The sequence below is a fragment of the Trichomycterus rosablanca genome, chromosome 20 (genome assembly GCF_030014385.1).
Source record: "Trichomycterus rosablanca isolate fTriRos1 chromosome 20, fTriRos1.hap1, whole genome shotgun sequence".
Lineage (NCBI taxonomy): Eukaryota > Metazoa > Chordata > Actinopteri > Siluriformes > Trichomycteridae > Trichomycterus > Trichomycterus rosablanca.
In genome coordinates this window covers 18,024,061-18,083,469 of record NC_086007.1, presented here as the reverse complement: position 1 = coordinate 18,083,469, position 59,409 = coordinate 18,024,061, and the positions used below count along the sequence as shown (strand labels likewise).

Here is a 59,409-nt window from a genome sequence, read left to right as displayed (position 1 = left end):
TTAGTGGCTACATGCTCAACCAAAAATATTTTTTGCTGATAACATTAAAAAGTTGGTACGACGCAGGGAAAAATCGGAAGGTGACTATGTAGAAAAGTGATATAAGTGATATATATATACAGTATATATAACCACCTCCTTGTTTCTACATTCACTGTCCATTTTATCAGCTTTGCTTACCTTATAGAAGCACTTTGCAGTTCTACTAATTACTGACTGCAGTATTATTTTAAAATTATACCCAATTGTTGATTACGATTTCGAAAAATAGTAACAGCACCACCTATAATTATCCTTTTAAGGGACTCAAACTTTATAACAATAACGATATCACAATAATTAACAATAATTAAAACAAAATAAATCTAAATTATCTATATCCTTATCTATCTATATCTAAGAATAGCTCACAAACAACTTTTATTTTAAATAATGTTTAGCAGAACCTCCTTACATTAGGAAAAAAACTACAAAAAGTTCTTTACAGGTTTCTTAAAAGGAACACGAGCCTGTACTGTGCTGTTTCCACCACTGAGTGAGTCTGTATCAGTATCTACATTGGGGGGGCATCAAGCGATCACTCAGCTCAGCTTTGATTTTGTCCTCTTGTGATTTGGGGGGTGGATACAACAGTTTAAACATTGAAGGGGTGTGTAATGTGTCATTTTAGTCCCATAAAACTTTCAAACTGTATTAACCACTATTATGTGTCGTAGAATGATTCGATTCTATTGAACGGCCCTTTAAGCCAAAATAAAGGAACCGATTCGCGCATTTGGGAGTCGTTACATACATACGGCTCTTTAAAAGGAACCGAGACAAAAGATCCGACTCCCTATCGCAGAATTCACTGCAGCAGTTTCCCAGACGCGATTTTTTTACTCAGTAACGGATGTGATTTAAAATGTAGCGAATTACAATTCTTAGTACAAAACAAACTTAAGTAAAAGTAAAATTACAGGCTGTAAAATCTACTTTAAAAAGTACAAGTACACAAAAAAAAACGACTCAATTACAGTAACGCGCGTAAATGTAATTCGTTACTTTCCAGCCAATCCTGATCGCGCTCATCGGCTCCGTATTTTGATTCAGTTCAGCGGTGTTTGATTCAGTGAATCTTAATTAAACTCTTCTGTTTGTGTCTCGTTTTGCCGATCGTGTTTGCGCTCCTTATTACTGAATCTAACTGATACCGTGTATAATCCTTGTTGTCTTCCGTTTACTGTATTGGTTTTCGCTGGTTTTGGACTCTACCTGATTTTGTACACTGTTTTCGCCCTTTTTATATTAAACTTTCCCTGATTTATATTCCGCGGGCGTCTGGTCAGTTTCTGCTTCGTGACATGTTGGTATTTTAATTAAAATATAAAGTTTTTAAAATATTTTCCAGTTATCTCATCACTTATCACAGAGATAATCAATTCCTCTCTTAGTTCTGGCTCAGTCCCTCAATCACTCAAATTGGCTGCTGTTACTCCCATACTTAAAAAACCTGGACTTGACTCTAACATTTTGAGTAACTTTCGGCCCATTTCCAATCTTCCATTTCTGTCGAAAATACTGGAACGTGTTGTTGCCTCACAGCTCAAAGATCACCTAAATTCCAATAATCTATTTGAATCATTTCAGTCTGGTTTCCGCCCCCAGCACAGCACTGAGTCAGCCCTCCTCAAAGTCACAAATGACCTTCTTCTTTCCTCAGACTCTGGACAAATTAATATTCTCGTCCTCCTTGATCTTACTGCAGCTTTTGACACCATTAATCACTCCATTCTTCTGTCCCGCCTTGAATCCTCTGTCAACATCACTGGTACTGCCCTTTTGTGGTTAAGGTCATATCTCGTAAACAGACAACAGTTTGTTAATATCAACAATTGTAGTTCTGCCATTGCTCCACTGTCCCAAGGCGTTCCCCAAGGCTCAGTGTTAGGTCCCCTTTTGTTTATTCTTTATATGCTCCCCCTTGGTGACATCATACGTCGGCATGGTTTACATTTCCACTGCTATGCTGATGATATTCAGCTTTACATCTCCTCCAAATCCATTAATACTGAGCTTCACTCCACTCTGACAAATTGCATCACTGAAATGAATTTGTGGATGAAAGCTAATTTCCTCAAATTAAACTGTGAAAAATCTGATATGATCATCGTAGGTCCTACATCCCTGGCAAAAACCACAAAAAATTTTCAAATTACCATTGATAATGACACTTTGTCTCCGTCTTCTAACATCCGAAATCTTGGTGTCATTTTTGATAGCAACCTCTCTTTTGACCTCCATGTAAATCACATCACCAAAACTGCTTTCTTTCATCTAAAAAACATAGCACGTCTACGTCCATCACTCTCCTTTTCTGCCGCCGAAATCTTGATTCATGCTTTTATTACATCCAGAATTGATTATTGCAATAGCATCCTTTATGGTACATCTAACAAAATCCTAAAAAAACTTCAGTATATCCAGAATTCAGCTGCTCGCCTCCTTACTCATACTCGCTCCCGTGATCATATTACACCTGTTCTCCAAAAACTTCATTGGCTTCCCGTTGCTCAACGCATTCAATTCAAAATTCTTCTATTCACTCACAAAGCTCTCCATAATCAGGCCCCATCCTACCTCCCCGACCTGCTCCATCAGCACATTCCCTCCTGTAGCCTTCGCTCTTCTGAGGCTAACCTACTGTCCATACCCTCTAGGACCAAGCACCGGACCTGGGGTGACAGGGCCTTTTCCATAGCTGCTCCATCTTTATGGAATGCTCTCCCCAAACACCTACGAGATTGTCCTGACCTGTCCAAATTCAAGTCACTTCTCAAAACTCATCTATTCAGAGTGGCATTTAACTTGTAACAACACGAAATAAATGCTTTTATTTTTGCTATTCTTTTTAATAGTTTTTATACTTAGATCACGACAGAAATGTGAAGTCCTAGATCCTAAAACTTGTAAAGTTTTCAGTTTCCTGATTGCATGTGAATCTGTCCTGTTTCTGTCTAATTTTAAGACATTGTTCTATATTTGTTGTTCTCTCTCATAATTTAGCTAATTTTTAATGAACTGTCTTATGCTGCTCTCTTTGTTTTTATCTTAATTAGTCTTGATGTTGATGTACTATTTTGATTTTGTACTATGATTTGTATGGTGTATGTATTTGTTTTGATTATTTGTCTTATGTAAAGCGTCTTTGAGTATCTTGAAAAGCGCTATATAAATAAAATGTATTATTATTATTATTATTATTATTAAAGTGATTGCGATTGTCACATTCTAACATCGGGTGAAAACGTTCATGCGAATTAACCGAATTAATCGTGAAAATCGCCCAGCCCTACTCCTACATGCAGAATTCTTTCAGCTGTGTGAGGTTTGAGGTTTGAGGGGTTTCCTGCATGCACAGCCCCTTTCAAATCACCCCACAGTATCTCAATAGGATTTATTCCTTGGTGGATTTACTGAAATGTTTGGGGTCATTGGCATGTTGCATGGTCCACCTCCGCTCCAGCTTCAGTTTTTGGACAGATGGTCTTACATTTTCCTCAAGCACCCTCTGATACAGTGAAGAATTCATCGTGGATTCTATAATGGAGAGCTTGCCAGGCTCTGCTGCTGCAAAGCAGCCCCAAACCATGATATTTCCACCTCCATGCTTCACAGTTGGTATAAGGTTCTTGTGCTCAAATGTTGTGTTTGGTTTGCACCAAACATGTCTTCTGTTATTGTGCCCAGATAATTTAGCTTTGGATTCATCTGTCCAAAGCACATTGTTCCAGAAGTCCTGGTCTTTGTCTAGATGTTCTCTGGCAAACTTTAGTCCTGCCCTGGTGTTTTTTTTTTTTACAGCAAGGGTTTCCTCCTTGCACAACTCCCATGAAAATCAAACTTGTGCAGTCTCTTTCTGGTGGTAGATGCATGTACCTTGCTATCAACTGTGGCAAAGGCTACCTGTAGGTCCCGTGATGACATTGTAGGATTATTGGAGACTTCTTTATGAGTCTTGCCGTCTGCTCTTGGGCTGAACTTGCTAAGACGGCCTGACATGACCATGTTGGCAGTTGTTTTAAATGTTCTCCACTTGTAAATTATTTTCTGGACAGTGGAATGGCTGATTTCTAATTGTTTTGAGATCTTTTTAAACCCTTTCCCAGACTCATATGCATCTACAACCTTCTTTCTGAAGGCCTCAGAGAGCTCTTTAGATCTCACCATGGTGATAACACTCACTTTAACAATCAAGAGCAAACCAAACTAATGTCTGAGTGTTTAAATAAAACTCCAATGTCCTCTAACGATGGTCTAATCATTGCAGCTGATGTGGTGCACCGAATTCTAATTTTAACTTGTGTTTAAAAGTAATTTTTAACATTGTTGTTTAGTTATGTAAGCTCAATCTCTCAGTATTGTTCAAATGAAGCTCAATGCCCATATGTTTAAATATGTTAAAAAAAGACAAAGGTTTTCATGGGGTGTCCTAACTTTTTCACATGACTGTATAAGGTAAGTGGAGCTGATAAATTGGACAGTGAGTATAGAAAGAAGGAGGTGGTTTTAATGTTATGGTCTATGTACAGTATATACTGTATATATATACACAGTGTATATGCACAGTTTTGCTTAAAATATTGCAATGCACACAACATTATGGGTGACATACCAGAGTTCAAAAGAGGACAAATTGTTGGTGCACGTCTTGCTGGCGCATCTGTGACCAAGACAGCAAGTCTTTGTGATGTATCAAGAGCCACGGTATCCAGGGTAATGTCAGCATACCACCAAGAAGGACAAACCACATCCAACAGGATTAACTGTGGACGCAAGAGGAAGCTGTCTGAAAGGGATGTTCGGGTGCTAACCCGGATTGTATCCAAAAAACATAAAACCACGGCTGCCCAAATCACGGCAGAATTAAATGTGCACCTCAACTCTCCTGTTTCCACCAGAACTGTCCGTCGGGAGCTCCACAGGGTCAATATACACGGCCGGGCTGCTATAGCCAAACCTTTGGTCACTCGTGCCAATGCCAAACGTCGGTTTCAATGGTGCAAGGAGCGCAAATCTTGGGCTGTGGACAATGTGAAACATGTATTGTTCTCTGATGAGTCCACCTTTACTGTTTTCCCCACATCCGGGAGAGTTACGGTGTGGAGAAGCCCCAAAGAAGCGTACCACCCAGACTGTTGCATGCCCAGAGTGAAGCATGGGGGTGGATCAGTGATGGTTTGGGCTGCCATATCATGGCATTCCCTTGGCCCAATACTTGTGCTAGATGGGCGCGTCACTGCCAAGGACTACCGAACCATTCTGGAGGACCATGTGCATCCAATGGTTCAAACATTGTATCCTGAAGGCGGTGCCGTGTATCAGGATGACAATGCACCAATACACACAGCAAGACTGGTGAAAGATTGGTTTGATGAACATGAAAGTGAAGTTGAACATCTCCCATGGCCTGCACAGTCACCAGATCTAAATATTATTGAGCCACTTTGGGGAGTTTTGGAGAAGCGAGTCAGGAAACGTTTTCCTCCACCAGCATCACGTAGTGACCTGGCCACTATCCTGCAAGAAGAATGGCTTAAAATCCCTCTGACCACTGTGCAGGACTTGTATATGTCATTTCCAAGACGAATTGACGCTGTATTGGCCGCAAAAGGAGGCCCTACACCATACTAATAAATTATTGTGGTCTAAAACCAGGTGTTTCAGTTTCATTGTCCAACCCCTGTATATATGTATGTATATATGTATATATATATATATATATACAGTATATATATATATATGTATATATGTATTATGGCAAGCCAAACAGGACATATATAGCAAATGCTGATATATATGGAATGAAACTTGATATATATATAATGAAACTCGATATATATATAAAGAAACTTGATATATATATAATGAAACTCGATATATAATGAAACCTGATATATATATAATGAAACTCGATATATATAATGAAACTCGATATATATATAATGAAACCTGATATATATATAATGAAACCTTATATATATATAAAGAAACTCGATATATATATAATAAAACCTGATATATATATAATGAAACTCGATATATATATAAAGAAACTCGATATATATATATAATAAAACCTGATATATATATAATGAAACTCGATATATATATATAATGAAACCTGATATATATATAATGAAACTCGATATATATATATAATGAAACTCGATATATATATAATGAAACCTGATATATATATATATATAATGAAACTCGATATATATATAATAAAACCTGATATATATATAATGAAACTCGATATATATATGATGAAACTTGATATATATATAATGAAACTCGATATATATATAATGAAACTTGATATATATATAATAAACTTGATATATATAATGAAACTCGATATATATATAATGAAACTTGATATATATATAATGAAACTCGATATATATATGATGAAACTTGATATATATATAATGAAACTCGATATATACGTATATATAATGAAACTTGATATATATATAATGAAACTTGATATATATATAATGAAACTTGAATGAAACCAGGGCAGGCCCTAGGACCCCGATTTTCTCACTGGAAATCGGAAATATACGCGCACGCGCGTGCATGCGCTTACATGCTTATATTATTGTTTAGACAGTGTAAATCAAACACAAGTGTTTAAAAAGTAATAATAACGACGCGTCCTGTTGTTCTGACTTTTGTGTTTGTATTTGTGACGTGCACATATTTGCTCTATCTGCAAAAAATAAAATAAACAATGTGGGGAAGCGATTTTTGTACTGGACGTTGTAACGTTGTCATGTAAGTTATAGGGTTGCCAACTGTCCCCTAAAATACAGAATCGTTCCTTATTTGGAAACTAAACGTCGCGTTCCGTATTGACCTGATACTGGACGCGCTTTGTTCTGTATTTTTATCAATGGGAGAGAAATGCTGCAGATTAGACTGAGACAGGGCGATATGTATGAAACAGAAGGAAACTGCTGCTGTCGTGGGAATAAGAAAGCGTCTGGTTATTATTTTAAGTAGTATTTAAGTTGTGTGCGCAGACATATCAGCATAAACATTTTACTATTTCAATGTTTAAGTAGCGCAGTGGGCAGCGCGTCCAGAACCAGGGCTGCATGAGTCTTCATCATTTCTTCTCTTTACTTCCCGCAGTACCTAACATCTGTCTGACAGCAGGTCTCCACACAGACAAAAGACACATCACTGTCAATTTTCCTGACAAAAAACTACCCCCCAAGCTCAATGCAAAGGGGTTTGTGTACCTTTCGTCATTAGTTTTTCACTTCAAATCCCAAAGTTGAAAAGGTTTCAGTTTTCAGTTTCGTTTCAAATAATAAACAAACACACATTGATAGTAATAACATCTGACCCCTGTTCTGACTTTTGTGTATAAAACTAGGGTTGCCAACTTTCAGAAATAAGGAACGCGAGTTGGCGGGTTGGCGGAAGGCATAGGGTGTGGGGTGGGATGTTGGGCCAGTGTGACAACCAGCTTGGCCCCCCCTACGGCCCCCCTAATTGCGAACATGCGAACACACAGCGACAAGGCTGCACACCAAAGTAACCCACATTTTATTAAGTAATTGGCCCCTCTAACATAGCCTCTGCCCCCCCCCCCCCCCCCCCCCCCCCCACCTCACATAGTCTAGAACCCCCACTGTAAAGAACATCATGTAAAATTTTTTCTCAATAGTGCAAACAACATTTTTACATAATCCATCATTATACTGACATGCAGCCCCGGTTCTGGACGCGCTGCCCACTGCGCTACTTAAACATTGAAATAGTAAAAGGTTTATGCTGATATGTCTGCGCACACAACTTAAATACTACTTAAAATAATAACCAGACGCTTTCTTATTCGCACGACAGCAGCAGTTTCCTTCTGTTTCATACATATCGCCCTGTCTCAGTCTAATCTGCAGCATTTCTCTCCCATTGATAAAAATACAGAACAAAGCGCGTCCAGTATCAGGTCAATACGGAACGCAACGTTTAGTTTCCAAATAAGGAACGATTCTGTATTTTAGGGGACAGTTGGCAACCCTATAACTTACATGACAACGTTACAACGTCCAGTACAAAAATCGCTTCCCCACATTGTTTATTTTATTTTTTGCAGATAGAGCAAATATGTGCACGTCACAAATACAAACACAAAAGTCAGAACAACAGGATGCGTCGTTATTATTACTTTTTAAACACTTGTGTTTGATTTACACTGTCTAAACAATAATATAAGCATGTAAGCGCATGCACGCGCGTGCGCGTATATTTCCGATTTCCAGTGAGAAAATCGGGGTCCTAGGGCCTGCCCTGGTTTCATTCAAGTTTCATTATATATATATCAAGTTTCATTATATATATATCAAGTTTCATTATATATATAACGAGTTTCATTATATATATATCGAGTTTCATTATATATATATCAAGTTTCATTATATATATATCGAGTTTCATTATATATATATCAGGTTTTATTATATATATATCGAGTTTCTTTATATATATATCGAGTTTCATTATATATATATATCAGGTTTTATTATATATATATATCGAGTTTCTTTATATATATATCGAGTTTCATTATATATATATATAAGGTTTCATTATATATATATCAGGTTTCATTATATATATATCGAGTTTCATTATATATATATCGAGTTTCATTATATATATATCAGGTTTCATTATATATCGAGTTTCATTATATATATATCAAGTTTCTTTATATATATATCGAGTTTCATTATATATATATCAAGTTTCATTCCATATATATCAGCATTTGCTATATATTTCCTATATATATATATATATACAGTGTATCACAAAAGTGATATTCACAAAAAATATATATATATGTATATATGTATATATGTATATATATATATATATATATATATACATATATATATATATATATATATATATATATATATATATATATATACAGTGTATCACAAAAGTGACTACACCCCTCACATTTCTGCAAATATTTCATTATATCTTTTCATGGGACAACACTATAGACATGAAACTTGGATATAACTTAGAGTAGTCAGTGTACAGCTTGTATAGCAGTGTAGATTTACTGTCTTCTGAAAATAACTCAACACACAGCCATTAATGTCTAAATGGCTGGCAACATAAGTGAGTACACCCCACAGTGAACATGTCCAAATTGTGTCCAAATTGTGTCCAAATTGTGCCCAAATGTGTCGTTGTCCCTCCCTGGTGTCATGTGTCAAGGTCCCAGGTGTAAATGGGGAGCAGGGCTGTTAAATTTGGTGTTTTGGGTACAATTCTCTCATACTGGCCACTGGATATTCAACATGGCACCTCATGGCAAAGAACTCTCTGAGGATGTGAGAAATAGAATTGTTGCTCTCCACAAAGATGGCCTGGGCTATAAGAAGATTGCTAACACCCTGAAACTGAGCTACAGCATGGTGGCCAAGGTCATACAGCAGTTTTCCAGGACAGGTTCCACTCGGAACAGGCTTCGCCAGGGTCAACCAAAGAAGTTGAGTCCACGTGTTCGGCATCATATCCAGAGGTTGGCTTTAAAAAAAAAACACATGAGTGCTGCCAGCATTGCTGCAGAGGTTGAAGACGTGGGAGGTCAGCCTGTCAGTGCTCAGACCATACACCGCACACTGCATCAACTCGGTCTGCATGGTCGTCATCCCAGAGGGAAGCTGACGCACAAGAAAGCCAGCAAACAGTTTGCTGAAAACAAGCAGTCCAAGAACATGGATTACTGGAATGCCCTGTGGTCTGACGAGACCAAGATAAACTTGTTTGGCTCAGATGGTGTCCAGCATGTGTGGCGGCGCCCTGGTGAGAAGTACCAAGACAACTGTATCTTGCCTACAGTCAAGCATGGTGGTGGTAGCATCATGGTCTTGGGCTGCATGAGTGCTGCTGGCACTGGGGAGCTGCAGTTCATTGAGGGAAACATGAATTCCAACATGTACTGTGACATTCTGAAACAGAGCATGATCCCCTCCCTTCGAAAACTGGGCCTCATGGCAGTTTTCCAACAGGATAACGACCCCAAACACAACCTTCAAGATGACAACTGCCTTGCTGAGGAAGCTGAAGGTAAAGGTGATGGACTAAACCCAATTGAGCACCTGTGGCGCATCCTCAAGTGGAAGGTGGAGGAGTTCAAGGTGTCTAACATCCACCAGCTCCGTGATGTCATCATGGAGGAGTGGAAGAGGATTCCAGTAGCAACCTGTGCAGCTCTGGTGAATTCCATGCCCAGGAGGGTTAAGGCAGTGCTGGATAATAATGGTGGTCACACAAAATATTGACACTTTGGGCACAATTTGGACATGTTCACTGTGGGGTGTACTCACTTATGTTGCCAGCCATTTAGACATTAATGGCTGTGTGTTGAGTTATTTTCAGAAGACAGTAAATCTACACTGCTATACAAGCTGTACACTGACTACTCTAAGTTATATCCAAGTTTCATGTCTATAGTGTTGTCCCATGAAAAGATATAATGAAATATTTGCAGAAATGTGAGGGGTGTACTCACTTTTGTGATACACTGTATATATATATATATATATATATATATATATATATATATATATACACTGTACATACATATATATACTGTGTATATATATATATATATATATAAAGACCAACCTTCCAAACAGCATCAGTTAGTCAGGGAATTTATAAGATTAGAGTCAGGTGTACAATTAACAAATTATACCAAACAAGTGACCATAATAATTTTTATATGTATGTTGAAACATAGTTATTAACTATTTATATATTTATTAGGATATTAACGTCATGTTTTACACACTTTGGTTACATTCAGGTACAGGTAATTACTGGTTACACAAAGGTTATCAGTTCAAGTTTTTTAATGTCAAACACAAGACTGAGAACAGCAACAAGACACAAGGTCTGCATCAGCAAGTTCTTTCACAGGCAAAGATTTTAAAGCAGACTGGAATTTTAAAATGTTCAAGCTCTTTTAAAAAAGCACAAAAAAGGGCAACACTGAAAACCACAGATGCAGTGGTCGGCCAAGGAAACTTAGTACAGCAGATGAAAGACACCTGCTTACTTCCCTTCGAAATCAGAAGATGTCCAGCATTGCCATCAGCTTAGAACTGGCAGAAACCAGTAAGAGCCAGATACACCCATCTACTGTTCAGAGACGTCTGGCCAGAAGTGGTCTTCATGGAAAAAGTGTGGCCAAAAAGCCATACCTTTGTTGTGGAAATGCCAAGTGGCTCAACTGTGCACAAAAACATAGGAATTTGGGTGCAGAAAAATGGCAGCAGGTGATCTCGAGTGATGAGTCAAAATTTTAAACACAACCACAAATCAGAAAAAGTTGCGACAGCATGGAAAATGCAAATAATAAAAAAAAAAACATTCTTACATTTACTTTTAATTTAAGAGCGAATTAAGCTTATTGAATGACAAGGCATAGGGGACTGTCAATTAAAAACAATTTACACATCAATCATCTGCACCTCCTTTGAAGCTAAAACATACATGCATAATGCAGAGGGGAATGACTTCAACATGGCTCATTGCTGAAATCCTCCAGAAGCTGAGCCGTGTTACAAAAAGCAGTACAGACAACATATTAAAACTAATTAACTTGTTTCTCATATACTTATTCTAAATTTGATGGTTCCAATACAGAGGCATGTTGACTACTGTTTACCACTATGTTACTATCACCTTTTTAATTGGAAACTATAGCCATAAAATGTAGTTGTAAGCATTTTTTATATATAACACTTGTTTAATGAAGTAGGGTCAACACTGTTGTGTATTGCACTTCAGAATATGCCCCACATTTTAATGGGAGACAGTTTAGTGTTTTGGCTTTTCCCATGTTTTCCCACATTCTTCAGAAGGAAGGAAGACTCTAACATGAAAAATGTGGCTTGGTATTGTCTTTTTGAAACCAGCAGATGTTTTTATTCTATTGTCATTTTAGCTATCTACAAGTACATACTGAAACAAAACAATCTTTCTATATCACAGTAAATATGATGATCTACAATAAATACAAGATACATTGTCCAGGCTAAAAGAAATTGATTGGAACGGGACCAAAGACAAGTTTAGTATTATCCAGTAGATGGTACTAAGTTTATTTATTATTTATTTATTTATTTATTAGGATTTTAACGTCATGTTTTACACACTTTGGTTACATTCATGACAGAAACAGTAGTTACTCATTACACAAGATTCATCAGTTTACAAGTTTAATGTCAAACACAGCCATGGACAATTTTGTATCTTCAATTAACCTGACTGCATGTGTTTGGACTATGGGCGGATACCAGAGCTCCCGGAGGAAACCCACACACACACACGGGGAGAACATGCAAACTCCACACAGAAAGGACCCGGACCGCCCCACCTGGGAATCGAACCCAGTGTAAGGTCTTTCTTGCTGTGAGGCGACAGTGCTACCCACTGAGCCACCGTGCCGCCCAGATGGTACTAAATAAATAATAAGTGAGGGAAAAACATATTCTGATACACAATTAGCAGTGTAAGGTTTACATAGCAAATATTAAAGAATAATGTGCAAATTGCAATTGTAAGTAATATAGTCCTTGAGTAGTTGTATGTATTTTAGAGATGTCAGAGTCCATGGAGCAAGACTGTGTTGGTTGTGTGTGTTAGTGTATATGCGTGTAAGATTGTGTTGTATGTGTGTGTTTGTGCATGTGTGTGTGTGTATATGTGTAAGTGTAACTGTGTCAGAATGCAAGTGTGTATGTATGCATGCATGTGTGTAAATGTGTGTATGTGCGTCATTGCATGTGTGTGTGAGTTTTGTGTATGAGTGTACTGTATATGTGTGTGAGTGTAAGTAACAGAGTGTGTGTTTATATGTATGTATGTATGCGTGCACGTTTGTAAATGTTTGCATGTGTGTGTGACTGAGTTTGTATTAGTGTATGTACACAAGTGAGTTTGTGTGTATGAGTGTACTGTATATGTGTGTGAGTGTAAGTAACAGAGTGTGTGTTTATATGTATGTATGTATGCATGCAAGTTTGTGAATGTGTTTACATTTGTGTGTGACTGAGTTTGTGTTAGTGTATGTACATGCGTGAGTTGTTTGTTTGTTTATTAGGATTTTAATGTCATGTTTAACACTTTGGTTACATTCATGACAGGAATGGTAGTTACTCATTACACAAGATTCATCCATTCACAAGGTTATATCAAACACAGTCATGGACAATTTAGTGTCTCCAATTCACCTCACTTGCATGTCTTTGGACTGTGGGAGGAAACCGGCGCTTCCAGAGGAAACCCCTGCAGACATGGGGACAGCTCCACACAGAAAGGACCCGGACCACCCCACCTGGGGATCGAACCCAGGACCTTCTTGCTGTGAGGCAACACTGCTACCCACTTAGCCACCGTGCCGACCCACATGCGTAAGTGTGAGTTTATGTGTCTGTATGAGTATGTATATACAGTGGTGTTAAAAAAAATAGCAGTCCAACACCATTAACCTGATAAATCACTGTTTTTAGTAGAAATGCTAGCACATAGCACATTTCCTTCTGAAATATTGGGTAAAATGGATTGTTCCAGACATTGTTCTGATGAACAGCGTACTTTGATTAAAAAGTTGCTTGTAGAGGGAAAAACATACAGAGAAGTGCAGCAAATTATTGGCTGCTTAGCTCAAATGATCTCAAATGCCTTGAAGTGAAAACCAAAACCTGAAAGATGCATAAGGAAGCGTGGAACTACTGTTCGAAAGGATCGAAGAATAGCCAAAATGGCAAATACTCAGCCAATGATCACCTCCAGAAAGATCAAGGAACATCTGAAGTTACCAGTGAGTACAGAAGATGATTAAGTGAAGCCAATTCACCAGCAAGAACTCTTTGCAAAGTTCTGTTGTTAAGAAAAAGACGTGTCCTGAATGGGTTCAAATTTGCCAAGGAACACATTGAGGTTCCAAAAAGAAATGGCTCAACATTTTGTGGACTGGTGAAAGCAAATTGTTCTTTTTGGGTCTAGTGGCCGTAGACAGTATGTCAGACGACCCTTGAGCACTGAATTCAAGCCAAATTTCACTGTAAAGAAAGTAAAGCATGGTGGTACAAAATGATGATATGGGGATGTTTTTCATACCATCGTGTTACGCCTATTAATCGCATACGAGGGATCATGGATCAGTTTAAATATATCAGAATACTTGAGGAGATCATGTTGCCCTATTTCGAAGAAGAAATGTCTTTAAAATGGGTGTTTCAACATGACAATGACCCAAAACATCTTGGTTATAGACAAACAAGATTGAGGTAATAGAGTGGCCAGCCCAATCCCCTGACTTCAATCCCATAGAGAACTGGTGGGCTGATATCTGAAACACGTTTATTTGACGCAAAACCCAAAATTGCAGAAGAACTGTGGAATGTAGTCTAATCATCCTGGACTGGAATACCAGTTCACAGGTGCCAGAAGTTGGTCGACGCCATGCAACACAGATATCGGAAACAATTGTTATGCCACTAAATATTAGTTCAGTAATTTAAAGTAAAGTGAAACCTCAAACATTTTCAGTTTATAGATAAATTTTTTGAGTTTTTAAAGAAAAATGCTGGCACTGCTATTTTTTTTGAACAGCCATTTTTCTTAATTTTCTGTAAAGGATTAACACAAACTGGCTAAATGTTGTTAACGTTTTGATTTAGAATTAAAAGTGTAGTATTTTCAGTGCATTTGCATTTAAGGAAATAAAAGTTATTATAATGATTTTGTGCTTTATTCGCTTTTTTAAAATCACTGCTATTTTTTTGAACACCACTGTATGTGAGTAATTGTTAGTGTAAGAGTGTGTGTGTATGTATGCATGTGTGAGTACATGTGCGTGCACACACCTGTGCGTATGTGTGTGTTTATCAGTTCAGACTTGAGTTGAGGAGTCTGATAGCTTGTGGGGGGAAAATAGTCTAGGTGTGTGAGGGCCAGATGAAGTGTGGTGGCTATGGCATCGTCAGCTGAGCGACTGGGACGATATGCAAACTACAGTGGGTCCATAGAGGAAGACAGCAGGGTCTTGATATTCCTAATGACTAGCTTGTCAAAGCACTTAATGACAATTTGCATGAGTGCTACGGGACGATAGTTATTGAGGAAAGACACTTATGATTTCTTTGGCTTAGGCACAATGGTGGTTGCCTTAATGGTCTTTCTTGCCACCACATAATTCCTTGATCATTCCTCAAACACTGTCCCTGTCCTAACTGTTTTGAAATGCTGCAGGCATAAAATTAGGAATTAGCATTTATATAAAATCCATTTAGTCAATGTATAACATTAAATATACTCTATATGAACAAATGTATTAAGACACCTACATAATACTTCAACAAAAGACATCCTATTCTAAATCCAAAGGCATTATAATGAAGATGGTCTCCCCTATGTTAGGGTACCTGCGGCGTCTGGTGAACGTACCACCAGTTCCCAGCGTCGCAGGTGTTACAAAGCACAGAACAGCAAGGCCTCTAGGAGGCCGCCTAATTAGTGCAACGACCTGCAGCTGCGCTCGCTCTATTTAAGCGAGCCTCGCATGGCTGCAGGCGTTGCACCTTCTCTTCTCTGCACCCTTTTTTCAGGGCCAGATCGGTATCCCCGGGCATTCCTAGGATGGTCGGGTGTGTATGCTGAAAGGCAGAGGTAAATAGGGTTTTCTTTTCCTGATAGGGAAAGATCGGTGCGACCCCGCGCAGCCCTCGCGCTGCTGTTTCGTTCAACGTTTTTGCCAGACTTCCCCTGTATCCGTTAGCTGGTGGCTAACGTCAGCCTAGCCGTCGGTACAGCGGAAAGGTCTTATCCGCTAACATAGGCGGATCCTTCAGTGCCGGCTTAGCCTAGTGGGCTAAGCGTCTGCTTGTTGCGCTGTCTGCGCCGGTTCGAATCCGCGCAGTAAAATATTAAATTTGTGCTCTCGTTTTTTTTCCTTAACAGATCGGCTTCCTCCCAGCTCAGCGGCGCGAGGCTGGTGACAGCACTGATCCGGGAAACTCCGAAACTGTTACCGGTTTCGGTTTCTCTCTTTCCCGTCTCCGTTTTTCGGGACTTTGGTCCTCTGCGCCTTTTAAGCACGAGGCTCCCATTTATTCTCCAGCTAGTAGATAGCTCAGCGAGTACGCGAACGCCCCGCACACCGGCGATCCGTGTTCGCGACTCACGGTTTTTGTGTTTGTTTATATTTTTCTCTTTTTGCCTTTTTCAGTTGCCTGCGGCGTCAGCGGCATCAATCGGGGTTCTCCCGATTTGTTTTTTGTTATTCTTTTCCATTTTTGTGTTTTGTAAAATATATATATTGTTTATAAAATAAAAAATATTTCTCTGCATTCTTGGGTCCTCTGCGTCTCCTTATAACAGTAAGGTGCGACCAATCATGGAGAGAACCCCCCTGTGTCCGACGTCTTACGTCACCAGGGGATCGCGTTAGAGCGACACGAGCAGGCCCTCAATGAGATGGCTCAGCGCGTGTCTGAGATCGCCCAGCTGCTGCCAATGCTGGGAGCCAGTTTAAACAGCCAGGTCCAGTCCCCTGTTCATTCTGGGGCATCAGCAGGGGTAGAGACCCCCATTCCACCCCCTGAGCGTTTTTCAGGGGAAACAAAATAATGCCAGGGTTTCCTCCTGCAATGTTCCCTGACATTTGAATTGCAACCCTCCAGATTTCCATCTGAGCGCTCCAAAGTTGCGTTCATCATCTCACTCCTCACAGGTAAAGCCCTAGAGTGTGCCACTGCCCTCTGGGAGCAGAGTGCACCTGAGTGTTCTTCAGAGCGCGCCTTCAGGGAGGCTCTTAAGGACACTTTTTTCCACCCTATGGGTGGAAGCAAGGGGGGCGCTCGGTAGCGGATTATGCAATAGAATTTCGTACTCTAGCGGCTGAATGTGGGTGGGATGAGGGTGCATTAATTGCAATGTTCCATCGCGAGCTGGGGGAAAAAATTAAAGACGAGTTGGCCACTCGTGAGCTCCCCACTTCGCTTAAGGCCTTTTACCTCCTTGCAACCTCCATTGACACCAGGCTCCGACAAAGGGCTCGGGAGCGAGGGTTGCATTCACCCTTTGGTCGGCCCCAGGGCACACCCCGACCGCCGTCGCGGGACCAGGACCCCGAACCCATGCAATTGGGATCGGCTAGGGCGGCCACACCACAATCTCCCGACTCCACCTCGAGGGCCCGTGCTCGGTTAAACGAGTAGGCCACTCTCGATGTAGGGAGTCGAGGGTGAGCCGATCCAACATCCCTGACCATGGTTTGTTTCTAACCGTATCATTGCATTGGGGTTCGGGGAATACGGAGCTCAAGGTCTGTATTGATTCAGGCGCGGTCGCAAGTTTCATCGATCGCTGCCTGGTGCGTAGGTTGGGGATTGAACGCCATAACGATCAAGGATCGGTATCCGCTGCCGCTGATGGCCGCGGCTTTCAAAGCCCTTCAGCGAGCTTCCATTTTTTCAAAGCTTGATTTACGCAGCGCGTATAACCTGATCCGGATCAGGCGGGGGATGAATGGAAGACTGCGTTCATTACGCCCACGGGACACTATGAATATCTAGTGATGCCCTTTGGGTTAATGAATGCCCCCGCAGTCTTCCAACGCTTCATCAATGAGGCTCTGCGAGAGGCCCTTGATAGATACGTCTACGTTTATCTAGACTATATCCTAATTTTTAGCCGGTCCATCGAAGAACACGTGAGGCACGTCCGCCGGGTTCTCCAGCTTCTGCTCGACCACCACTTGTTTGTCAAGCTGGAGAAGTCCGTTTTCCACGCCCCAACTATTTCATTTTTGGGGTTTATTGTTTCTCAGGACGCCCTCCGAATGGATCCGGCTAAAATCAAATCAGTGGAGGATTGGCCAACTCCCTGTTCCGTACGCCAGGTGCAAAGGTTTTTGGGCTTTGCAAACTTTTTCAGGCGTTTCATACGGAACTTTAGTACGGTCGCCGCTCCTTTAACGGCCCTTAATGGGAAGGGTCCGTTTAAATGGACGGTGCAGGCCCAACAAGCCTTCAATAGGCTGAAAGCTCTCCTTACCACTGCTCCCGTGTTGCAGTTGCCCGATCCAGAGGAACCTTTCATTGTAGAAGTGGACGCCTCTGATGTCGGGGTTGGGGCAGTGCTTTCCCAGAGAGTCGGCCCAGAAAAGAAGCTCCACCCTTGCACCTTCTTTTCGCACCGTTTAACTCCTGCCGAGCGTAACTACCCGGTAGGAGACAAGGAGCTTCTGGCCATCAAGCTAGCGCTGGATGAGTGGCGACATTGGCTCGAAGGGGCGAAACATCCCTTCCTTGTCTGGACAAAATTCCTATCTTAGTTATTTCTTCTAGTTTTAAGTCTTAAGTTTTATTTTTACTAAACGTAGTTTCTCTTGTTATTTATATTTTATATTTTATTATGTTTACACACACCGAGACCTAAGTAACTGCATTTCGTTCTAATCATGTACATGGTTTTGAATGACAATAAAGCTGAGTCTGAGTCTGACAGACCATAAAAATCTGTCGTTTATCCAGCAAGCGAAAAGGATGAATTCTCGTCAGGCTCGGTGGTCCCTTTTTTTTGGTCGCTTCCAGTTCACCCTGTCTTATAGACCAGGGTCGAAAAACGGTAAGCCGGATGCCTTGTCCAGGCAGTGGGAGCTGAGCAGACCTGAGACCGAGCCTGATCCCATCATCCCCCCCGAGTCAGATTGCTGCCTTGGTCACATGGGGCATATTCAAGGTTGTCCGGGACGCTCAGGTTGTGGAGCCCGACCCAGGTGGAGGTCCGCCTGACCGGCTGTTTGTTCCAACTACAGTTCGCCGTCAGGTGTTTTAATGCGGCTCACCCAGGAGTCTCTAAGACCCTGGTGTTGTTGCGCCGAAGGTTTTGCCGGCATCAATCGGGGTTCTCCTGATTTGTTTTTTGTTATTCTTTTCCGTTTTTGTGTTTTGTAAAATATATATATATTGTTTATAAAATAAAAAACCTTTCTCTGCATTCTTGGGTCCTCCGCCTCTCCTTATAACACCCTATGCAGCTATAAAACAGCTTTCATATCCAGAAGAACATTCATGAGGTCAGCCACTGATGTTGGACAATTGATGTTCACAATTTCCATTCTTGTTTTTTTTATGTAAATTCATGGCATTTACCAGCTATTCTCTGCCCTTTGTCAGTGAGTTTCCACTTGTAGCCACTGAATGTCTCCATAAGCTGTTAATACCTTTAAAACTTTTCCATGATACATGTTGTTAATTAGAAATTAACCTAATATTACCTGTCTGTGCAGCTGTGGCTGTAATTATGATTTAGTGTTTTTTAATTAATTTGAATGCAGTTTCTGTTATTTTGTACACCAGTGTAATGTACAAGTACATTTCGTCAGTCTTAATTAAACTGCTATTACCACAGAGCGGTAACCGAGTCAGACTCGTTCTGTCTGTGGCTCTGTGAAGTAATGTTTTCTGCTCTTATCTACATGAAGAGCAAGAATCGCTTACGAACCACAAATTTATATAATGTGCTCATAGAATCGGCTCAGATGGGATCGGGCTGTATTATCTTTTTGAAGTAATATTTTTTCGTGCAAGTTCGCGGTTGGCACACGAAGGGGGCACATGTCCAAAAAGGTTGAAAACCCCTGAGCTAGTTAATAGGCTTGTTCGACTTAACCCGGCGCTGCGCAGACCGATCGCCGCCTGGCTCGGTACGGTGCATGCCGGTTAGTTTTTTTTGTCCGACTTGCGTCGGCGCCACCGGCGCATCACAATGACAGACTGGTTATAATCTCGCGAGAGCGGGGCGGCTGCAGGCGGCGGAACCAGTCCCTGCAGTTGCTCTCCACGGGCTGCGCTGCCTGAGAGACGGCTTGATGACGACAGAGCTTAATCCTCATTGGCTAGAAACTCCGCTGAATCCTCTGGCGGTTGTTTCGTTTCATTCTAAAATGTAAATCTCAGTTTATTTGTCTTAAAGACCTGATATGTGCGAAATACTATCATGCTTTCTAGTAGCATGACCGTTTATTTTGCGTACAAATTGCAACATATGTCATAATTATCATTCCCTATCATGAAATGACTCAAGTAAGCTACCTGATATTTCTTTAATGTAACATATCTTTTTATCTTGATGTTTTTCTAGAACTTCTGATGGTTCTTGTCTTCTAATTTTATTAATATAAAGCAATCTAAATTGCTTTAATATTTTATATCTTAACTGTTTTAATACCACTATCACTATTACACTTTGATTTATTTTTCATTCTTCTCTGTAAACTTTGTAAACATTTTAAAATATGCTACATAAATAAAAATGTGTGGATGTGCATGGTGTCATGTTTCTTTACAAGAACCAAGGCCAGAAGGTAAGCTGTTCTGGAAGAACAAAACAATGTGTTGTTCAGAAGATGATTGTGTTAAGAGATTCATCTTCAATAAACCACAGCCACTATTCATCATCAATGCCTAAATAACTGATTTGTCAGTGCTCGAAGAAGCACAAACTTCTACACAATTGTACAATGTACATATTAACCACATTATTCATTAGTGACTCATACTGGGCACATCGGTGAGCATACTGAAGTATACTGTTTAACAATGCATCTATAAAATACAGTGGCATGCGAACATTTGGGCACCCCAGTCAAAATTACTGTTACTGTGAACAGTTAAGCAAGTTGAAGATAAAATTATCTCCAAAAGGCATGAAGTTAAAGATGACACAAAAACATTTTTTTTATTATGTCTCTATAATGAATTACATCCTGGTTGTGAGGTTGTAGTGAATGCTGTTCATCATCCTCTTCATCCTGCACATCATCGCCATGGTCTCCTGGCTCCAAGCAAACACTGTGTAGAATGCAACAGACACTGCTGAGCTGATGGACTGGACATTCCTCATGTGCAGGCATCGGAGTCTCCTAAACTTTGCCGAAGGCATGCTCAATGACCACACGGCCAGTGTTTAGTTTTCTATTAAAGGGCTTCTGCCTAGCTGTCAAGTGCCCATTGTCTCTGTAAGGTCTCATCAGTTGGGGCAATAGAGGGTAGGCTGAATCCCCCATTATATACATCCCTTGTGGGACCAGGGACAGGGGATCTTCTTCTAAAAGACAAGCAACCTCTGTGAGGCGAAAGGCTCTGGCATCATGTCAGCTACCAGGATGATCCACGCTGATGTGGGTGAACTGCCGGTGACTGTCACAAAATCCAGTGAGAATGATACTGTAGAATAGAACTGTTTCCTGTTAAAATATGCCAGGGGGTTGTCACAGTGTGGCTTCTGAATATGAATGTGGCATCCATCTACTGCACAGATAGTGTTTGGAAATCCAGCTGCTCGAAAGCCTAACAAAGAATTGTGCAGGATTTGTCCTAAAGGCCAGGAAATGTGGTGTGCCATGTGCGTATTTACCAGAGTACAAAACTCATGGAGATGTTTGGCAAGAGTGGATTTTGTGATATTGAATCTGTCTGAAATACCCCTATATGACTCCTGGTTCGACAGTGTCCATAGACAGGCTAGGACACTCTTTGTCAGTGGCAATTTTGTCTGCTGTGGATTCATATAGACAGGGCCAATGGTGTTTATAAGATCCTACATAGTAAGTGAGAGAAAAGAAAGTTATCATATCGTACCTCCACTTGTCCTTTGGAGAGTCTGAAATGACCTCTAAATTCTGAGAGACTATAGAGGGGGACAACATCCTCTACAAAATGTTGTATTTTTGGAACAAGCCTAAAGAAGGGTAAATGTGATTAAGTCCTTACGTAGACAATATAATTGGACAGTTTGGACTTTAAGCCACTTTGACACAATATAATTGCAGTCTATTTACCATATACACAACCATAATGATTAAGGTTTGTGTGGGACTGCTGAGGCGTGTAAACTGTTTCCCCTGATTATAGCGTAGTCGTGTAGAGGATTGGGTTCACCTTGAAAAGATCAGGTTGTACTCCAAAATAGGTTTTATGCCCCCAATGGGGTGTTTTATTAGCACCAACACACACGAAAAAGAGAAAAGAAAAACTGTGCAAAAAGAAAACTAAACAAATCAAAATCAACAAATACCCTTCGGGATTATTACGGCTTATCTAGCCCCAGTCAGCAATCCCTTTTATAGTTATCTGACTTACTAGCAGTCAGGTTCAAGGTAGTAGCACCCTGGCCACTCTCTCACAGCATGCATCATCCACCCTTTTTAAACTGTCCCATTTTCCCTCCATTTAACCCCTAAACCCCGCCCCTACTTTGCAGGACTGAACCATTCTGAGGCTGGTGGGGTTACATAGATATATCCATACATAACAAAAACAAACACAATACACATACCATTCACCATATCACCACATCCCATTTACCGGTAAATATATTCTGCTCTGGATATCCATACTTATCCGCTAATTGACTCTACTTTGCAGACTCCTGGCAGCTACCCTCCCCCTTTCTACAACATGGCCGTGGGCTCTCTCGGCCAGTATAAAGGAAGCTTTTCTATAGGAAGAATCACAACGTTTCTTTATTGTTATTTGCTTATTATTTTGCAAATTATAGCAACATCACTGCCTTGTGGGAGAGTATTCTCCAAAGCCAGAGAAATTTTGAGCAATAGGAGACAAATCTTAATCCAAGCACAGTGGAACAGATAATGTTGATTAATAAAAAAAACTGATTAATTGTAATAATTTAGTTTATAATTTAGTTTATAAACTAAATTATTACCAGTCCCAGTTACATAAGCATTTCCCCCTTTGTATAGTAAATGAAGGTCGCAAATATTCACACACTGACTAATGCATAATTTACACATGATACGTAATACAGGAAATACAATATGCAATTATGTCATATCATTACTTGATGGCATATCATTACTTGATTTAAAAAAGCATGTTCTTTGTACTCTTATGTCTGTTTTTCATCAATATATTTAGTTCAATGAGAGACGAGACCTAAAAAGTCAATAGTATTTCACATTTGCCAAACGTAGTTTTTTATTATCGGTTAAGGACGCTCACTATCTCATAGGGGGCGATGTTTCATACTCTCATTAACACACACTTCTCTCAGTTGTGTCTGAAAACCGAGGTTGCTGTTTTGACCACAGGTTGGCCACCAGATGTCCCTGTGGTGCGGCGATTCAGAAGTTTCACACGCTCGAATCTTTTTCCGAATCATTTGTTTCATATGCTTCGATCCAGAGCCGTAGATAGAGAGAGTTGCGACACTCCTTGATCTCGCCGCCACGCGGTCACGTGGTTTATGTAACCCCTTCAATAGTTCCAAACAAACCCGGCGCTGTCATGTTCTCATATGGGACAGGCAGCAGTGAATGAAATATTAAACGCTAAATAATAAACATTTGTACAATTTCTGGGTATTTTCAACTGCCTTTACATGTACTGCATCTGCTTTAATGTCAATTTGGTATATGAAGTGGAGATTGGTATATGAAGATTGATGTTAATAATGACTTGTTAATAGGTCGTTCTTGTTAACACACAGTACATTATATTAGCATACATTACATAATGCGATATCATTAAGTAGTAGAGACAATATACAGTACAGAGATTAGACAGTTTTTTTGTTTTGTTTTTTGCATAAACTAATATAATAATAATAATCATCATCATCATTTTGGTTAAACACTAAGCCATGTGGCTGGATTCATAAGGTTTACCTGCACTGAATGAACAGATTCATAAACACACTACCGTACCAAAAACATTATAGTACAGGTACATAAAATAGCATTCATTCATGTCTTATTTCATGAGTTATTAATAATTGATTCCTACATGTAATACATTAATGAATTCATTATGAATATGCACTAGTTAATTTTGTCTAATGTAAGTGGTGGACAAGGTACACAAACCATGCAGTTGAGTTAAAGTAGAGATATCCAAGGTAAAATATTACTCCAGTAAAAGTAGTAGTAAAAGTAAAAATACCTTTACCTCCACTAAAGTACTAAACTAAATTTACCTTCAAATGTACTTAAGTATGAAAGTAAAAGTAGCATGATTTATTATGGCTCTAATGTTTTATGATCATTTCTGTAGCAAGACTCTTGATTAATCAACTCATTTTAGGTGAAAAGACTCTAGTGTCATTAACTGACTAAGCTAAATTGGGTTATACCTATTAATTAAGATAAACATGTAACATTTAGTGCTGAGCAAATGCTAAACAATAACAGTATTAAGTATATTAATGACATTAAATTCTTTTCTTTTTTTTTGTAAACAAAGCATGATAAGTAGTGGAAATGAATGGGGCTCTATGGGATGTTTGGAACTATTCACAGCTCCACAACCCGGAAGCTGTGCAGAAAAATGTTCCGCCCCCGTTACAACGGTTCCCTATGGGAGTGTCGCCACTCTGTTCTCTCTACTAGTGATGGGAATTTCGGCTCCTTTTAGAGAGCCGGTTCTTTTTGCTCGGCTCACTAAAAAGAGCCGGCTCTTTCGGCTCCCAAGTGGCTCCTTAATTTTTTTGTTGCTTAAATTAATTAATTACCAAATTACATGTAAAATGAATTACTAATGTAAAAAAACATTGTATCAAATGTTTATTATTTAAATTGCTTTATCTATATACTCAACATGGAACAGAGTGCTCCATCAATAAATTTTAAAATACAAAAACAAAGACCCATCTCAATTGGACAAAAAGATCTGATTGTTTATATTATTTGCAAATTTGCATCTAGAGTGGGGCGGCACGGTGGCTAAGTGGGTAGCACCTCACAACAAGAAGGTCCTGGGTTCAATCCCCAGGTGAAGAGCCCGGGTCCTTTCTGTGTGGAGTTTGCATGTCTTTCCCATGTCCACGTGGGTTTCCTCCGGGCGCTCCGGTTTCCTCCCACAGTCCAAAGACATGCAAGTGAGGTGAATGTTCCTGTCATGAATGTAACCAAAGTGTAAAACGTGACGTTAAAATCCTAATAAACAAAACAAAATAAACAAGCATCTAGAGTGAAACAACATTAACGAAGCATCACTCAACAAAATATAAATGAGAAACAAAAAGAAAAATCAGCATCCAGGTGACAGTATTTGTAAGTATTTAGTGAAGATTGGCATTCAGAAAAACCAAGGAGCTCATCTTTGAGGGGTTGATCCTGTTTCTCCTTTCTGTTATGATCTGCCCTGTTTTGGAAAAGATTCTCTCTGATTCTCCCCCCTGCTCAGTGTAAAAACACAAACGCCACCACGTATCTTGACCAATCACTTGCGGTTTTGACAGAAAAACCCCCCCGAAAAAAACCGAATCGGCTCCCAATCAGGAGCCGGATCCCGTCGTTCACTTTAAAGAGCCGGCTCTTAGAGCCGGATCGTTCGCGACCGACCCATCACTACTCTACCGCTCTGCTTCGATCTAACAAAAGCCCCACTTATGCCATAACTATTTTAGCAGCGTTAGAGAAAAAACAGTACTGAAAAAATCCTACGGGCTAGCGGACCAAAAAAACAAAAATTACCACAAGTTTATCAATCTCGGCGATCCATCTATTTTTCTGCCTGAAAGCGGCCCATTTATACTGGAAAAAATACCTGTAGTTGGGAGGATGCAGATGTCCAGCCCGATTGACCTCGGACCTTGGACCATTCGGATTTTGTTAACGATTTGAAAGATTCTTGGTTTGTTCAACCGCCTGCCCCGTCGGGTCGTTCCGCTTCCATTATGGTGTACGAGCTGTCGCAAAACACAAGGGGGGCATCAATCAGGAAGTAAAATACCAAGCTACCAGCTGGCATGTTTTAACACCTTTTTTGGTAAGTTTTTTTTTTTTGTATAGCTATGTGGAGCCACTCACTGTTGCCAAATAGCGATATGCCCCAGGACATTTTTTGTAGCGTAGCATTCAAATGCTTCCTGCTACATTATGGTATCCCCTGCATTATGTTGTTCGTCTCTCGGTCACTGTACAGGCGTAAAATAAAAGGTAGGAACACCACCAAAAACACACATATATTGTACATTGGACAACGGGGGAATCTCGAGATAAGGTTTAATATGTGATATGGGTCTTACTCAAAATCTATGTATTGCTGCGTAATTAACATTACCAAATCAAGAACTGTGTTTATAGCCCTATAGAAAAGATACCAAAGCTAAAGCTATCTGCACCTTAAAAGCGAAGGCCAAATTTTTAGGGGTATTACGGTAGTGCATTGTGAACGCTTTATTCTCTTGCCCATATGGACCTGAGTTATATTTTAATTAAACCTTATAATATATTACTCATTTCTATTTTATTTGAAACTACAATATCAGATAACTGACAGTTTGAAGCAGGTCTGTGGTGAAAATTCTGAGTTTTGGGGGATTTAACACACTTCAATATAACCTGTATGATGGACCTCGAATGTCCATCATATCAACTTTATTTTATGATATCAGGCAAGTCTCTACACCAAGTCTGAAACAAATCTATGGTGGAAACAAAAGTTTTGGAAAGGTAACCATCCTAATTTTACCTTGCATGCATGTAGACTGGAGTTTATTAAGTCTTAATATATCACTCATTTCAACATTATTCTATTTTATGAAGATTAAGTCTGAAACAGATTTGTGGTAAAAATAAATAAATAATAAGATTTGGTGAATTTAACACATCTTACTATATACTCTGATTATGAACACATTCACTTCGGGCTGTATTTGAAAAATCTTATGTCCATAATTACAATTTGATTCTTTTCCAGAATATCAGACAAGTGTCCAAAGCTTGAAGCAGATCTATAGTGGAAATTTTGAGATTTACCACACCACAGTATAAACTGTAATTATGAACACTTGCACTTGGTCCTGTATCTGTAAAAAAATCTCATAATTATATTTATTATTCCCACTTGATTCTATTCAAGTATATTACATTTAAAGTCCACATAATGTTTAAAGCAGATCACTGGTAATTTTTTTGAGTTTTGGAAAGGTAACCACTCTAATGTATACTTCAGTGTAAAGAAGTCATTCGGATTGAGTGACGAAACGTATCTCTACAACAAACTTGTGTCCAGATGAACTGATTCAACTTTGTGGATTTGTGTACCTGGATTATTGAGCATGCATCAACAGAGTATTCATAAATGTGGTTACCTATCCAAAACTGAACTTGGTGTTGCCACTGATCATAGAGTAGGAATGATGTTGAAATTATGGCCCTACTATGAGATTTCTTAAAGATACAGCCAAGTGTGTGTGTTCATAATTACAGTATATGTTAACTTAAAAACATCCACCATAGATATGCTTTCTATTGACATCCTACAATAGAATCTACAGATACAGCTCTAAGTTCATGTGTTCATAAATTACATTATATATTAAGGTGTGTTAAATCCCCCAAATCTCAACATTTTCACCACAGATTTGTTTCAGACTTGACGTGGACACTTGTCTGGTATCATAAAATAGAATTATAGACATATTGTGAGATTTTTCATACAGCCCAAAGTGCACGTGTTTCTGAATACAATATATAAGGTGTGTTAAATCACCCAAAACACAAATTGTCCACCACAGATCTGCTTGGCACTTGTCTGATAACCTAGAATAGAATAGAGTAGGAGAAGTAGGAATGATGGCCATGTTATGACATTTTTTTAAATTCAGCCCCAGGTGCATGTGTTCATGTGTTGTTACATATGTACTGATATGTTTGATAGTCTGATGGTCACTAATGTTTAGTATTTTGAGTTCAGTCTAAGGATGCCAATGATTAATTGATTACTGACCCGAGAATCATTGATTAATGCTGTCAGTTAAATGTAATTAAAATATATTTTCAACAGCTGATGCTTGGTTTCAATTGAGAGTGCAGATACAGTTTGTACAGTTGAGTATGAGTGCAGATTTGAAACCCACCCTAAGTGGGCATGAAGCTTTTTACATTTATTAATAAAATTGAATTAATTAACAACTAATCTATTACTCATTAAAATGAAAGATTTTTACTGTAAGTATGGGGTGAATGCATGGTAAACTTTGCACTTGTGGATGGAATAATGGAAATACACAATAGTGCCAAAAGTATTTGCTCATCTGCCTTCACACGCATATGAACGTGAGTGACATCCCATTCTTAATACACAGGGTTTAATATGATGTCGGCCCACACTTTGCAGCTATAACAGCTTCAATTCTTCTGGGAAGGCTTTCCACAAGGTTTAGGAGTGTGTTTATGGGAATTCCAGAAGCGTATTTGTGAGGTCAGACACTGATGTTGGATGAGAAGGCTCGCAGTCTCCGCTCTAATTCATCCCAAAGGTGTTCTATCGGGTTGAGGTCAGGACTTCGTGCAGGCCAGTGAAGTTCTTCCACACAAAACTCGCTCATTCATGTCTTTATGGACCTTGCTTTATGCACTGGTACACAGTCATGTTGGAACAGGATGGGGCCATCCCCAAACTGTTCCCACAAAGTTGGGAGCATGAAAAACAACCCCACACCATAATCCCCCCTCCACCAAACTTTACACTTGGCACAATGCAGTCAGACAAGTAGCGTTCTCCTGGCAACCACCAAACCCAGACGCGTCCATCGGTTTGCCAGATGGAGAAGCTGATTCGTCACTCCAGAGAACACGTCTCCACTGCTCTAGAGTTCAGTGGTGGCGTGCTTTACACCACTGTATCCAACACTTTGCATTGCGCTTGGTGATGTAAGGCTTGGATGCAGCTGCTCGGCCATGGAAACTCATTCCATAAAGCTCTCTACGCACTGTTCTTGAGCTAATCTGAAGACCACATGAAGTTTGGAGGTCTGTAGCGATTGACTCTGCATCCGCTTACCCCGCTCTGTCATTTTACGTGGCCTACCACTTTGTGGCTAAGTTGCTGTCATTCCCAATTGCTTCCACGTTGTTATATACCACTGACAGTTGACTGTGGAATAATTAGTAGCGAGGAAATTTCACGACTGGACTTGTTGCACAGGTGGCATCCTATCACAGTACCACACTGGAATTCACTGAGCTCCTGAGAGCTACCCATTCTTTCACAAATGTTTGTAGAAGCAGTCTGCATGCCTAGGTGCTTGGTTTTATACACCTGTGGCCATGGAAGTGATTGGAACACCTGAATTCAATTATTTGGATGGGTGAGTGAATACTTTTGGCAATATAGTGTACTTTGCATCATGTCCCAGTGTAAAGGTTATTAGGAATTTACATCTGCTTCTTTTTCTTTGATTTGTTGTTTTTATTGTTTGCTACTGATTCTTTAAAATGTACATCTAGGATGCTGAACTAGTTCTGTTTTTCATACTGGTTTACATAACTGCTACGTTGTTCTGATTATTAATCAGTGATGCATGTGTGAGTTGCTAAAATGAAACTTGTTAATAAAGAATCCTTAGGAGAGTCCTTACATGTCAAAATATGCTGACCACTTTGTAAAGCTTTGTGAGCATACAAGTCCATGTACATGCTGTAAATAAAATGTAGAAATATAAATAAATCAATAATATTGTCCAGATGATCTATATGGATTAGGTAGAGTTAGAATAACAATTTAAATGAGAGAAAGCCTGTAGTGTCTGTATACCCCTCCTTATTTCATGGAGGATGTATCAGCTGGGTGCTCTTTTAGATTAGGTTGTCAGGAGTGAGAAACATTGTCTATGATGTGCAAAAGTTTATCCAGCATCCTCCCCTGAACTACAATCTTCAGTGACCTGCCTCAGTCACTCCCAATGACCTGTCCTGCATTTTTAATGAACTTGTTAATTCTGATGGTGTCACTACCCTTAATACCACTGCACCAGCAGACCTATGCATAGAAAATGGCACTTGCGACCACAGACTGGTAAAACATGCACAGCACAAAGTGAAGGACCAGAGCTTTCTCAGAAAGTAGAGTCTACTCTGCCACTTTCTGTAAAGGGCCTTACACATAGCGGTGTAGACACCTGGTCAGTCAGTAGCGCTGCTAAGATTCGAATCCAGATCTCAGCAGTGGTAATACTCTGCGTAATTTTAGATAGTTTAATTAAATAAATAGTACTAAATAAATATTTAGTAAAATAATTCCAATTTTCAATCACAGCTTAAATGCATACTTTCAAAATTGACTTTGTTTAATGTCTTGTGAGAAATCTTACGCTCGATCACATTCCAGAGGTTTAAGGGGGTTAAGGTCTGGTGATTGGACCGGTCATGGTCATTTCTTCCTGAATAACTTTGTGCATGGCTTGATGTTACTTTAGCTCTTTGCTTCTTTTTAATAAATGCCTTCTGCTTTGCATGACTTCAGCGCTGCTTAAGAGCCTATTTTAAACGGTTGTCCCCAATTCTGATGCCTGACCTTATTCTTATAAACCACCAAAATTTTAGGATGGAAGCAACTGCAATGTATCCCTCATGTTAAAGCTAAAGTTTGAGAAGAAAAACTGTAGCTCAAGTTGCTCCGTTTACCCATAGCTGGTAAATGTTGCCTTTTGCTGTGCAGTGGACAGGTCAACACCTTATATAAGAGCCGGTTGTGATGTAACCAATTGCCACTTTATCAGTGGCAGTAAAGCCAGAATTAAACCCTTCATTTCTCACTCGTTTTTTTTGCATGGTCAGTATTTATTTCATGGTTTTAGTTACTTTTGAGGTACTCCCTGCACTGTTTTGCCAGTTTGCTAAGTTTTGGTTTAGGTCATCATTTAACCAGTACCTTAGATAAAATGAGGTGTGCCCCCCCTTCTCTCTCAGTTCAGTTCAGTGGTGCTTTATTGGCATGAATGTAATTAGATACACTGTTGCCAAAGCGGTAAACAATAAACAGTAAAAAGAAATGAGAAAAGAAGAAAAACAGATTAGAATACAACTCTAGAATTTAAGTTCTTTACAAGATTATTAGTGATCAATAAAGAAGGTCAAAGAAAAATAAATAAAATAAATAAAAAACAAAAAAACTGTAATACCAATAATAATGAATAATAATTTGTGGTCTGCCTCACTGGTTGTCCCTCAGATTGTGACAAGCTGCTACAAATTGTGCAGCGTGTGTGATCAGTCTGCTCTTCTCTCCCAGTATGTAGGGCTGTTTGTGTGTGTTACTGCAGTGTAGGAACTCAGGGGAGATGCTGCTGATCTTCCCATAGTATAGACTCCTGATAGAGCTGTACTTCGGGCACTCTGTTAGGAAGTGCAGCTCTGTCTCCACCACTGCGAGCTCACAGCTCAGTGAGAGCACAGCCTGGCCTCTCTGGGTGTCCAGCTCTGTCTGCGCCGCCCGGTTTCGATGGCCAGGCTGTGCTCACTGAATCTGTACATCGTCAAAACCTTCCTCAGTTTTTTCTCTTTTATTTCTGTCAGGTAAGCAGCCAGAGAGTAATCTCGATTCAGGGCTGAATAGCACTGGAGTCTGGGTTGTTGTTGTATTGTCTCAGTCCAGTATTTGATGTTATTTTTTTTTTGTTTGGTCATAATTTGGTTGGATCTAATGTTTTGGGTGGGCGTGTGGTGAGGCTGATTGGTTGTGTGTGATGTTAGTGTGTTTTAGGTCACTGAGACTCAGGACCATCTGGGTTAGGGGACTCCTTTCGATGTTCAGCTCCTGGCATGTCAGTGCTTTATAATAGAGTGAGTGGGGGTCACTGGATTTGATATGTTTCCAGAAGTTTAGAGCTCTTTTCTGAATGCAGAATATTAGTGGGTATTGCCCAATTCTGCCCTACAGGCCATGTTGGGGGTCTTCCTCTGCACACTGAAAAGATTTCTGCAGAACGCTGTGTGCAGAGTTTCAGTCGGGTGCTTGTCCCAGTTAGAAAAATCATTTTGAGTTAGGGGCCCCCACACCTCACTACCATACAGTGCAATGGGTTCTATTACAGATTTAAATATTTTAAGCCAAATTGTAATGGGTATTTCAAACTGAATTGATTTTTTAATGACAGAACGAGCTCTCCTTGCTTTTTCTTTAAGTTCCTTCACAGCCAAGCCAAAACTTCCAGTGGAGCTGATTGTTATGCCCAAATAAGTGTATGTTTTTGTATGTTTTATTTGTGTGTTATTAATTGTAAAAATATGATTCCCCTGACTTTTAGACCTTTTTTGGAAGACCATTATTTTGTTTTTTTTTGGTGGTTTATTTTCAAAGCCCATGACTTTGTTTTAGTCCCTCTCCTGTAGGTGACAGTAAGACGAGGTCATCTGCATAGAGGAGACATTTAATGCTGGTGTCACCTAAAGTGAGACCAGGTATGTTACTGGATTGATCCAGTTTTTCAGCAAATTCATTAATATATCAATTAAACAGAGTGGGGCTCAAGCTACAACCTTGTCTTACTCCTCGTGACTGGTGAAAGAAATCAGTTCTAAGCATTCCGATTTTCACTGCACATTTACTTTGAGAAATCATTGATTTAATGACGTAATACATTTTACCCCCCACACCATTCTCAATAAGTTTTGAAAATAATCCATTATGCCAGATTGAATCAAAAGCTTTATGGAAATCCACAAAGCAGGTAAAGATTTTGCTTTCATTTTGGTTTACATATTTATTAATGAGTGTGTGGAGAGTGAAAATGTGGTCTGATGTTCTGTGATTTGGTAAAAAAACAATCTGAGTTTTCTTTAGAACATGATGTTCTATTAGAAATTGTGTAACTCTGGTGTTCAGGATGCTGCAAAACACTTTTCCCAGGTTACTGCTCACACAGGTTCCTCTGTAATTGTTTGGATCAAATTTATCGCCAGATTTAAAAATAGGAGTTATGAGTCCTTCATTCCAGACTCTTGGGAAGTGACCAACATGTAAAATGAAATTGAATAGTTTTAGAATAGCCAATTTGAATTTATAATTTGTGTTTTTTAACATTTCGTTTAAAATACTATCTGTGCCACAGGCTTTTCTGGATTGCAGTTTTTTTAGTTTGTCCTCTAATTCTTCTTCTGTAATTGGGAAGTCCAGAGGTTTTTGGTAATTCTTACATTCCAATCAGGGTTTAGAACACACCATGGTGTTGAGTCTGCTCTTCTGAAGGTGTCCAATGATCTACTTTTAGCTGTTGTTTCTGGAAAATGTGCTGTTTTAATTCAGCCTTTGACACTGTCGACCATACTATCTTGTTGGATCGCCTACAGTATGTCGTTGGCATTAAGGGTACTGCACTGATGTGGTTTGCTTCCTATTTGGAAAACAGAACCTTTTCTGTTAAGATGGGTCAGTTTTCCTCCCCTTCAGCGCCTGTTACATGTGGAGTACCCCAGGGCTCTATTTTGGGTCCTGTTTTGTTTTCATTATATATGCTCCCCCTTGGGTCCATCTTTTGGAAGTACAAAATTCCTTATCACTGTTACGCAGATGATACCCAGTTTTATCTCCCACTGAAACCAGGAGATAATAGTTCTCTGAGCCTAATTTTTGATTGCTTGAGAGATATTAACAGTTGGATGTCTAGGAACTTTCTTAATTTAAACCAAGACAAAACCGATATTATTATTTTTGGAAATCCTAATTCGGGAAGGGCCATAGCTAATGATCTGTGGCCATTAACATTGTATGTAAATAGCCATGTAAAAAATCTGGGTGTCATTTTTGATCCCGCTCTTAAGTTTGAGAAACAAGTTAATGCTGTTGTGAGAGCTAGTTTCTTTCAACTTAGGAACATTGCTAAAATGAAAAGTATCCTTTCTTTTAATGATTTGGAAACAGTAGTGCATGCTTTTATTTCCTCGCGTATCGATTTTTGCAATTCACTGTACTTGGGAATCGGTCAGTTAAGCTGACGGTCTACAGCTGGTTCAAAATGCAGCCGCGAGGCTCCTGACCGGTACCAAGAAAAGGGAGAGCATTACCCCCATACTTGCATCATTGCATTGGTTACCAGTCAAATATAGGATAGAATTTAAAGTTCTATTATTTGTTTTTAAGGCTTTACATGGCTTGGCTCCGAGCTATATCGTTGACCTTCTCTGTGTTTACTCCACTCCACGAGCTCTACGATCCTCTAACCAACTGCTCTTAGCTATTCCACGTTCTCAAATTAGGTTTAAGGGTGACAGGGCCTTTTCTGTAGCTGCCCCAAGACTCTGGAATAGTCTTCCACTTTTCATAAAGGAGTCCCACACAATAGATGCCTTTAAGTCAAATTTAAAAAACTTATTTGTTTTCTTTGGCATTTGAGTCTTCTTAATGAATACGTTTTTAATATTTTTTGGGTTGTCATAGCCATCTTTGTTTTAGTGGTTTTATTTGATTTATATGTTGGTGCGTATGTATGTTATTTTGTATGTATGTTAATGATTTGTTAAATGTTATATGCATAGTTGAGTGTTATTTATACTTGATTTTAATGTACAGCACTTTGGTTGACACACATTGTCTTTTAAATGTGCTATAGAAATAAAGGTGACTTGACTTGACTTGACTTAATTATTGTTTCAAATGTTTGTAGTTTTTCAGATATTTCTAACTGTTTTACATTAATAAATGGATTACTGTATAATTTTTCAAAATGGTTTCTCCATGAATCTCCATCAATAATTGTTAAATCTTCCTTCTGTGTTCTTTTTAGTGATTCCCAGTGGTTCCAGAATTAATTGGAGTTAATAGATTTCTCCAAGTCATTTATTTGACTTTGTATATATTTGTATTTTTTAATTTTAAGTATGTGTTTGTATTCTTTAAGTTTGCGCAGTTCCTGATTATGTGGTTTCCTTATGTTTCTGATTGGATATATTTCTAAGCTCTTTTCTCTTGTTTTTGCAGTCCTGATCAAACCATTTGTTTTCTTGGGTCGTCTTGGGTTTGCTTTTACAAATGGTCAACTTTGATATTTGAGTGGAATGGTCAAAAATATGGTTAAAATTTTCCACAGCCACTTCAACTCCTTCCGTATTTTGGGAATAGGTGTCTGACAGAAAGGAGTCGAGAAGTGTCTGAATTTGCTGGCTATTAATTGCGTGAAGATATTTTTTCAGCGCTGTCCTGAGTCCACCTGGGGGGGGGGTTGTTTAAATGTGTACAGTTTGCTGGGTTTTTGACAATTAATATTCACAGTTGGTTTGTTCAGGTATACTGTAATTTGGCTGTGGTCAGAGAGGGGAGTTAGTGGCTTGACTGTGAAGGCTCTCAAGAGGGTCAGGTCAAAGTCTGTTATGATGTAGTCTACTGTACTGTTGCCAAGAGCTGAGCTGTATGTGAACTTACCGAAGGAGTCCCCTCTCGTCCGTCCGTTCACAATGGACAGACCCAGGCTTCAACAGAGCTGCAGTAGATTTCTTCCATGTGCGTTTATTGACTTATCACTGTTTTCCCTGTGGGAGTAAGTGGGAAAATGAACATAATCTCCTGTTATGAAATGATCACCCTGTGTGCTGATGAAGTCTGGTTGGTCTCCTGTTCTAGCGTTTAGGTCCCCGTAGATCATTACATGGCCTTGTGTTTGAAAATTACTAGTTTCTTTTTCTAAATTTGGGAAGGTTTCTTCCTTGAAATAAGGGGATTCTGTTGGGGGAATATATATTGCACAAATAAATAAGTCCTGTGTTGTTGAAATTGTCTGTTTGTTGATTTTTATCCACAAATAGTTTTCTCCTTTTTTTTTTTTACTACTTCAGTAAAATGTGATAGTTCTGATGTAAACCATACAAAGATTCCCCCCGAGCTCCTACCCTGAGCCACTCCTTTTAACTTGGTGGAAGGGACCACCAATTCTCTGTAGTGTGGGGGGCAACCAGTGGGCTCTTCTCCTTTACACCATGTCTGTTGTAATATTAAAATGTCAATATCTCTAATCTGAGTAACAAATTTAGGGTTTTTGCTTTTTAAACTAAACAGAGAAGAGTTTAAACCTTGAATGTTCCAAAGTGAAATGCGAAATGATGCCATTCTGTTTGAACTAAAAGCTATGTCATTTAAATTTGCAAATGAGAGAAATCTTGAAATGATTAATCATTATATGTATGTTATATATAATTATTAATTATGCACTTATTTTATACTTCAATGGCAATATATCTATCAATCTATGTACATTGCCTGTATGATTCTCTACCTCATTACGGACCATGTCCCATCAGACGTGTGCAGATGTGACAGAGAATCTGCTGTATGTCTCTGAGTTCAGACACATTAGGATTTGCCCCTCTGCTAACAACCTGAGCATAGGTCAGTGTTCCAGGCTGGGTCTGGAGTTTCTGAGCAATTGATGCTGGGTCCTGGGAGAGTGATGCACTGTGAGTATCCATGGTGACTGTTGGTGCTGATGTTGGTGGAGGACCAGTGTTCCCATGGTGTCTCTTCTTCCTGCCTGGTTGTGGAAGATAATAAGGGATGTGGTACTGCGGCACCTCAAGACCTACAGAAGGAGCATCTCCACAAGCCCCCCGCTTGTGGAGATGCTCCTTCTGTAGGTCTTGAGGTGCGTTTTGGTGGTGGTGGTTTTTTTTTGGTTTTCGTCCAGCATTGTGTTGGAAGGTGCTGAAGTTTGCAGGCCAGTGTGATGTCTTTCAGTGTTTTTGCAAAAACAGGAACTACCTCTTTGAATAGATGGATGTGGTCATAGAGGCAGGTGGTATCTAAAGTCGGGTGATGGGCAAGGTGAGTGTTTGGCCGGCGAGCACGTTCTCTGGAGATACTGGTGTTAATCTTCTGACACAGAGAATCTTTGCGAAGCAGCATGGTGGAGATGATAATCTTTGAATTAGAGAAGGTATTGCTGGCCTTCTCTATTACTGCTCTCAGGGATGTTGAGCCCTGAGGTTATTTGTCCCAGTGTGGATTATGATGTGGCTCTGTAGCTCCAGTGCTTTTTGAGTAGTTGGGCACCAGAGCTTAACCACTCTGTGTCTGGGGAAGAGTTTTTTCTCATGGATGAATTTCCCATTTGAGTCAATTAACAAAACAATTTCTCTCTTTGTATCCTGGATGTTGGGCTCTAGATGTTCTTGTTGGCTGACAGGAGGTTGTTGAGAGTTAGTAGTTGGAGGAGGCTGTTGTGAGCTGGTGGTTGGAGTTGGAGGAGGCTGTTGTGAGCTGGTGGTTGGAGTTGGAGGAAGCTGTTGTGAGCTGGTGGTTGGAGTTGGAGGAGGCTGTTTAGAGCTGGTGGGGGTTAGATGTGAGTGCTGAAGCTGGGTAGAGTTCTCTGTCAGAGGAGTCTGGTGCTGACTAAAGGAGAGTAGCTTTTCTCTCATACTCTGTACTGTGTTGTCTCTCTGTCTCAACAACTCTCTTAGTGTAGACATCTCCTTCTTGTAGTTGTCTTTCTCTCTGTCCCTTTGTAGTTCTCTCACCTGCTCTCTCGATAGTTGGTTGCTGCTTTAGGACAATCTCTCGAAGCTGTACTAACTCTACCTCCAGTAGTGTGAAGTGCTCCTTTATCAAGTTAATGGGGTGTAGAGTGAAGCATGTTGGTTCTTCTGCTCCTGAGCAGGAGGCTCTGTGGGCTCTTGTGGTGCTGTATAGGGGGTAGGGCTGGACGATATGGCTAAAATTTATATCACGATATAACTCCTAATTTCGGTCGATACGATATAATTCCGATATCGATATGAATAATACAAATGTCAGAAAAACTGCCAGGAACACCAACATTGAAAGGCTGTACCTGCGAACCTCTGAAAAATTTATTTGCAAAGTCTATGAAATCTCACCCTTTACAACTACATAATATTTTAGAAATAATAATAATAATAATAATAATACAAATAAATTAGCTTTCACCTTTTACTTGTATTCAGCATTTGTATACAGACAAAAACACGACATCATTCTCAAATAAACATAAGCTTTGACAATATATAAAATAATATATTATAACATATGTCTTAACCAGAGGTGGAAAGAGTACTAAAATATTGTACTCAAGTAAAAGTACTATTACTTTAATGAATTTTTACTTAAGTATGAGTAAAGTTACTAGTCTAAAAATCTACTCAAGTAAAAGGTAACTCATTTAAAATGTACTCAGAGTAAACGTTACTTAGTTACTTTATTAACAGCCGGGGGGGGGGGGGGGGGGGGTCTCTTCTGTGTAATGCAAACAGGACAAGTGGATATAAATCTCACAATAGTTGTTTTTAATTCAAATATAATAGAAGAAACATGTTGATACAACATTTAAAACATTTAGGGATGTGTAATGTGTCATTTTAGTCCCATAAAACTTTTTTAAACTGTATAACCACTAGTGATGTGTCGTAGAATTATTTGAATCTATTGAACGGCCCTTTATACTGAAATAAAGGAACCGATTCGCGCTTCTGGGAGTTGTTATGTATATATACGGCTCTTTAAAAGGAACCGAGACAAAAGATCCGACTCCCAGTCGCAGAATTCACTGCAGCAGTTTCCCAGACGCGATTTCTTTAGCGTTTATTATTTTACTCAGTAACGGATCTCATTTAAAATGTAGCGAATTACAATTCTTAATACAAAACATACTTAGGTAAAAGTAAAATTACAGGCTGTGAAATCTACTTTAAAAAGTATAAGTACACAAAAAACAAAAAAGTACAATCAATTACAGTAACGCGAGTAAATGTAATTCGTTACTTTCCACCTCTGGTCTTAACTAACTTTAATCCCCAACATGGACTGATTATTATTTGTATGTAAACATTTTCGATCAAAAGTGCTCAACCAGGATAAAGAATATAAAAAGTGCGCAAGAGTTGCTGCAGAATTTGCTGCAGCAGATGTTGTGCTTAAAGAATACAGAAAAAAATCAACTATTTCTACTGCTTCTTTTTTAACTGCTCGTTCACTCACAGCTGTTGAACTCATTTTGCCGCTAATATCCACCGTGTTGTAGCGGAGTGTAATCAGAGCTGTAACGCTGAGCACTGGCTTCGTGCCTGTGGCGTACGTCATCACGCACTGACGTATGCATATCGATCGAATTTGTTTAAAAATCATATCACCGTTATTGAAACATTTTCTATCGCGATATATATCGATATCGAATTATTGTCCAGCACTAATATGGGGGCACTGTCTTCTTTCTGCAGAGTGTTTTCATTAAACTTTTCTTGCTCTGCAATTTCTTTAAGATTAATAAATGAGCCCTGAAATTCACTCAAGTTTCCCTGTATCATGACAGTTCAGTTTTTGTATATGTTGACTGTGGTCATAACTGTCTTTGTGTCATTAAGGTCTTTTATTTTTACTTTCCATCCGTTACAGATCCCCTCTTTTTTTTACAGATGAGTAGTAGGAGATTAGAGCTTTATGCCATGAGCTTGGGTAGTCTGAATAGAAGATGAAATTGCTGGCTTTACCAGTTTTATCAAGATCTGCAAACAGAGTTTCTGTTTTCTCCTTCAGGAGCTTCTGCTTAAACTGATTTTTGGCGGTTTCACTCTTTAGTTCAGGAGGGTAAATGACTGGGCAGTACTGGACTGGACTGCAGAGTGGAGCTACACACTCCACAGGGTGGGGGGGGGGGGGTAGGTGACAGTTCTGATTGGCTCATTCTGAAGAGCTCATATGTATACAGGGTGGGCCATTTATATGGATACACCTAAATAAAATGGGAATGGTTGGTGATATTAACTTCCTGTTTGTGGCACATTAGTATATGAGTATTAAAACTTTTCAAGATGGGTGGTGACCATGGTGGCCATTTTGAAGTCGGCCATTTTGGATCCAACTTTAGTTTTTTCAATGTGAAGAGGGTCATGTGACACATCAAACTATTGAGAATTTCACAAGAAAAACAATGGTGTGCTTGGTTTTAACGTAACTTTATTCTTTCATGAGTTATTTACAAGTTTCTGACTACTTATAAAATGTGTTCAAAGTGCTGCCCATTGTGTTGGATTGTCAATGCAACCCTCTTCTCCCACTCTTCACACACTGATAGCAACACCGCAGAAGAAATGCTAGCACAGGCTTCCAGTATTCGTAGTTTCAGGTGCTGCACATCTCGTATCTTCACAGCATAGACAATTGCCTTCAGATGACCCCAAAGATAAAAGTCTAAGGGGGTCAGATCGGGAGACCTTGGGGGCCATTCAACTGGCCCCCGACGACCAATCCACTTTCCAGGAAACTGTTCATCTAGGAATGCTCGGACCTGACACCCATAATGTGGTGGTGCACCATCTTGCTGGAAAAACTCAGGGAACGTGCCAGCTTCAGTGCATAAAGAGGGAAACACATCATCATGTAGCAATTTCAAATATCCAGTGGCCTTGAGGTTTCCATTGATGAAGAATGGCCCCACTATCTTTGTACCCCATATACCACACCATACCATCAATTTTTGTGTTCCAACAGTCTTGGAGGGATCTATCCAATGTGGGTTAGTGTCAGACCAATAGCGGTGGTTTTGTTTGTTAACTTCACCATTCACATAAAAGTTTGCCTCATCACTGAACAAAATGTTCTGTGTAAACTGAGGGTCCTGTTCCAATTTTTGTTTTGCCCATTCTGCAAATTCAGTGCGCCGATCTGGGTCATCCTCGTTGAGAGGCTGCAGCAGCTGGAGTTTGTAAGGGTGCCATTTGTGAGTAGCTAATATCCGCCGAAGGGATGTTCGACTGATGCCACTCTCCAGTGACATGCGGCGAGTGCTACGCTGTGGGCTCTTGCTGAATGAAGCTAGGACAGCCACTGATGTTTCTTCATTAGTGACAGTTTTCATGCGTCCACATTTTGGCAAATCCAACACTGAACCAGTTTCACGAAACTTGGCAAGCAGTTTGCTAACTGTAGCATGGGAGATGGGTGGTCTCGTAGGGTGTCTTGCATTGAAATCTGCTGCAATGACCCGGGTACTGCGTTCACCAGACATCAACACAATTTCTATCCGCTCCTCACTTGTTAACCTCTGCGACATGTCAATGGCTGTAACAAAGAGAAGCTTGTAAATAACTCATGAAAGAATAAAGTTACGTTAAAACCAAGCACACCATTGTTTTTCTTGTGAAATTCTCAATAAGTTTGATGTCACATGACCCTCTTCCCATTGAAAAAACTAAAGTTGGATCCAAAATGGCCGACTTCAAAATGGCCGCCATGGTCACCACCCATCTTGAAAAGTTTTCCCCCTCCCATATACTAATGTGCCACAAACAGGAAGTTAATATCACCAACCATTCCCATTTTATTTAGGTGTATCCATATAAATTACCCACCCTGTATTTGGTGGCTCGGAATGTTGAAGAATTTCAAATGTCAGCTGCCAACTGTCACTTTAGCTTTAGTTTATCCCTGCAGTTTTAATGACTTAAATTAAGCATTATAAAACGGATAGTTCCGGTCCTAAAATCTGATTGGCTGAGCCGCGTTCGAAGCCGTTGTAAAATCCCTGATAAACTCACACCTATGATCACCTCACATCATTCCATATTAATACGCCACTGAAAAGAAAAATGTAATGTTATTTTCGCCCTCATGTTGCCTAGCAACACTGTTAATCGAACTATTTTGCGTCGCGGAAGAATGCTTTATTGTAAGTTTATACACAATAAATACATTTATGAATTAAACATTGTTGTATTTATTATATTTTATGTTGACCGCCGTTTTATAAAAGCAATAAGCCACTCGAGACCGTACGTTACTGTTACGATTTTAGCACGGGGAAAGAAGTTTTAGGCACTCCGCTTCGCGTCGTGCCAAAACGTCATCCCCGTGCTAAAATCACAGTAACGTACGGCCTCTCGTGGCTTATTGCTTTAATAGAACACGAGAGGGAGTGTGTTATCGCGAATAACATCACGGCTGTGATTTGGTCGCAGGCCAGAACCGAAGGTGTTTTTTTCAAAACAAAAAAAACATAGAAATTTGGGAGCTTACAGACACATGACCTCTCTTCAGAATCTTCAGAATTAATCTCTCTCTCTCTCTCTCTCTCTCTCTCTCTCTCTCTCTCTCTCTCTCTCTCTCTCTCTGTCGTGCGTTGTGTGATGGAGCATTGGGAACGCATGAGAGTGACTTTCTGGTGTTTTGCCAACTTTTCTTCATAATTTAATCCATGAAAATATCTACGGAATTATTTTCTTCGTGAGTTAAGTGTGGGACAGCGGGGTTTTTACCCGCCACCGGCTAAATCGCGAGGAGCATGGTGGCTCCAAACAAACTTTATGAAAGTTTGACACGCCGGCATGGTGTGAAGGTGGAGTGCCAGGTGAGCGTGTAGGAGGAGTGAGCACCGTTGAGAAGGCTATTGAGCTAATTCAGAAAGGAATTGTGCTACAGGGCCAACTTAAAATGGTGCAACCACTGAGTACTCAAGCTAAGAAAATCATCCTGTCCAACCTCCCCCCATTTATTAAAGATGAACTGATCATAAAAGAATTATCTCGGTACAGTAAACTGGTTTCCACCATAAAAAAAGATCCCTCTTGGATGCAAATCTCCCCATGTCAAACATCTGGTGTCATTTCGGAGGCTGGTGTATATGGTACTTAAAGACGGAGCTGACGAACTATATCTGGTTTTAAATTTTAAAGTGGATGGATTCGACTATACAGTCTTTGCGTCATCTGATGCTGAAATAAAGTGTTTTGGATGAGGACAGCCTGGTCACCTCATTCACGCCTGCCCTAAAAAAAGAAACGCAGATAATGCGGGTGAATGTGCTGAGGAACCAGGACCAGGCGCGGACGGGCTGGCTACAACTGGACCCCCCTACAGCTGCGAGTAGCCCGACTCACGCACCAGCGGCTGAAGAATCAAATCCAACAATCAAAGCGACGCCTGTGGAGCGCAATCAGACTGGACCAACTACAGAGGAAGCAGCTGACGTGATCCAGGACCAAAACAAGCACGCTGCGATGGTGGAGGAATCGGAGACATTTTTGTCAGCCGTGGAAGCACCTGTTATGCAGGAGGAGGTAGACACAATGACAGAGCACTCCGGGAAAGACAATCATTAAACAGAGGTAAAAAGCGATAAAACTTGTGCTAAGATCTGTAGCAACACCAGAGCTGGACGAGGGAGCAGATATGGACATGGATCCAGTTTTTAAAGCTTCCTTAAAAAGAAAAAAAGAGCGTGCTCGGGTAAAGGGCAATCTATCTTAAGCCATATCAGTGGTGGAGTCGCACTGTTTTTTTCAGAGTTTTATTCCTTATTTCTACGATGTTGAGGAAATAATAAATGGGAAACTTTTAAAAGTGAGAGCATGTTTTGAAAATAAAACATAAAATTTTATCTGTGTATATGCACCAACAGTTAGGACAGACAGGATGGTCTTTTTAAACACACTTAATGATGTTATTAAAAAATGTAAAATAAATGAATATTTAGTTCTGGGTGGTGAGTTCAACTGTACTGCTGATGACATGGACAGAAATCATATGGAACCACATGGCCTCTCGAAAAAAATTGTATGAGATAATGGAGACCAATGAACTGTATGATGTATGGCGAAACCTTCACAAAAAGCAGAGACAGTACACATGGACACATTTAAAAGATAACATGTTTTTATGTTTTTAAACATAAGCTAAATGTTTTATCTCTCCTGTAGGTTTTTCAGATCACTGCATGGTTCAATGTATGATCAGAAGATCCAACTTAGTGCTTACTGGCTTTTTAATACACTTTTAGATGATGCCAACTTAGAGTCTTTTATCTTTTTTGGAAGACTTTTAGAATACAGAAGCCTAGTTTTAATTATTTGCAGGAGTGGTGGGAATAGCCAAAATACAAACAAGGATATTTTGTCAACAGTACACTCTTAATGTCACAAAGGACATCACCAGATCACTTAAAAATCTAGAGACTGAAATAGTGGAGCTCCAGACTTTAGGGGCAGCCACAGGAAATCAAAAGCAAACTGAAGCTCTTAAAAAGAAAAAAGCTACACTAGCCGACCTACTGGAGGTAAAAGCAAAGGGGGCTGGTCTGATCACGATTTACAAATGTGTCTCAGATTGATGCTCCATTCTACTAGTTAAAAAAGAAGCAATAGAAATTGTTGATTTTTTTCTGTATTCTTTAAGCACATCTGCTGCAGCAAATTCTGCAGCAACTCTTAAGCACTTTTTATATTCTTTATCCTGGTTGAGCACTTTTGTTCGAAAATGTTTACATACAAATAATAATCAGTCCATGTTGTGGATTAAAGTTAGTTAAGACCAGAGGTGGAAAGTAACGAATTACATTTACTCGCGTTACTGTAATTGAGTGTACTTTTTAGTTTTTTTTGTGTACTTATACTTTTTAAAGTAGATTTCACAGCCTGTTACCTAAGTATGTTTTGTATTAAGAACTGTAATTCGCTACATTTTAAATAAGATCCGTTACTGAGTAAAATAATAAACGCTAAAGAAATCGCGTCTGGGAAACTGCTGCAGTGAATTCTGCGACGGGGAGTCGGATCTTTTGTCTCGGTTCCTTTTATAGAGCCGAGTTCAATCTATAGTTCAATAGATTCAAATAATTCTACGACACATCACTAGTGGTTATACAGTTTAAAAAAGTTTTATGGGACTAAAATGACACATTACACACCCCTAAATGTTTTAAATGTTGTATCAACATGTTTCTTCTATTATATTTGAATTAATAACAACTATTGTGAGATTTATATCCACTTGTCCTGTTTGCATTACACAGAAGAGACCCCCCCTGCTGTTAATAAAGTAACTAAGTAACGTTTACTCTGAGTACATTTTAAATGAGTTACCTTTTACTTGAGTAGATTTTTAGACTAGTAACTTTACTCATACTTAAGTAAAAATTCATTAAAGTAATAGTACTTTTACTTGAGTACAATATTTTAGTACTCTTTCCACCTCTGGTTAAGACATATGTTAATATATTATATTATATATTGTCAAAGCTTATGTTTATTTGAGAATGATGTCGTGTTTTTGTCTGTATACAAATGCTGAATACATGTAAAAGGTGATTATTATTTCTAAAATATTATGTAGTTGTAAAGGGTGAGATTTCATAGACTTTGCAAATACATTTTTCAGAGGTTCGCAGGTACAGCCTTTAAGTTTTGGTGTTCCTGGCAGTTTTTCTGACATTTGTATTATATCGATATCGGAATCGTATCGACCGAAACTTATATCGTTTATATCTTTATATATCTTATATATATCTTATATATAGCTTATAACTTTATATCGTGATATCAATTTTAGCCATATCGTCCAGCCCTAGGCTTGGTCAAGCAAAATTTGCAATATACATTAGTCGAAAGAACAAAATAACTCAAAACACAGACTATGATGCAAAAAGAATCTTTGCACGGCTGGTAAAAACAAGGATAACAATGGATATATAGATAATTTCTATAAAAGTATGAATGATCTGAACTGTTTTAAACAACTGTGGTGTCATGGGTAGGTGGTGTGCTCAATAGAGGAGGGTAAACTTTTCTTTTCTTTGAGTTTGTTTGAATTCTATATTATGTTCTTAAGAATCTTTTATAAAATATCAGTATTTATTTTTATTTAAAATTTATCACTTGACTCTTATACATCTAATTATTTATGTATTTGTTTGTAAATAAGTGTGTGTGTGTATATATACAGTGTATCACAAAAGTGAGTACACCCCTCACATTTCTTCAAATATTTCATTATATCTTTTCATGGGACAACACTATAGACATGAAACTTGGATATAACTTAGAGTAGTCAGTGTACAACTTGTATAGCAGTGTAGATTTACTGTCTTCTGAAAATAACTCAACACACAGCCATTAATGTCTAAATAGCTGGCAACATAAGTGAGTACACCCCACAGTGAACATGTCCAAATTGTGCCCAAATGTGTCGTTGTCCCTCCCTGGTGTCATGTGTCAAGGTCCCAGATGTGAATGGGGAGCAGGGCTGTTAAATTTGGTGTTTTGGGTACAATTCTCTCATACTGGCCACTGGATATTCAACATGGCACCTCATGGCAAAGAACTCTCTGAGGATGTGAGAAATAGAATTGTTGCTCTCCACAAAGATGGCCTGGGCTATAAGAAGATTGCTAACACCCTAAAACTGAGCTACAGCATGGTGGCCAAGGTCATACATGCTCATACATGGTCATATTATTTAATTGTTTATTTATCTATTTATTACCAGTTATGACTTTTAGATCATTTAATTCTGTGTTTGTATGATTTGTGTAAATCGTGTATTTATTTAAAGTATCCTCCAGGCCACCCAAGAAGGATGGGCCCTGCTGAGTCTGGTTCCTCTCAAGGTTTCTTCCTGTAATTTTCAGGGAGTTTTTCCTTGCCACAGTCGCCCTCGGCTTGCTCAACAGGGGTTTTTGTATCTGTTGGTCCTGGATTTTGTAAAGTTGCTTTGAGACAATGTATATTGTAAAAAGCGCTATATAAATAAAGTTGACTTGACTTGACTTGACATACAGCGGTTTTCCAGGACAGGTTCCACTCGGAACAGGCTTCGCCATGGCCGACCAAAGAAGTTGAGTCCACGTGTTCGGCATCATATCCAGAGGTTGGCTTTAAAAAATAGACACATGAGTGCTGCCAGCAATGCTGCAGAGGTTGAAAACGTGGGAGGTCAGCCTGTCAGTGCTCAGACCATACGCCGCACACTGCATCAACTCGGTCTGCATGGTCGTCATCCCAGAAGGAAGCTGACGCACAAGAAAGCCAGCAAACAGTTTGCTGAAGACAAGCAGTCCAAGAACATGGATTACTGGAATGCCCTGTGGTCTGACGAGACCAAGATAAACTTGTTTGGCTCAGATGGTGTCCAGCATGTGTGGCGGCGCCCTGGTGAGAAGTACCAAGACAACTGTATCTTGCCTACAGTCAAGCATGGTGGTGGTAGCATCATGGTCTTGGGCTGCATGAGTGTTGCTGGCACTGGAGAGCTGCAGTTAATTGAGGGAAACATGAATTCCAACATGTACTGTGACATTCTGAAACAGAGCATGATCCCCTCCCTTCGAAAACTGGGCCTCATGGCAGTTTTCCAACAGGATAACGACCCCAAACACAACCTCCAAGATGACAACTGCCTTGCTGAGGAAGCTGAAGGTAAAGGTGATGGACTAAACCCAATTGAGCACCTGTGGCGCATCCTCAAGTGGAAGGTGGAGGAGTTCAAGGTGTCTAACATCCACCAGCTCCGTGATGTCATCATGGAGGAGTGGAAGAGGATTCCAGTAGCAACCTGTGCAGCTCTGGTGAATTCCATGCCCAGGAGGGTTAAGGCAGTGCTGGATAATAATGGTGGTCACACAAAATATTGACACTTTGGGCACAATTTGGACATGTTCACTGTGGGGTGTACTCACTTATGTTGCCAGCTATTTAGACATTAATGGCTGTGTGTTGAGTTATTTTCAGAAGACAGTAAATCTACACTGCTATACAAGTTGTACACTGACTACTCTAAGTTATATCCAAGTTTCATGTCTATAGTGTTGTCCCATGAAAAGATATAATAAAATATTTGCAGAAATGTGAGGGGTGTACTCACTTTTGTGATACACTGTATAGGGGATCATGCTCTGCTTCAGTATTTCACAGTACATATTGGAGTTCATGTGTCCCTCAATGAAATGTAACTCCCCAACACCTGCTGCACTCATGCAGCCCCAGACCATGGCATTCCCACCACCATGCTTGACTGTAGGCATGACACACTTATCTTTGTACTCCTCACCTGATTGCCGCCACACATGCTTGAGACCATCTGAACCAAACAAATTAATCTTGGTCTCATCAGACCATAGGACATGGTTCCAGTAATCCATGTCCTTTGTTGACATGTCTTCAGCAAACTGTTTGCGGGCTTTCTTGTGTAGAGACTTCAGAAGAGGCTTCCTTCTGGGGTGACAGCCATGCAGACCAATTTGATGTAGTGTGCAGCGTATTGTCTGAGCACTGACAGGCTGACCCCCCACCTTTTCAATCTCTGCAGCAATGCTGACAGCACTCCTGCGCCCATCTTTCAAAGACAGCAGTTGGATGTAACGCTGAGCACGTGCACTCAGCTTCTTTGGACGACCAACGCGAGGTCTGTTCTGAGTGGACCCTGCTCTTTTAAAACGCTGGATGATCTTGGCCACTGTGCTGCAGCTCAGTTTCAGGGTGTTGGCAATGTTCTTGTAGCCTTGGCCATCTTCATGTAGCGCAACAATTCGTCTTTTAAGATCCTCAGAGAGTTCTTTGCCATGAGGTGCCATGTTGGAACTTTCAGTGACCAGTATGAGAGAGTGTGAGAGCTGTACTACTAAATTGAACACACCTGCTCCCTATGCACACCTGAGACCTAGTAACACTAACGAGTCACATGACATTTTGGAGGGAAAATGACAAGCAGTGCTCAATTTGGACATTTAGGGGTGTAGTCTCTTAGGGGTGTACTCACTTTTGTTGCCGGTGGTTTAGACATTAATGGCTGTATATTGAGTTATTTTGAGGGAAGAATAAATTTACACTGTTTTATAAGCTGCACACAGACTACTTTTCATTGTGTCAAAGTGTCATTTTGTCAGTGTTGTCCCATGAAAAGATATACTTAAATATCTAAAGAAATGTGCGGGGTGTACTCACTTTTGATACACTGTATGTATATATACAGTGTATCACAAAAGTGAGTACACCCCTCACATTTCTGCAAATATTTTATTATATCTTTTCATGGGACAACACTATAGACATGAAACTTGGATATAACTTAGAGTAGTCAGTGTACAGCTTGTATAGCAGTGTAGATTTACTGTCTTCTGAAAATAACTCAACACACAGCCATTAATGTCTAAATGGCTGGCAACATAAATGAGTACACCCCACAGTGAACATGTCCTAATTGTGCCCAAATGTGTCGTTGTCCCTCCCTGGTGTCATGTGTCAAGGTCCCAGGTGTAAATGGGGAGCAGGGCTGTTAAATTTGGTGTTTTGGGTACAATTCTCTCATACTGGCCACTGGATATTCAACATGGCACCTCATGGCAAAGAACTCTCTGAGGATGTGAGAAATAGAATTGTTGCTCTCCACAAAGATGGCCTGGGCTATAAGAAGATTGCTAACACCCTGAAAATGAGCTACAGCATGGTGGCCAAGGTCATACAGCGGTTTTCCAGGACAGGTTCCACTCGGAACAGGCTTCGCCAGGGTCGACCAAAGAAGTTGAGTCCACGTGTTCGGCGTCATATCCAGAGGTTGGCTTTAAAAAATAGACACATGAGTGCTGCCAGCATTGCTGCAGAGGTTGAAGACGTGGGAGGTCAGCCTGTCAGTGCTCAGACCATACGCCGCACACTGCATCAACTCGGTCTGCATGGTCGTCATCCCAGAAGGAAGCTGACGCACAAGAAAGCCAGCAAACAGTTTGCTGAAGACAAGCAGTCCAAGAACATGGATTACTGGAATGCCCTGTGGTCTGACGAGACCAAGATAAACTTGTTTGGCTCAGATGGTGTCCAGCATGTGTGGCGGCGCCCTGGTGAGAAGTACCAAGACAACTGTATCTTGCCTACAGTCAAGCATGGTGGTGGTAGCATCATGGTCTTGGGCTGCATGAGTGTTGCTGGCACTGGGGAGCTGCAGTTCATTGAGGGAAACATGAATTTCAACATGTACTGTGACATTCTGAAACAGAGCATGATTCACTCCCTTCGAAAACTGGGCCTCATGGCAGTTTTCCAACAGGATAACGACCCCAAACACAACCTCCAAGATGACAACTGCCTTGCTGAGGAAGCTGAAGGTAAAGGTGATGGACTACACCCAATTGAGCACCTGTGGCACATCCTCAAGTGGAAGGTGGAGGAGTTCAAGGTGTCTAACATCCACCAGCTCCGTGATGTCATCATGGAGGAGTGGAAGAGTATTCCAGTAGCAACCTGTGCAGCTCTGGTGAATTCCATGCCCAGGAGGGTTAAGGTAGTGCTGGATAATAATGGTGGTCACACAAAATATTGACACTTTGGGCACAATTTGGACATGTTCACTGTGGGGTGTACTCACTTATGTTGCCAGCCATTTAGACATTAATGGCTGTGTGTTGAGTTACTTTCAGAAGACAGTAAATCTACACTGCTATACAAGTTGTACACTGACTACTCTAAGTTATATCCAAGTTTTATTTCTATAGTGTTGTCCCATGAAAAGATATAATAAAATATTTGCAGAAATGTGAGGGGTGTACTCACTTTTGTGATACACTGTATATATATATATATATACAGTGTATATATATATATACACTGTATTCCTCAGCATATATACAGTGTATCACAAAAGTGAGTACACCCCTCACATTTCTGCAAATATTTTATTATATACAGTGTATATATATATATACACTGTATTCCTCAGCATATATATATATATATACAGTGTATCACAAAAGTGAGTACACCCCTCACATTTCTGCAAATATTTTATTATATCTTTTCATGGGACAACACTATAGAAATAAAACTTGGATATAACTTAGAGTAGTCAGTGTACAACTTGTATAGCAGTGTAGATTTACTGTCTTCTGAAAATAACTCAACACACAGCCATTAATGTCTAAATGGCTGGCAACATAAGTGAGTACACCCCACAGTGAACATGTCCAAATTGTGCCCAAAGTGTCAATATTTTGTGTGACCACCATTATTATCCAGCACTGCCTTAACCCTCCTGGGCATGGAATTCACCAGAGCTGCACAGGTTGCTACTGGAATCCTCTTCCACTCCTCCATGATGACATCACGGAGCTGGTGGATGTTAGACACCTTGAACTCCTCCACCTTCCACTTGAGGATGCGCCACAGGTGCTCAATTGGGTTTAGTCCATCACCTTTATCTTCAGCTTCCTCAGCAAGGCAGTTGTCATCTTGGAGGTTGTGTTTGGGGTCGTTATCCTGTTGGAAAACTGCCATGAGGCCCAGTTTTCGAAGGGAGGGGATCATGCTCTGTTTCAGAATGTCACAGTGCATGTTGAAATTCATGTTTCCCTCAATGAACTGCAGCTCCCCAGTGCCAGCAACACTCATGCAGCCCAAGACCATGATGCTACCACCACCATGCTTGACTGTAGGCAAGATACAGTTGTCTTGGTACTTCTCACCAGGGCGCCGCCACACATGCTGGACACCATCTGAGCCAAACAAGTTTATCTTGGTCTCGTCAGACCACAGGGCATTCCAGTAATCCATGTTCTTGGACTGCTTGTCTTCAGCAAACTGTTTGTGGGCTTTCTTGTGCGTCAGCTTCCTTCTGGGATGACGACCATGCAGACCGAGTTGATGCAGTGTGCGGCGTATGGTCTGAGCACTGACAGGCTGACCTCCCACGTCTTCAACCTCTGCAGCAATGCTGGCAGCACTCATGTGTCTATTTTTTAAAGCCAACCTCTGGATATGACGCCGAACACGTGGACTCAACTTCTTTGGTCGACCCTGGCGAAGCCTGTTCCGAGTGGAACCTGTCCTGGAAAACTGCTGTATGACCTTGGCCACCATGCTGTAGCTCAGTTTCAGGGTGTTAGCAATCTTCTTATAGCCCAGGCCATCTTTGTAGAGAGCAACAATTCTATTTCTCACATCCTCAGAGAGTTCTTTGCCATGAGGTGCCATGTTGAATATCCAGTGGCCAGTATGAGAGAATTGTACCCAAAACACCAAATTTAACAGCCCTGCTCCCCATTTACACCTGGGACCTTGACACATGACACCAGGGAGGGACAACGACACATTTGGGCACAATTTGGACATGTTCACTGTGGGGTGTACTCACTTATGTTGCCAGCTATTTAGACATTAATGGCTGTGTGTTGAGTTATTTTCAGAAGACAGTAAATCTACACTGCTATACAAGCTGTACACTGACTACTCTAAGTTATATCCAAGTTTCATGTCTATAGTGTTGTCCCATGAAAAGATATAATAAAATATTTGCAGAAATGTGAGGGGTGTACTTACTTTTGTGATACACTGTATATATGTATATGTATATACAGTATATACGTATATTAGGGATGTCCCGATGACGTTTTTTTGTTCCCGATCTTTAATTTTGATCCCGATCCGATACCGAGTCTCAAACCGATACTTGTATTTTCTAGATAAGAACTAGATAATACTGTTCACTAGGGCTGGGCGATTTTCACGATTAATTCGGTTAATTCGCATGAACGTTTTCACCCGATGTTAGAATGTGACAATCGCGATTGTTTACACACTTTATATTTTAATTAAAATACCAACATGTCACGAAGCAGAAACTGACCAGACGCCCGCGGAATATAAATCAGGGAAAGTTTAATATAAAAAGGGCGAAAACAGAGTCCAAAACCAACGAAAACCAAAACAGTAAACGGAAGACAACAAGGATTATGCACGGTAACGGTTAGATTCAGTAATAAGGAGCGCAAACACGATCGGCAAAACGAGACACAAACAGAAGAGTTTAATTAAGAGTCACTGAATCAAACACCGCTAAACTGAATCAAAATACGGAGCCGATGAGCGCGATCAGGATTGGCTGGAAAGTAACGAGTTACATTTACTCGCGTTACTGTAATCGAGTCGTTTTTTTGTGTACTTGTACTTTTTAAAGTAGATTTTACAGCCTGTAATTTTACTTTTACTTAAGTAAGTTTTGTACTAAGAATTGTAATTCGCTACATTTTAAATCACATCCGTTACTGAGTAAAAAAATCGCGTCTGGGAAACTGCTGCAGTGAATTCTGCGATAGGGAGTCGGATCTTTTGTCTCGGTTCCTTTTAAAGAGCCGTATGTATGTAACGACTCCCATATGCGCAAATCGGTTTCTTTTATTTTGGCTTAAAGGGCCGTTCAATAGAATCGAATCATTCTACGACACATAATAGTGGTTAATACAGTTTGAAAGTTTTATGGGACTAAAATGACACATTACACATCCTTAAATGTTTAAAATGTTGTATCCACCCCCCAAATCACAAGAGGATAAAATCAAAGCTGAGCTGAGTGATCACTTGATGCCCCCCCCCCAATGTAGATACTGATACAGACTCACTCAGTGGTGGAAACAGCACAGTAAAGGCTCGTGTTCCTTTTAAGAAACCTGTAAAGAACTTTTTGTAGTTTCTTTCCTAATGTAAGGAGGTTCTGCTGAACATTATTTAAAATAAAAGTTGTTTGTGAGCTATTCTTAGATATAGATAGATAAGGATATAGATCATTTAGATCTATTTTGTCTTAATTATTGTTAATTATTGTGATATCGTTATTGTTATAAAGTTTGAGTCCCTTAAAAGAATAATTATATGTGGTGCTGTTACTATTTTTGCACTTCTGCAGCCTTTAATTACAATGCAAAAAAAGAAATTTGAGTCTTATTTTAATTGCATTATACAAGAACAAAAAAAATCGTAATCGACAATCGGGTATAATTTTAAAATAATCGAGATTTTTTTTTTTTTGGTAAAATCGCCCAGCCCTACTGTTCACACAGTGCACACTTCAAGTATATTACAGTTATTCAAATTAATCCAATGTATATGTTGACATGAACAATAGCTCAGTACAATTGAATAGCTCTGCAGTGCTGTAGGAAAAAATTTGCCTGCCGTGTTGTAACTGTAACAAACTTTTCTGTGGTTGTATTGTGACAATGGTTTGATGGACGTTTCTACGCGAAGTGAGTGTGTTTTGACCCTTTGGGGCTTCCATAGTTCATGGAATAGCATGCTTGACTAACGCGATGACTCTAGCTCAGTGTTTCTCAACCTTTTTTCAATCACGGCACCCTTTAAAAGTTTTCAAAATCTCGAGTCACCCCAGTCTAAAATGTATTAAAAAACTTACACTCTGCCTCCGTCGGACTGCTAACACACAAAAACACTACAGGGAAGAGACATACTGTGGTTGCATTGCATTAAGCTTCAGAAAAATCCTCTCTTGTGAAGAGATTAGCCTGTGTTTGTTTCTGCTTTATAACATACGCACCATGAACCAATCAGATTTAACATTTTTCATCTTTAATGAAAAGATGATCTCTCTATATCTGTGTGTTTGTTTGTATACACTAAACGATCACTGGATTAGGAACATTTGGCTACATTAATTACAGCACGCAAACGTTGGGAAACAGACTCCTACTCACCCACAAAGTGTCCACCAACTAACTGAGCTGCTGCAGCAGCCATAAGTCAGAGTGCATACTACTACTCTATATGCACCCTGATCCATGCCTGCTGCAGCAGCTCTGTTAGTTGGTGGACACTTTGCGGGCGAGTGGGAGCGGATTGAACAGCCCGTTCCAGCATATCACAAACATGTTCAGTCAGTCATGCAAGTTTGGTGGCCAAGGCAGTGTGGAGAATTTATTGTTGTGTTTTTCCAACCATTCCTGAGTAATCAGAGCCCGATAACACAGGGCACGATGACTAACAGTCCTATGGCATACCAAGAGAATGCTTCCCAGACCATCGCACCACCACCGGCCTATAGCACTCCAACGTTGCAACCAGGAATTGTGGCTTCATGCCGTTTCCACAAGATACAGACCAGTCCATCAGCGTGTCTCACAGGGAAACATTATTTGTCACTCCAGATGACCGTCTTCCATGTGTCTAGGGTCTAATGATGCCTTTTTTTGACCCATGCGAGTCGTTGGTTGCGATGACAGGTGGTTAACAGGGGCACACGTGTTGATCTACGTCTAGTTGCAAGTAAGTTGCATAGTCATGGCCAAAATTAGTTGCGCTTGTCAAATGCTGTACCGGGCACAGTAGGTTTGTGCTAGATGTGCTTGAGCATCACTCATTGTACCTGTAAAATTCATCAAAAGCCTTCATATATGTATAAGAGCAACTTCAATCATATAATCGTGTCATTACATTTAAAATACCAAAGATCACAGAATTTGACAGACATGAAATCTTAATTTTGTGTCAGCAAGGCCACTCTTATAAGGAAATCAACAAACAAACTGGATATTCAACATGTGGTATTCAAGCTATTATAAAGAAATGAGAAGAATCAGTGTGTGACTGTAAGACTGCCCTCACGTGAGAATCCACTAAGGCAGGGTTTTTCAAACGAGTTGCTTGATACTGAGATGTCGTTCAGTCTTGTAACACGTGAACTCGTAAAAGCTGTATGTTATGGTCCTGACGTTTTCATACTCGGATTAAAAGTTATTGCTTTGTAAACCGGTGTGATCCTTGACTCACACACCATATAAATAGTAAAATTCTACAGTAATGAACGCAGCTCTGCTCCTAGACATACATGAAATCTTAATTGTGTGTCAGCAAGGCCACTCTTGTAAGGAAATCAACAAACAAACTGGATATTCAACATGTGGTATTCAAGCTATTATAAAGAAATTATAAAAATCAGTGTGTGACTGTAAGACTGCCCTCACGTGAGAATCCACTAAGGAATGGTTCAAGATTTGCTCAGTGCCAAGGGAGGTCACACTAAATACTTTTTTTCACCTGTAGAAGCAATTGTGTTTTGTTTTTGTTTTAACTTTACATATTGTACATCTTTCCTGTAGTTTATGTTTATTCCTCCACTTCTGTACAGGTGTTTTGGGCTACCAACCAGGGTTCTTATACAGCATCAAGAACCCACCCCCTTTTATAGTCTGGTCTGTTCTCAACCAGCAGACTAATGGCCCATTTTGTTAGCTGCAGGCACTGCCAATTGTGCCTGCTAGGGGGTGTCAAATCGACTTAGTGGTGGGCTGTTCAAAATACGTACAGTAATATATCAAAAATATATTTAAATAAAAAATATAACTAAAAGAAAACTTTTTATACACTTGGCTCTATATATAAACCCTTTATTCTAGCAAAATGCATATTTTAGAGCTATTATATTTTTTCATTTGTTTTTGAAAATGTTTAATTAGAAATTGCAAAGTCACTTACAAAATCACTTTGTGTGTTTTTCAGTGATTCTAAATGAAGATTCAGTCCATAAATCACCTCTGCTAAGACGTGAACACACATGCCTCTGAAGACTGATCTCTGATATGTATTGAATATGTCATGCTCCCCACCAAATAAACACTTTGCGTTGTTGCCTTGTTATACAAGCACTGAGGCCTTGTAGTCACCATGCGAATTAGTTTCTGCCAGGCACTGCTGACAGGAGCCATTGTGCTGAACTTGCTTATATTATATTATGTATCACAGACCCAGCAGCAAATAATTGAGAAACGCCATGTGCAGAGCAAGGGCTTTAAAAAGGCCTTCTTAACATCGGGCCCAGAGTTTGCAGGGGGAGTAATAGAGGACATTGTGACTACGGACAACAAAACAAAAGACCAAAAGGGAAGAATGCAGATTTCTCGCATGACTGTCATCCTACGTGAATTTGAAGAATTTGAAAACTATGTGTGCAATGTGGCTCGCTCCTTTTTACGTCAGATGCCAAGATTGCCATTCCTGGTTGTGGTAGAGACTCAGCCCTATCCCCCTTTGACTTTGCCAGCGAATGCACGTTTGCTGAGTTTGTCCCCTAGCCCAGAACAGCCTCCTCAAACACATCAGCCAGAGTTCAACGTACAGTCTGAGTTTGTACTCCTGGTGCCTGATGGTGTGGAGTTAGAACACAAACAACATCTTAATAAGCTTGTCCAAGAACTTGAGGCCCAAAGAGGTAATATGGTACGCTTGGTTGCAGTCCCAGTGCTGTCCCATGCTGCTGTCAAGTGCTTGGATCTGCAGGTGAGCCTAAAAACATGGACAGCCACATACTCCTTTGCAGCATCTGGGAGCGGTGCCACCTTGTGCACAGCTCTGTATGGTGATGTTGTCATCCTTATTCGAACTGAGGACCTCTTCAGCCTCTCATTCCCACTGGCACGCCCTCTGTTATCTGCTTTGTTTATACAGACTGCATTGCGCGGCTGGAAAGTAAAGCTATTAGATCAACCCTCATTTGCAGCCAGCCACCGACCTCTTTTTAGTTCAGCACACAATCAGTGGAAAGCAGACATTCATCTTAAGGAGGCTATGGGGCAGCTGATGAGAAGCTTTGGTCTAAAGCACTTAATACGGCCTGATGGAAAGGATCAGTGGTTTGGGTGCAGCAAAAAGACAGCTCGATGCTTTGGCACAGTGCTTAATGACACACCACAGTACCTTTACTTGGACCGCTGGACCCCACCTTGCTGTTTGCGTGCACTCCGAGAAACTACAAAGTATGTCATCAACATTTTGGAGAATTCTGGTGTACGCTATTGGTTGGAAGGGGGAAGTCTTTTAGGAGCAGTCAGACATCAAGATGTCATACCTTGGGACTATGATGTTGATTTTGGTATTTACTTGGAGGATGTGCCCAAGTGTGAAACCTTGAAGAACCTGGATTCAGGATCACTTGTTGATGTAAATGGGTATGTGTGGGAACGAGCAGTAGAGGGAAACTTCTATCGTGTCCAGTATAGTGAAACTAACCATATGCATGTTGATCTTTGGCCTTTCTATCCAAAGAATGGAGTCATGACCAAAGATACATGGACTGGCCATAAGCAGGATATGGAGTTCCCTGAGCACTTCCTGCAGCCACTGGTACGAATGCCATTTGCTGGCGTCCTTGCTTATGGACCCAACAACCCCCGCTCCTTTCTAGAGCTTAAATTTGGTGAAGGGGTCATTAATAACCCTCAGTATCCTAACCCTATAAAGAAAAAACTTGATAAAGGTTTATTGTAAGTCATACTTAGATGTGCATTAACAATGTGTAAACTTTCTGTTAATGTAGTTTCAAAGTGATATATTAATAAATCTTGGCCAGTTGTTATCAGTTGTTGACACAAATGGTATTATGTACCTCAAAAAAGTTTGCGGGTCATATGCAGTAATAGTAGTATTGTAACTTTTGATTGTGTTTTGTATCTATAATTGATTCTTTTTAACGTTTATATTAATTGACAAAAGTACAAAGAAATCAGACAAAGAAAGAAAAAATGTGGTTAGACACAAGAAAAAATTTCAGTACTTTCCTGACATTTGCAAAGTAAATAAGCACTTGTATGATCTCTATAGCATTTAGAATAATTTTCTTTGAAAAGGCAAATCTAATTTTAGACACAGAAAACACTAAAGCAAATCCACTGAAAAGTCATTTAAAATAACTGAACAAACTTAACATTTTGGAATAGTCTACTCAGTAATGAACCCAATAGAGATGATTTTTTTTTTTTAATCTACCAGTGTGTCAGATGTAAAGTGGTTTTGCTATGGGAAATAGACTTTAATGTATCACACGTGAAAGAGATATTCTAGTAGAGGTGATGCAAGCAGTTTATTAGGTGAATGGTCAATTACTTTAGCACAGGTATAATACAGGTTTTGGATACATTTGTTCTTACTGTATGTTGTGAAGTGGGTTGTCCTACAATGCATCCTGTTGCCATCAGTTCTCCAGATAAGCTATAAGCTAATATCTAATAAAAAGCCACAATCTTGTGTTTTTTCATAAGGTACCAAGAGGATTGCAAACTTCACACTATATTCCCAGAAAAAAATTGATAGGTCACTCTAACCTAGAAGCCCATTCTACTTAAAATAATGATTGTCCTAAAAAGACTTGAAACATTCAGGGGAAGACTCTTGGCTAAATGCTATCTTATTAAAGCGATCTGGATCGCTAAACAAGCGTTCAAGTATTTCATAAACCGAGATGTATACAAAGTAATTTTCACATTCTGTCATAGAGATATTCTGCTATCACTATAAAACGCAAATTGTTATTTGAAATACAAGTTTTCCCTGTGATTATTTTCTGTTCTGGACGGGAGTATGTGATTAATTTCGAAACTAGCATAAGTAATTTACTGGAGTATACTGGGGGCTACATCAATTTTATGCTTTGGGTTGTCCAATGTTCCAGGTAGATGTTTTTGAGGTGTTTTATAATTTGGGTTGTTCTGATCGGTGTTTGGGAAGCAGTGCTGGTCAGAGAGTAGGGGTTGTTGGGGGTCAGTGTGTTGGTCAGTCTCTGGACCAGCTGACACAGGGGACTCTTTTCAGTGTATAGCTCTTAGGATTGGAGTGCCTGAAACTGCATTCTTGTTTTGGGACTCGATTTTAGGTGCATTCAGAATATAAGGGCTCTTTTTTCCAATATTGATGATTAATGAGTATCGGCCTAATTCAGCCCTGCATGCATTAGTTTTTTTTTGTTTGTTTTTTTGACATGTAAAAGCATTCTGCAGAATTCTGCATGTAGGACTTCAATGGGATGCTTGTCCCATCTAGTGTAGTCATGATGACTGAGTGGACCCCATACTTTACTACCGTATAGTGCAGGGATGGGCAATTAAATTTTCCAAGGGGCCACATAAGAAACTCGGACTGTTGTGGAGGGCCGGACCAATAAGGTGAACTTAATTCTGCTCAATATTAATTTTATCTTTTTATTTACATTACATTTTCAGCATTTAGCAGACGCATTTACCCAAAGCGATTTA

At 39.9% G+C, this 59,409-nt stretch overlaps 1 protein-coding gene across 2 annotated transcripts; it reads left to right on the top strand.

Annotated features, from left to right (window-relative positions):
• Positions 1-25,455: 25,455 nt before the first annotated feature.
• On the top strand, positions 25,456-57,763 carry fkrp (fukutin related protein). Of its 2 annotated transcripts, none has more exons than XM_063016778.1 (2): positions 25,456-25,889; positions 55,886-57,763. In XM_063016778.1, the coding sequence occupies exon 2, from the start codon at positions 56,051-56,053 to the stop codon at positions 57,647-57,649; it is 1,599 nt and encodes a 532-aa protein (XP_062872848.1). In that variant the 5' UTR covers positions 25,456-25,889; positions 55,886-56,050; the 3' UTR covers positions 57,650-57,763. The 2 variants fall into 2 exon arrangements, with proteins under 2 accessions (XP_062872848.1, XP_062872849.1); XM_063016779.1 differs by having other exon boundaries at positions 25,869-26,059.
• Positions 57,764-59,409: the final 1,646 nt, after the last annotated feature.

What these genes read in the sequence shown, in the direction of transcription:
- fkrp (XM_063016778.1), top strand. Translation starts at nt 56,051, where the DNA reads ATGCGAATTAGTTTCTGCCAGGCACTGCTGACAGGAGCCATTGTGCTG.